General features: G+C 35.1%; 2 protein-coding genes across 4 annotated transcripts; one reads left to right on the top strand and one right to left on the bottom strand.

Moving 5' to 3' along the window:
- Positions 1-17,216: 17,216 nt before the first annotated feature.
- Positions 17,217-45,198, top strand: LOC126851987 (cytochrome P450 18a1). 2 transcript variants are annotated; one of them, XM_050596413.1, is made up of 6 exons: positions 17,217-17,462; positions 41,712-41,995; positions 42,460-42,578; positions 42,800-43,229; positions 43,361-43,625; positions 44,464-45,198. In XM_050596413.1, the coding sequence occupies exons 2-6, from the start codon at positions 41,782-41,784 to the stop codon at positions 44,888-44,890; spliced, it is 1,455 nt and encodes a 484-aa protein (XP_050452370.1). In that variant the 5' UTR covers positions 17,217-17,462; positions 41,712-41,781; the 3' UTR covers positions 44,891-45,198. The 2 variants fall into 2 exon arrangements, with proteins under 2 accessions (XP_050452370.1, XP_050452369.1); XM_050596412.1 differs by lacking the exon at positions 17,217-17,462 and having other exon boundaries at positions 40,696-41,995.
- Positions 45,199-54,192: 8,994 nt separating this feature from the next.
- On the bottom strand, positions 54,193-70,962 carry LOC126851989 (cytochrome P450 306a1). Of its 2 annotated transcripts, none has more exons than XM_050596417.1 (9): positions 70,892-70,962; positions 69,886-69,982; positions 67,822-68,173; positions 57,615-57,763; positions 57,049-57,251; positions 55,863-56,151; positions 55,586-55,738; positions 54,977-55,151; positions 54,193-54,899 (listed from the first exon to the last, which is right to left on the bottom strand). In XM_050596417.1, the coding sequence occupies exons 3-9, from the start codon at positions 68,138-68,140 to the stop codon at positions 54,721-54,723; spliced, it is 1,467 nt and encodes a 488-aa protein (XP_050452374.1). In that variant the 5' UTR covers positions 68,141-68,173; positions 69,886-69,982; positions 70,892-70,962; the 3' UTR covers positions 54,193-54,720. The 2 variants fall into 2 exon arrangements, with proteins under 2 accessions (XP_050452374.1, XP_050452373.1); XM_050596416.1 differs by lacking the exon at positions 70,892-70,962 and adding an exon at positions 70,083-70,192 and having other exon boundaries at positions 54,194-54,899.
- Between the last annotated feature and the right edge of the window lie 1,127 nt (positions 70,963-72,089).

Below are 72,089 nucleotides of genomic sequence, written 5' to 3'. Positions count from 1 at the left end.
TAAAAAGACATATATCAAATGAACGGGAAATGTTATGTACAGTCTGCGAAAAGTGTGCAAGCGTCAAGAGTATATAAGAGACGGCAATGCATATACATAGAGAACAGAGATACAATAATATATGTTTGTAATATTGTAAGATTGTAAAAACAAGAAATCTGTTACACGATTTTTATTTTTGACTTTATTTTTATTTTTATCATTATTTTTATTTTTTATTTTTTTTTTTTTTATTTTTTTTTTTTAATATAAAGTACAAAAAGAATTGGAATTTTAAATGAAATAAAGCTCTAATTAGAATTCTAATTCGACATTTTAATTCCTTTTGAATATCATCTCGAATTCTTTCCTCTTGTTTTCCTATAATTATTATGCATGAAATCACAGAGAGAAAAAGAAAAGAAGCGAGAGAGAGAGGAAGGGACAGAAAACGACTTCGCAGTTTTCAGATGCGACTATATAAAAAACGTGATATACGTAAATATATTCGCTCTATTATCACAATGAGATTTGAAATTTTAGGCGGATTTTACAAGGCCATGCTAAAAGATTACATAATTGCGTTTTACGACGAATTCGAAGACACATCTCTCTTGCATCGCTAATGTCAAAGTGCATCGTTAATGCGCTGACTTTGAGTTTCGAGATTGGATATGTATAGTTGACGTAATTAATGATAACGGTATTCTTTGATATTTTTGCATCGTAAACATGATCGTCTGATGAAAGATTTATTGCGGATAATGTGAAATGTTAGTTTGTGTACATTAAAATTTATCGCGACTAAATCTGAATTTGTATTGTTTTCAAATCTTTTCTTTTATTTACATTTTCATATCAAACTTTGCGATCAATACAATTTATTTTGAAAAGTGGCCAATACTTATTTATTTATTCATTCTTTCTTTTTGTAATTGTTTATTTAAAATATAATGAGATAAATTTCTAGTATGATGAATTTGAATAAAGCAAATATATCATTAATTAATTTAAATTTGCGTATTATAAAAGATTCACGATGTTTCAAATATATATTTGATTTAGGATTTATAAGTATAGCGTCGCTTTTAAAACAATCAGCTCTGATTTGTTATCATATCTCCTCTAAAGAGACATGAAAATATCTTGACATTTCTGCAACAAAATTCCTTCGCTCTTAAAGGAACGCGCCGTTTACTACTCTCTGTCCTAAAACAACAGAATCTGAGAGAATGTCATGATGCGAGATTATTCGGACTGTATCTCTGTAAATTGTGTATTGGAAAAATTTTTTTTGCTACGACCGATATATCGTTGACATATCAAATGCAAGCGAATGTACGCGAGTGTATATACACGATAAAGGAGCGATGTTATGCGTCGAACGTCGTTCCTATCTCCTGCGAGTGAACGAACCTCGAAATTAAAGGAAAAAAAAAAAAAAGAAAAAGAAGCCTCCGTCGAAAAGTTGTCGCACGTGCCGTGAGCGTGTACAATAGTCTAAGTGAGGTGGAAACGCCCGCAGTGTAGGCGTCAGGTTGCCCGGCGCCTAGGTATCGACCGACCCTCTCATATAGAGTCTCAGATCGCTGTCCCTCAACTGTCTATGACACCCGCCAATTCGAGAACTTTCGCTTATCGTTATAATAAATATTCGAGGAAATCTCGACTTCTTATATTTTATCGACGTCTTTCCTGTTTACTTGCCAGAAGATTAATGTATTTGAGGGAGAAAAAGAGAAAGATGCTTGACGAAATGACGCTTGATGGAATGATGTGATAAAGTGTAATGGAAGAAGTTATTGCGTTTGTTAACTATTAGATAATTGCATATCAAAGATTAAATAACTTTTAGAAAGGAAGTTTAGATATCGAATATTTATAGATAAGTGATACAAAAAAATATTTTTTTTTACATACACTTATCACTATTGAACATTCCAATCATATTATCATTTCAACAAGCTCTGAGGTATTCAAAAGGAAAGAGATATTGTCACCGTATTTCTTATAATTTTTGAGGAAGTTGCTCGGATGTACTCTGTCACATATGACAGGGTGATGATACCCTCTATTAAGATATATAAAAGTTTCAAATTTCAAATGATAACTTGTCCATCTGTTTAATTGTTTCTCTTTGAGTGATAAATTTAGGGTAAACAACCCAGATGGCAGATTAAAAAGTTAATGAACGTAACGATCTACAATGCAAAAGAAAAATTCACATTATATAATATTGATTAAAAAATTTAAAAGATTTTTGGTAATTTTACCCGAATATATTTATTAATGTATTTAATATATTTATTAATATATATATATATATATATATATATATATATATATATTAATTAATATATATTAATTATATAATTAATATATTAATTAATTAAATTTATGTCTTCTTGTTAATATTATTTTATTTTTACGTGTAAATAATTTTTTTATCGAAAAAACTATATTTTTTGAAAACATGTACAAAAGGATACAAGAAAATTATTTAGTAATATATTGAGTAACTAAGAGAAGTGAATACACAAAATACAAGAAAGATAACGTTCGTAAAACATAATATATCTATACGCTTGTTCTTTTCGCTTGCCGATATCAACTGTCATGAAATGTCAAGAGTGAGCGGTTGCTTGAGCATATATCCGATATGTCAATATACGTCGATAGCTGTCGATATACGTGCATATCGGATGAAAGAAACCTAGTTGATGTGCATAGTATTGTTGCAACCAACCTTGCCAAGGTTATGGCCGATATCGATTTGACGGATGTTAATAATGAGATCACTTTTGCAGTGTAGCTGATTTAATCCGTTTAAAATACGAATTTTTTTGGTAAACAAAATAATAAAAGAGACAAATATTTTATGATTGTAAGAATTTTTTAAGATATTTCTAAATAAAGTATAAAGATATATTTTATAATTATATATTGCAAATCTTTGATTCTAGTTAAGTATTTGATTTATGATTAATTTAAATTTAGAGACTCGTATTTTTTAAATAAAAGACTTATAAATAATATTAGAAAATGGAAATTATATCTGCAAGTGACAGAAGCAAGAATCTTTAAGGTCAACTTTAAAAGAGATTATTTAAAGGATTTAGATAGTAAATTATCTATTGTATAATATATATATCGAATAATATTATCTGTGTGTGTAATCGGTTAAGACTACGATTTTTTCTACGATATCAACAAAAGCATTAATTTTCACGATAATCACGTTTCAGCTTTTAACTTTAACTTATATGCAGGGGAAAGCGACGGTCAAGTCAAAAGATCCGCCAAATTCTTGGAATCAGCCTCACAAATGCGAAAAGGTCTCGCAAACTTTTATCTCCTTCGCTTAAATTTATCTTTTTCAAACGTCAGTTTAGATTTTCACTTATTCGATACAATGAATTAATATGTCGTCGTCAAGAAAATAAATTTGTAGTAAATCATCTTTAAAAAAAAAAATGTTCAACTTTATTCGAGGAATTAATATAAAGATTAGAAATTAAATTACACTAATTGACGCTGATTAATAAATAAATTTTTAGAAACAACATAAAATTACAATTGCAGGAAGAAATTGCTGTAGTAGACTAAATATTACTGTACTAAACTAGTTTATTACGCTTCTTGTTTAGCATATATTTTGTTAGAAAAAAAATTAATGCAATATTACACTATTTCAGCAGAATACATATTCGCTATCAAGCTTTGTATTCGATTACGTTTGGATCGCATGAAATGTTTGGTGCAGTTTTGTAGGTACGTAAGAAAGAATGGCTGAATGTGCATTCGTGCAGGAAGTGCTCCTGACAAACAGCTTGAGAAACTCGCAGACCACAAAACTTTCTCTCGAGGGTTCGTTATTTGTTGCCATTCGACACACAATAGGGACTCATCGTGCAAAATCATTCCGAAAATGAGTTAAGGAACATTTAGAAAATCGTCGAATAAATAAAATACTATTGAAACTATTAAGACATTGGATTTTTTTTAATTTAAATTTTTTAATACAAAAAAGTCGTAGCGAAAAATAATCGCGAGATCGTTATAATTAGTGAAGTTAAATTAAGTAAAATTTAATTATGCGCATTATAAATAATAGAAAAATGGCAAATAAGAGCCAGCACGATAGGTGGGGCGTATATTTTTATTCAACTAAAAAATTTAATTAATCACAATTTAATAACGAACATTTTGGTCCATTTTTCGATTATTCTTAGAGCAAATTTAAACAATATCGAAGATTATGAGAGATCATCATATCAATATAAAATATATTAAATAGATTTAATCAACGATAAAATATAAAATTATCAAATGTAGATTAATAAAATAATGTAGTTCACATTATAGGAAAAAAAATTTAATTTTCCATATTGTTATATTATTTTTATTTGCGATGATCTCCTTCAAGTTCAGAAATTGAAGAAACATCTGTTTGATAGCTGAAAAAGTAGCGATCTGTGTAGCAATTTCCTAATGTACTTTGAAACGTAATCCGATAGGATGATAAATGGCGCACTCTTTGCACATTTCTCTTCTTAAATATTGCATTCGCACGTTGATTGATATTTGAGACTAAAAGATTTAGAGGAATTGGCAGACAACTTACGTGTTTTCTTCTTAATAAAAAATTCTCCTTCCTTATATACGAATCATAACTTGCAACTTCGATATTTCGCATCAACAAAAATACATTCTTTATCAAGTTTCAAAGTTGACTTATTCTATCACATCTAGTATCAATAGCTCGGAAAGCGTAGCAACCAAGTAATTTTTTAAATATATATTTTTTTAAGATAATCTGAAAAATGTATTAAATATAAATTTATGATAGATTAAACACTTTAGAAAATTAAATCGAAGCCAAGGCAAGCATGATTTTATTTCCAAAGAGTGTTGCTTTGGAAATTTCAAGATCTCTCGTTTTTTTTTTTTTTGTTAATTTAATATGTGATACATCCTGTATAAGGTTACTTGCGATCGTGTATTTCGTAAGAAGTAGAAGCAATGGACTTATCTTGTCCGAGATGCACGAACTTCTCCAATCTAACTACGAACACGAAGAAGCTTTCTCTGTTCTCCCAGATTCAAGATTCTTTAAAATCCGCTATACGTTTAGGTAACTCCTCCAATTCTAAGAAATTGATGATGGAATGCCGCGCGGGCGTGTGAACTTCTTCACCGGACGTACAACCAGGGGTGGCTCCTCGGCCCTTGGGACAGGATCCCAGGCAGTTTTGATTAACGAGGGTACAAGATACTCGATGCTGAAGATTTCAAAAAGGGTCGACCTTTCATACTATCACATATACTGCGTCTGGACTTGGATTATTTCTTGGCTCCCTTCTCTATATTCGTTCTCATCCTCGCTCCTTCGTCCTCATCTTCCCTTTCATTCGCCGCTGGGTCAATGAACTGCGCAGGAAATGCTTTGATCGTGAAGCGGCTTCTACACCCCGCTGATCGTTCCGCACCCTAGGAAGTATACGGCACTATGGATAAGATTAAATCTGATAATTTCGAGGAGAAAAGAGCATGGATGCAAATCACAAAAATAATATTTACTCTCATTTGAAAAAGATCGACGTTCGTGAATAATATAAGATAATATAAGATAAAAATGGACTGTATTTATTTTCAGATAAATTTCATGTTTATTAAAAAATATTTTATTTTTTTTAATGCTTTCAAAAAAATATTTTGTTTTTTTTTAATGCTTTCAAAAAAATATTTTATTTTTTTTTAATGCTTTCAAAAAAAGCAAAAGTGACTCCTCACGTATATAGAAAAAATATATACAATAAAAGCAAAATTCTTTTCTCTTCTATTTTTTTTTTTATCTTTGACGAAATCTATATTGATCGTCATAGAAATAATGAAATCATCGTCTGTAGTGAATCGAACACGATTAATGGCGTTAGAATTACGACATCCTAGTGGTAACACATTAGCGATTGCGAGAACACGTAATACAAAGTGGGTCGTCCATTCCACAAACTATGTAAGATTTAACAGGAAAAAATGATTACGAAAGAAAGGACTCTCATAAAAAAAAAGAATGATCGGAGAAAGGGAAAGTGGTCTGTCAAGGTTGACAACGTCTCCGATCCTCCGTTTCGCGCAGGATTCAAGATCATTTTGTACATTTCCTAGAAATAATTTAGAATTAAAATCGTCTCGTGTAATTGATAAACGCGTGAAATATCCCTTCGTATCGTGTATCATTGAATTTGACCACTGGGGTGGTCGGCTCGTTATGGATGAATAATGATCGCAGGAAGAAATCTTGCTTGCGCGAATGACTTTCTTAGAAGAGGATGAGTAAGGGAGGATTTCAGAACAGGCTTAAATAACAAATGGCGCCATATTCGTTGGCAGTTTTATTTTTCTCGCGCAAAACAACAAAAGTCCCACATGTTTCACGAGCAAGATCAAAGACATTAGAGACTTACCGAGAATTGTAGAATACTAAAGGCTACTCGTGTCCTAATTCGTCTAAGGGATAAAAGGTCAGTTAGGAGGGCCTTTGTAAAAACCCTAAAAAGGATATTCCGGTAAATGAACCCTTCGTATTGCGTTTTTCGAGAAAAACATTGGCTTGAGAAAAGACGCAGTTGCTTTTCACATTTCTTTTCTTCTTGAACCGTAGTTTCTTTTTCAAGTGATATTGTTTTTAAGAAGACTTCCTTTTTAAAATACACACATGTTTTACATCAAAAATACACTTCTAAGAAAAACTTGTAAATTTTTTGTCGGCAAAGCGTGCCACATCGATCGAAATAAATAATGGTTGGAAGACGCTATGTTCCGTGAATATGCCGGATGGAGCAAAACAACTCAAATGTCAATAATATGCCCTTCAATTTCGCCACACGAGGTCGATCATTATCATGCAAAAATTTAACTGAGCGATGGTGTTTTCTTGTAAAGAATCTGTTTTCTTTCCAACTTGTCGCTTAAATGAAGTAACTTACGATAATAATCTGCAATTACTGTTTTGTCGGGTTTAAGTAGTTCATAGTAAGTCACATCCGACTAGCTTGCTCGGCCTCATATGGTGAAATTAATCAGAGCATTAATATTTATAGAAATAAAAAATATTTTCTCTTCTGCAAATAAAAGATTAACATGTCTTTGTAACTGTATTTATAATTTTTTATAAATATAGCTGTAGTAGACTCTTAATTATTTTATTAAAAATAATGCATATTTTTCTATTTATAAAAAAATATTCGTTTATTTTGATGCGAATTTAATTCTATGTAATGGGAAACGTGCCTTCGTTCAATCAAGCTGACGAATTTATTAATGAAAATGTTGGCTGGAATCTTGTGAGAATCAGAATAATTAATTTTGAACATTAGTTTGATGTACATGTATCTTAAACACATCTTCTAGATCCTTCTCGAGATTCGTGATCGTCGAGACGATTCGCAATTTTGCCAGATGCTGACGACCTCGCGCAAGGCCGCACGCGTGAGCGGAGATCTGCGTGTCGATGCACGCACGTGCGTAAAACCGTGGCTGTACCTGCGTGCTGTCGCGCGAGAGGAAAGGACGTTTCATGTTCCAATTCGAACACGATTCCTCGGGATGAATTTTTTAAGATAAACCTCCTATCAGCCGTTTCCGTTTCCTCTCGTCGCCGTCTGGCACGCATTGCTTACGCATGTTTTTCACCTTCCCGTGGCCGATGCACGCATCGCGATTCTGTCTGGCTAGACGATACGTCTGTCCGGTAAGCGCGGCGTATTTCGTCAACTATGCGAGAAAGATAAGGAAAAAAATGAATGAGACTAGCGTCGCGGCGTTTTGCGTTTCAAGAACTGATGGCGGTTTCGGTTTTCGCTACTTCGTTGATGGAAAAACTTTGTGGAACTCCTTACTTTGATAAATAACAATTCTTCTGTTTCGTTATCCTTTAATAACAACTTACAGATTTTTTTTATAAACACTGTTATACTTCTTGATACTTCTTGATGTAAATATTTATCTCAAACTTAAACTAAATCTATCGCATTAAATACATTATTATTTAATGAATATTTATATGAAAAATTCTTTTATATATTAATAATAATATTAATAATTAAAACAAAATTTAATCAATTATTCTTTTATTTTGCTTTTTTTAAGATATGATTAATTATATATATTATTGATTACAATACATATTTAAATCTTTTCGCTTTTTATTCATGAATTTTTGATATTATAAACATTGCAACTGTCAGTTGCAATCAAGTATATTTTAGAGAAGAATCTTTATTTGTCATTGAAAATTCACAAAGATCAAAAATCCTCTGCCGCTAATCAATAACGCGACACGTAGAAATATTTCCAAAAGCATTAGGATGTTATTTGCAGCAACACTCGCCATGGCTCATCAGATTTTCACCATTGAGTCATCAAGTCATTGTAAGAAGAGCGCAAGCTTTTCCGTGGAGAACCGTGTCTGCGACAATAATAGCCGGTTTTACGAATGCAACAAGGTTTCCAATGCGGTTTTTGAGAAATTGGCGGTTCGATGCAGATGTAACGTGGCGAATTACTGGGGCACATAAATCTAGGCGGGCATGACGTCTCAGGTGGATGAGTTGGGCATCCGAAACTGGGTTGACAAGACTGGTAACATTTAAAATTAATTCGATTGATACCTTTCGTATATGTACGCCTGCATAGAATATTTCTCTTTAACCAATATTCCCCGATTAATTTGATGAAATGATCAAAAAATGAAATGTTTTTAAAATTATTGTTCAAGATTAAATTAGAAAAAGTCGATAAATATAGATAAAATAATTGAGATAAGATTAGATAAAGCGGTAGATATAGCGATATATTTTCGGGGTCATAATAATTTCACGATTCAGATAACGTGTACATTAAATGTAACATAAAACGGAGATGCACTCATTACAATTTATTGTAGGGGTTCATAATAATACTTGATTTATGTGCATAATTAATTTACCATGATCCAAGCGAAAGATGTGGGGAATTCATTCGACGTACAAGAATTTTGTTTGAAAAAATTTTGAAGGATTAATACGAAAGCTTGAGACGAATCATTGTGACATTTCTGCTTTTCGGAGATTGATATCGATACTCGCGATTCTTTCTTTTTTTTTTTTCCTCTTACACGTTTCAAAATTATCGCTCGCATTGTGACCTTGGATGATTGCAGCGGACCTGCAATAAAACCCGACCTGCATTAACGTACAGCGCGTTACGCGGCAATATTTCGGCAGATCCGCAACGAGAGAGACCTTGGCTCCGAAACACCGAAACACAGATTCCGCGACGCGTTCGACTTTCCCTCTCCCTTTCTATTTTCATCTTTTTTTTTTCTCTTTATTGCAGTCATCTCTCCTATCAAAGTTTTCTCAAATAAAATACTCCAACTTACATGAATTAGAGTTGACTATTGTAGCTTGTGTAAGTTATGCAGATTGAAGTAAATTCGTCACGCATTACGATGATATGAAGATATCGTTATTATCGTGGAAAAAATTATTATCATTTGTTTTCATCATGATAAATTTCATTATTAATTAAATTATAATATTAATAATATTTATTTTTTTTTTTTTTGGATGAAGAAAACAAGCAATATAAGAAATTTTTTCGCGCGTCTTTTCTCTGAAAATTTCATAAGATATTTGTGCCGGATTAATTTTTACTTCGATATAGTAATTAAAGATTAAAATAATTTCAAAATGCGAAGTGACGGGAATGATCTTTATAAATTCACGTATAGTTCAGTTGATCAAATAATTATTCTACACGATTAAAGCGCGAACGGATTGATTCATGATGAAAACATATGCATGATTAAGAATTTCAACACTCAAGATTTTTAATAACAAAAAAGTGTGAAATATGTCAATTTTGAAATGCGTTACGCGTCTATCGAAAAATTATTTTATATATAATTTAAACTTACTTTGACATTTTGATACTCATAAATTTTATTACTTTATATACGACTCGCTGCATCAAAAATATAGATAAAATAGAGATAACTCTAAATAAATATCTTTTATCAAAACTTCGTTGAAAATAATGGCTGCCCGCACAAAATCAATATACAGAGATTGTGTAAGATGCCCAAAATAAAACATCGGAACATCATAAAACGAAAGAAAGAGGGGAGGAGAATCTTGTAAAAGTATATAAGAGGGCAAAGATTGCGGTTGATACATTGAAATGGGCCCAAGGTTACCGCACGAACGTTGCCCTAATACCCAGATACATATGATTAAGAAGACCAAATGTTCACGAGTTATGACTAACGCAATGAAACAGAGCTCTCTTTCTCTGTCTCCGTCTTCGCTTATGTAAGACCTACGAATTTTCACACGTGTCTGTGAAACGCAATTCAAATTATAAATGTCATCAATCACTCTAAAGTGCATTTTGTCGATCATATTTTTTTCTCTTTTATCTTTAAATTAAAATCTGTCTTCAGAATTTGCGCAAATTATATGTACACATTTTTTCCATATTTTTTTCCTTTTTTTCTTCTTCATATTATTAATTATATAATTAAATTTTGTTTCTAAAAATAGTCTTTTCGACAGTAAAGCGGCAAACGATATTGAAAAAAATTAAAGCAATTTTTTTTTGTCACATTTATAAACTCTATCATATTTTCTCTCTGTACCTTTCAATGTAACGTAATTCTAAATTCGCTTAGTTTAGAGTTAAACGTATAATACCTGTAATTGAAATCCGCGTGACTTCCGCGCGAGATTATCGCGCGGGGCGGCGCGTCGTCTTATCGGAAGCGAGAGACGCGCAGGTGTCCCTCTCCTGTCTCGAGAATACTCAGCAGCACGGAGGGTTAACGATCTTCCCCTTTTTCAACGTATGTACGCACCGTGGAAGGGAGGGTGGGGGGGGGAAAGGAGAGGGGGAGGCCTACGATATCACGACACATCGCGCGCGTCTATCGTCGTCGGCGTTCCAGGATGACGAGCTTCTTGCTAATCGCCGGTGTCGGTGGCCGCGTTCGAGGTCTCCCGTTGGATTCCTATGTGCGTCACGCGATTCCACGACTCTAATTGTATGCCAACGTGTTCGAATAATTTTGCGTTAGAGACGACCGAGACGACGAGGACGACGAGGTGACGCGAGGGAGGGGAGGCAGACGTAGCAGACGGCGGGTAGCTGAAAGGGAATGGGATGGCGAGGGCATATTAAAAAATTCCTTTCGCGTGAATGGACTTCCGATCTCGCGATCCCGCGAGGAGGAGTGCGGAGAGGATCGGCTCTGCCCTAGAATGATGGTGCGGTTCTCGATTATACGAAGACCGTGAGCACAGGAACGAAGCCGACCCGAAAAATTATGTGATGAATGATTAAAACGTGAAGAAAAGCAAAGCGTCTTTTCCCAATTAAGCCAATCGTAGCGATTTTCCTCCACGGAAAAAAAAAATAGAAAAAAAAAATTTCAAACATTTCTTGGAAAAGTTAATTTATCAATATCAATCGATTAATCATTATGTAGATTATAGCATCGTGGAGATTCGAATAGATATCAGCAGTAAGAAGTGGAGAACTCTGCAGGCGCCAGGATTGATTCATTCTTGAATGAATCTCTCAGATTACATCGCATACACTTGTGGCGTGCATTCAAGATGCGCACACTCCGGATATCGCTTAAGAAATGCACAACGATCTCTTCCGCGAAGAAGACCCTCGCGCGCCAAGTAGCGTACAAAGATAATGATTATGGAAAAAAAATTAATTTATCGCATTGATTTAATATAAAAATTGGTAAATATAATAATAGCATCTGTGCGTATGCAGAGAGATAATTAATATTGTTTCACTTTCACTCGGAACTCGTTTTGACGTCATCTTAATTTTCGTGAAGACGCATTCATTATAAATAATAATATATAATGCTCATTTTAAAAATAATATTTTAAAAATAATTGTCTTTAACATGTTCATTGTCCGTTGACACACACACACACACACACACATACATATATAGCTCAGAATAATTAGTAAAAATTTGAGAAACTTATTAAATTATAAATTTCAATAAAATTATCGACATACTGCATTAAATCTATTTATAGAATTAACAATTTTTAATATTAATTATAATTCTTTTAATTATGACATATGTCAATTTTTCAAACTCCAATATTTATGACAATATATATAATCAACGCACTTCATTAAATCTATTTATAAAATTAACAGTTTTTAATATCAATTGTAATTCCTTTAATTATGGCAATTTTTTAACACATTATTTTTCTTACTATTATTTTTTTTTTACTTTTTAACTCATTATTTTTCAAACTCTTCAATATTTGCGTGAGAATATACATATAAATAATCCTCCCAGTCATCAATTAAATTCGCTTATACGCTATATCATACAAGTATCGAATTCCCGGGCATCTCGTATTTTTATTGCGCTCCTTCGTGCATTCACGAGAGTGTATAAATATGGTGAACTTGATCGGTGTAACGAAGATCCCTTGTAGCGTCCTTGGAGAATCATCGATGCGTCATCGTGCACGCACGAATCCTGCGTCTCTCCCGAAACTGCATCTTAGGTAGGCGAATGCGGTCGATTGCGTCATCCTAAAAAGACCAATGCAAAAACAGTCTTAATTCATCAGACTTTTCCAATTTCGTACGTGCGTAGGTAGCGAAATAAAATTGCAAAACAAGCGAATAATTTGAGTATCAAAAGAATCTCCGACTTACGTCTTTGCTGCGAAAGTGGGGAAAATTTTATCTCTCGATGACGTTGCTTTCTAAGAAATTATCTTTTATTTTTTATTTTTTTTTTTTTTAACAAACACTCGAATGACGAGGGTAGTAGCCATGAGTTATAAGACGTAACTATGACTAATATTGTGCGTGTGAAAGTCTACGCACATAGTCTTGATTGTGTTTCACATTTACATAGAACATGTTTTTTATGTAAGCTGACGAATGCGTCCAAATAATAAGTGGTGTCATTTTCACATGCGATTTTTTTCCATTTTTTCCCTTGAAGGCTACAGATATTTTGAATATCAAAGCACGCGTGAATAGTATTATATTTGAATTTACGGAATTTTTTATAATACAGAGATTTTCATTTAAATAAATTTTGTTTCGACAATATTTATGGATGAATTATATACAAAGATATGTAAAATAAAATTTAAAAGTGGAAAACTTTTACTTTTTTCGAAACAATTGAATTTTAATCGGAGAATCTAATGATAAAAGAAGCAACAATAATTTTTGGAACGCCCTGTATATCAACAGTAAGAATAATTACGAGCTGAAAATAAAAAAAAATTGATATAGTTAGTTCGGTTTCTCTCACATCGGGAATTTTTTTCGTTTACAATCCTCGACGCACGTTCTGTGTCATCGATCAGCCCTCGCTGGAATTTTGCGACGATCCTTGTACATGTAAATAAACCGCGGGTGTGTTGCGTCATTTCTGCGAGAAGGGGAGAGGAAGCCGGTCTTAGAACTCCTAACGTCCTTTCTTTGGAATTCCGCGACGGTCCCAGACACCGTCTGGGACCCGACCGATCAGCGCGCATGAAATACGCAGACAGTTCGACCACATGCCTAAAGTATTGCGTCTTGTTTGCTACGATGGCCTTCGGATCGCGATCGATCTGTTAGACACGGATATCACCTGACCTTAACCCCTGTTTACGTAGCACAGGTACCTTCTTTCGCTCTCGACAGCGCCTTCGACAACGCGTTGCACAATATGACGCAAAAAACGTAAATTATGATAATCGCACACACACAAAGCGTTTCATTAATATTTTATAAAATATCCTTTATTTTTTGCAATTACTTGTAAAATGTGTAATAATTGAAACATGTTTGGCTTTAATATTCCTGAATGAAAAATCAGTTTTACATCAGAGAGAGAGAGAGAGAGAGAGAAGAATAAAGTGGTAAAATAAGTATCAAGATAACAAAAAACAAAGATAAGTGAAGGCGATTACAATTGATAAAAAGAAAGAAATTACCGTGATATAAAAATAATTATTTTGCACTATTTATTTAATTACTGGAGTATGCGTTCTGTCAAAGGATAAGACTTTTTCTGTTATATCTCGTTTATATTCTTATTTATTTACAATTAATTGTGAATTAACACATTTACTATCGTACACTATTTGTCTTTCATTATTTATATTTTTTTATTAATTTATTAATGAAATTAGTTCTAATTACTATTTCAATATCAAATTAATGCCAGAAGATGAAAAAAGGTAAAATAATTATGTATTACTGATACAATTTATTCATATTATATATTTATAAAATTACTTTATTTTATTATAGTTCAAATTATTTTTTCCAATTATTTATTTTTATGTATTTTAAACTCTATACTGTTTTAAAGAAAAGAAAGTATATTTGTTTTAACATATTTGTCAATGTGTTGATGTGATCTCCAAAAAGCAAATGTTATAAGAATAAATTTAAAAAAGAAAATTATAAAATATTTTGAGACCCGGAATTTTATTTCTTCATTAATCCAATCTCGTTGCATTGACTTATTAATTGATAGTACTGACTAGGAAATCCCACCCGTTGCGCTTTTTGCACTTTCGGTTGAAGAAAAATAGATAATATATACGCGACATTTATATACATGTACACACCTTTTACCGCGAGTTACATCAAACTAACGAGATGTGAGAGAGCTAAAACATTCATTACACATCGCCCCGGGAGCCCCATGCGCGATTGCAACGTGAGTTTTGGCATTTCTAATTCTTGTTTACTTTCTATACGCTCGCAATTATGGTAGATCGGATCGGATTTAACGTTTCTCACACAATCTCGGCGCCGAATCGCTCATGCTGGGTCGGCTATGCAGCGGGGACCGGCCGCGAGGCCGCACCGAGCCGAGGCTCGCGTAGTTTTCCGCGTTCACTGCCCTCGCGAGAGTCTCACGCGTGAGTTAACGTCCCGCGACACAGAAAACGTGAGCGTACGCGCGGAGATCGGATCGGAAAAGAGATTTCTTGGCGTGGAAAATATATTTTATTCGCGCGCGGGATATCTCGGGTCCGTTCCAATTGCGCGGCCCACGTGCGGCGCAAACGTGCCGGCGCGATCGCGCCCGGCACGAGTAAGTCCTCGTGACCACCTCGGAAGGTGTTATGTATATGCTCATACGGCTTGTGTACATATAGGTCGATGTGTTTCAGTCTATGCGTAGAAGCTCACAAATACGACTATTGTATTGTTTAATAGTGTACAGCGCGAATGCGATAACTCGACACGTGTGACGATTAACAGTTCTTTCCACTTAATATTCTTTCGCACAAGTCATTTTGAATGATATCGTATGTAAGCGGTTATTCAAAAGTGTATATTTTAAGAGAATGAGCTACTTTATGAATATCAATAGTAATATTTTATTAATTTTTATTTTTTAATTGCAATTTTATTAATATTTAATTATTAATTAATATTCATGTATAAGGATTATATTTAATTAATTATTGATGTTTATAATTAATTAAATATGCAGTTTAAGTACGCAATTATTCATTAATATACTGAATATTTATATATAAGAAATAATATATTATTATTATATTGATATATCTAATATATCACATATTTTTATAAAATATTCTCTCATCGATTATACTTAACGATACAATTTCGACGATAGTATTTCTATCCTGAGAAAAAAAGCGGTTAATTTGACTAAATCCGTTCAACTAATTACCATTTTTTAAATTAAAATATTTAAATATGTAAGAGTCAAATACAACATATTAAATCTAACATGATATATTTAAATTTAAATACTTAAATATATTAATTTGAAAAATGTTTCAATTAGTTGAACGGAATTTAATCGAATTAACAATTTTTTTTTCTCAGTATATCAACATATTGTAATTAATTAACAAATGTTTATATACTGTAAGAAAAATAATAATAATTGTCCCATTGAGAAATATGGATAGAGATGTAAGATACTTTAGATACCGAAAAAAATAATGACTCGTTGCAAATAGCATTTTGCAATCTAACCGCATTATTGCTAGTATCTGTTAGAGACAATTCTAATCGCATATGACATATGCAGCATTATCAGCATACGTACAAAGGAAACGGTAAAGCGAGCAAATCCTATGTTGCGTGTATATGTACGTGTGTGTGTTGTCCCTGCCCCTATTATACAACGTCATAAACAATTTTCCATTCATTCCATTCGATTTCGTTGGCTTCATTCCGAGGCATGCACGTAAACGTACGTACATACGTGCGAAAATCAATCACGCAACGATCGGAAGAAAAATCTCGTGCACATAAATATGTAAAGTGTCCCCTCCGCGCTCACGTGCACATTTTTACACGTGGACGAAAAAAAAATCTCTCCGCTCACTTTTACCCGTCACATTAACAATCGCTATGATCTTCATAACGCGTTGCACGTCATTTGCTTATGTGAAAGAAAAATATCGCATATTATTGACAACGCTTTCCGTATCGTGATAACGTTTCGATCCGCTCGAATGTAATTTTTCATTTGGAAGAATTCGCATTGCAAAATTATTATTACGTTATATCTAATTGATAATTATTCAAACTATTAAGATTACCATAATGATGATGATGATTTTCGTGATGGAGGAAGATACGACGCTGTTCTCGACTGTTCGTTTGTTCGATACGACCTTCAAATCGAATTGAAGAGAATTAGTTTTATTCTCGTGGGAAACAGTATGTAACATATACTCGACAAACTATCAATATCTCGGGAATTTATTCAGCTTCGATAATTTTAATTGATTCGTATTAACATTCGAGTCTCTGTGAATCATATTTGTGAATCATTGTTTTCGATAATTATTTGCATCGTGCGCATCTTCTTTTTGAAAAGATTTGCGAATTCGATCTTGTTATTTCCTATATATATATATATATATGTGTGTGTGTGTGTGTGTGTGTGTGTGTGTGTGTGTGTGTGTGTGTGTGTGTGTGTGTGTGTGTGTGTGTGTGTGTGTGTGTGTGTGTGTGTGTGTGTGTGTGTGTATGACACCGTATTTGAGAATTCATTCAAGGATCGAGATAATTGCGTCGCGACCTTCTACGTGCAAGTCAGCGGTTCCTGGAAGCTGATAAGCCGGCATAATGGACTTTGTGTTTGTGTTCGATTCCGTCCAACGAAAGTGATCCCAGATGGAGAGGGAAGAGAAACGCCGTGAGAAACGAAGAGAGAAAGAGAGAGAGAGAGAGAGAGAGAGAGAGAGAGAGAGGGGGGGAAAGAGAGGGCTACGACCTGTGTGTGTTTACTACCGTGTACACCGAGAGTGACAGTGATTCTATATCTGCGACTGTGATGACGTAACTAGGATCATGATTGCTCTTGTCTCGTATTTCGTAGATATGGGGACTTGATGGTGAATTTGCGCGAAACACATCCGATGCTTCATCGAGTTACAGTAAGTAGTATACGTAATTATACAATGCGTCAGAAGATAGGCGATCGATGATTCATTATGAACTTTGTCATTGTTTTCATACAAATTACAACGCAATCGTTTGATTCGTGATCGAAATTGATACGAAGGAAGAAAAGAGAATGAATCATAATTTATTGTCATAATAATAATAATAATAATAATAATAGTATCATAATGATAATTGTGTTCCTTATCTTCTCGTTTCATTGGAATCTTTATTCTTATGTAAGCGCGTTCAATTTTCAAATCATTTACTTTTTTACGAAAATCTTGGCAATTTTTTGACGTATTACTTTAAACAAATAATTTTATATTTCTGTATATATAGGGTGTTAAATTTCAAACGTAACAGATCGAATATCTCGATAACTAAATGAAATATCGGTCTGTTTTTTTTTTTTTTTTCTTTAGATTGTATTCTTTCGAGATGGACAAATTTTGATAAAAAGAATTTGTCTGTGGATGGACGCGTAATAAAAAAACGAACCGAGAGGAATAATTAATAATTGATAATCGCCCGTTCCAGTCTTCTCGTTGAAATGATGAAAATTAATTTCGTACATACACGTGATGTATGAAAACGTAGTAACTCTCTTCATTGAAAAGTCGCGGAAGTTGGACTCACAATCAGCGGCGGAATCTACTGTTTCGTCAGATCGTGTTCTAAAGTTTGAAGCAGCTGACGTACACACACACACACACACACACATACACACAACTTTTTTTTTTTTTTGCATATAAAAATTGCACGTGAATACCGAACCCCCATTCAGCGAATCCCGCGAAGTTGAATCGAAGCTCGTGTTAAGTTAAGAGCGTATGTGTGGAAACGCAGCTATACCAGGTGCGGTCCTCTTCCTCTTCGTCTCATGTTTCCGCGATGGCGATTCTCTTTTTGCGTATAACGCGCTGTCATCCGATCGCCCGGTGAGCGATCGAAAGGTGAGCGCGGAAAGATCGATGGACGAGGTGGAACGAGACGCTCATTATGCGAATGAACAGACGGAAGATGATGACGACGAAGTCAGCCGATAGGGGAGATGACCTGTGTTTTGCGCCAGTACGCGACAACTGCGTAAAATGATCGAGGTCGGAGACCTCAATCGACGTCTTTCATAAGCACCGTCCGATATTAGCATATCATCTAATCGCGATCGCATTTCTCGGCCCAATCACCGCGATAATTAATGACGCACTTTGCGATAAATACGCGGAAGATACAATGATATCATATGAGCGAAAGAGTTGATATATTGAATGTTAAAGATGCATATCAAATCGCTAGTTTTCGATCCTCTTATAAGCATCTAACTTCTTGGAAAAATATGGAATATTTGGAATTTTATATCGTGCCGATGAATTCGATAACGCTCGCGTTGTTTATCAGTAACATTATATACAAATTCGATTATGTCAAGTGCAAAACTCTTGATACACAGTACCTACAGGTCAATGTACTTTCGAAGGTTCGGATCATGCGATCGTAAGAGCCGGTGCGCAGTACGTCGCATACCGATCAATCGGTGTAACGACTGATTACAGGTACGGATCGATCCTCCGAGGTCACCACGAATCGATCTCTAATTCGATCGAAAAAATTGCAAATTCTCTACTATCAGTCTAAGTCATGCCATCAATTTTCCATCATTAATTTTTTTTTTTTTTCAAGTTATATAAAAATTGAATATTTCATGTACAAGAATTCTTAAGAAAAATATATCGGATCGTATGCAAGTTACTACAAAATACGCATTTTCCCTTCAAACGGCAATTTTTTTTTGTGGAAGTCGGATCGATTTGCTCAACGTTCGCGATCTTAAACAAGTACAGGTGAACGAATACGAGATGATTATTGATTGATACGCGGGAGGGTTAATACGTCCCTGACATGAAAGAGAGACACAAGCATTTCCTCGGGAGATACGTATGAGGTTTCCTGTTCGCGGACCTCTCGTTGACATTTCGATCTCGTTGCGCGCGCCAATCCCTTGCATCAGCCCGCGTTCGCACTCTTTCGCTTCGCCGTCTGCTTCAAGCGCTGCATCCCGTTCCGTCGCACTTACAACAATTTTCCTCGTTGCATTTTTCTGCACCAGTTGTGCAATGTGGCCTCGTCGTCGTCGCGCCCGTTTTTTTTTTTTTTTCTACCGGTTGAATAATTACCGCGATTCGATACAATCGCATTCTCATTTTCCAGTCCCTTCCCCTGTCTCGTGGAATAATACACGGAATAACGTAGCGTCCGATCGAATGAAGAATACTAATCTTTCAAATTACGCATCAATGAGATGTGTGTGTGTGTGTAACTTTCGGAAAAGCGATCATGAGATTATTTTGTTGATAAGCTTTGCATAATTGATACATGTGTCTATGAAACATAAATGAGAATCGATAAATTCCTGACATTTTTACGAAGAGATATCTTACAATGAGATATAGAAATGCATTTAATTATATTAATATTTTAAGAAATGTTAATTATATTAAGATAAATTTTTTAAGATAATTAATTATTATATAATTTAAGAATAATTTTAAAAATACAAAATTTCTAAAATTACTATTAGTCAGAATTTACGAGCAATAAACCGGGTGGATTAAATCGCAAAGATACGTCGCGATGTATTTATCTAATTTGACACGTTAGGCTTAAATAAAATAAATAAAAAATTAAAAAATTAATTATAAATATATATATATATATATTATTAATATTAAAATTTTTTATATTATTAATTTAAAATTAACGATAGGAATTAATTATTAAGCCTTATCACACTTTTCTTCTATTCTGTTTCTAATCATGGAACAATGTTTTTTGTCGCAATTTTGTTTTTAAAGTGCTTGAAAGAATCCATAAAAATTTATATATATTCTTTGACATCTCTGTAGAAAATAATTAATAAAAATAAAAAAATACTTAATTAATTACTAATATTTTTAAATATTTTTTTATCGATGAAGGCCCTGAAGGGGGGATATTCTATCATCTATCGTTAAAATATCGATAGGATTCAAATGACTCATGACATTTATGACATTTAAGGATTAATTATTGAGTCGAGGTGATTCCGTGCGTCAAAGCTAAGAAACGAAATGAATGAAAAGTCGTAAAGCGGTGCATGATGCATCGTATGTTACCGTTCGATACGCGATATACATATAGTTGGAGATAAGCGGAGGGGATGGAATCGAGGAATCGAGTTCCCGGCTGGCTTCGACGAACGGACCTAAGCGTTTGTCACTTTTACTGTTGTTGGGGTCAGTCGAGCATTGACCGCTCGCCGATTCAACTCGCCTTAATACGGCGGAACGAACAATCCTTTTCTCTCTCTCTCTCTCTCTCTCTCTCTCATTCGCCACACCCGCACCAAGGAAGTTTACATTGAAAATGTCTGTTGGGAATAAAAATAAAATTGAGATGCTTTCGCGATGGCTTATTATTTGCAACGTTATATTTCTTTTATCGACCTATATATATATATAATTTTAATATTTCAAGCACAAAATGATTATTTATAGTTTTCTAATTATTTTGCACGAATAAAATTTTACGGTCTAAATATATCTGAAATATATAAAAAAATATAAATTGTAAAATATACAAAAATAATAAATAATAAATAATAATAAATAAATAAAATATATAAAAATATATAATATATAAAAATAATAATAAAAATATATTTAGACACACGTGTGCTTCTATTAATAAAACGTTCATCTTTTTATCATTTCTAATTTTGTTACATCGGTCTACAAACGGCGTACTTTAAATTGATGTTTACAAAGGCAGTTTGCATGATGATTGACTCGAAATTGTGGCCAAGGATTATGGGGAATGTCAAGAATCGATGCATTGCCGCATATAACGGATATTACGGTACTCTCTTGATCATTACATGTGGCAGCGAACATGTACGCGCTGTTTATACAGATAGAAATAATGTGAGCGCGTTAACTTCAACGTTCACTAATAAATCGACGTTCATATTAATCATTTGCATCCGCCCGCGTTAATCCACTCTATATTATTAAGACATGAAGCAATCAGAATCGAAAGATGAAGCAATTAATCAATTTTATAACGATATAAATAGCCTCGAAACGCGACTAAGAATTGACAGAGTCGAATAGAAAGAAAGAGAGAAACTCTCGCATTTTTTTACCATTTAAAAGAGAACTATACAATCGTTCGTTATTGATGAATAATGACACATTTCACGAGATATGCCGCTCCTTTGAAACAACACGTTACATAATATTCAGAAAAAATAGGTTTGCGATACAAAGGATGACAGATCAAGTCATGCTTTGCGAATGTGACTCGTCTCGATCACCATCAGAGTTCGATGTACCCTCTTTGTAAATGCAAACGCGCGACGAAAGCTTCGCTCCTGCGTTTCATTAGAAATTCTAGAATGATGCAAATGTCAATCAACCGCGGGAATCCCAGTAGACTTTATATGGAGGAGAAAAGGGAGGGAGGGAGGGATGGATACCGGCGATCGCGGTCTGAATAGCATGAGCGATCGCGGCGCAAGCGGATCCCCCTCGGGCCCCTCCCCGTGTTGTTGTTATTGTCGTAGGTGCATTGCCCCCTGCCTTACTAGTTTAACCGCACCGAGAGACCGCCGGTCTTTCCTGCTCGCGCGCAAGCCTTTCGCCGCGCACGTTCGTGCGTGCGACATTTCGCACGCGCCCCCAAGGTGCGTTTTTCGCGCGCGCACGTGACTCGGGCGCGTGCTCTGGGCGCATTGCGGCCGCCCCTCCTCCCCCATCCCCCTTTCCTCCTCCTCCCCCTTACTCGTGCCGCACCGAACCCCCGTTTCCGGGGCCCTCTCGCTTCTCGCTTTGTTCTTTCGGCACGACTTATTCGCGAATTTCAAATAATACCGTTTCAGTATGGGGTATTTTTATTCTGTATGTTCGCAGATGAAAATAAAGAGAATTAAATATTTAAATGTTATGTGATAATTGCAAGTAGAAAAAAAGTTATTGGATAAAATTCTTTTGTGTAAGACTGTAGTTGTTGCCGATGTAGATGTTGATGGATATCTTTTTGCGGTAAGTCAACATCTATCAATTCAAATCTTGATTCTTGTAATCCAATCTTATTATATATTGTCTTAAATTACACATTAATGTAATTTGCATAAATAATTAGTGATTAATTAAAATGAAACTAACGGTTTAGTAACGCAAATAGGAACAAAAAATTATTGCATATAAATTCTCTTGTTTGAGCTGCAATCGTTATGTCAAAACAGAAACTATAAACTGTAAATTATAAATATTGGTGGATATCTTTTCAAAATTAATTCCAGACTTTATTTTTGTATAATCTAATATGTATTGTCTAAAATTATACATTATGTAATTTGCATTAGACAATGTAAATCAGTCAATGTAAATGAGTATCTTCAAAATATATATGCATGTAATAGAGAAAAAAAAATATACAAAATTTGTAGAATTATTTTGATAAGATGTCAACACCCTCCGCAGGCATTCTCTTAAAGAGACGTAATATCTACCCAGATAGGTTGAGTCATGTCGATTTTTTTATGCATTGATCCGCATAATATAGCGCGTAAACACGTTACTCACAAGTCGCACTCGATCGAGTGCCACCGATTCCCTCGAACGAATATGAACTGCGTAGTATAGTTATACTGATTATTGAACGGATCAAGATCACAAGTACCGACGTCTTAGAAAAGTTTGTGAAAAATGAAGGACGGAAGCGAAAAGGGCCAAACCAACGTATCATAAATTACGAAAGGACAAGATGCGCCTTTCTAGTTGACGTCTTCCTTATGTTCCTGACCATAGAATCGTATCGCTTATGCACTTTTTCACTAATCGTTAATCTTTCAATTTGTCACCGTGGGGTTCGAAACAAAAAGTAAAAAAAATTGTTGGAATACCGAATAGAATGAAAAAATATTTATGTACATTAATTTATAATATTTCAAATCGATATTAAATCGATAAAAAATATTTCTTTAATTTAAGAAATGTATTTAATTGATGAAATTTTATTTTCTTAAAATTACAGAGTCTTTAAATTTGATTTATTCTTAGACAAATTAAAAAATTAAAATTAAAATTAAAATTAAAAATTACAAAAAAAAAAACAACTCAGAAAGAAGACAGAATATTGCTCTTAAAAGAATGCGGTACATCCAATAGTTGATTCAATCAATCATCAATAATTGATTTTTGACTTTATTCGCTGCTCGTTGATCCTATTTAATATATATTTGAATTGGCAATTATCATTTCGCAAGCTCCTCTTAAAGTCTTTGAACTCGATTTGGAGAGTTGATCGATTAGTCGATATGGCGATCCCCACTTTACAACCTCCTCCTCACCTCTTTCTCTTTATCTTTCTCTCTTTCTCTTTCTCTTTAATTCATTTCACCCAATTCAGGTCGTTCACCTCGTCTGTAAACCTGTCATCCTAAGAACAGGATAAAAATAGCATTAGAGATAAGGTAGACTAAAATGTTCCCATAGTAAAATTCTATTCGCGAGATAGATTGATAAGATGCCTGAATACCAGACTATCGTGACGTTTAAATTCCGCAGGCCGGATCTTTAGGAGGTCCTTGAACTCGAGTGGTGAATTTGATCGATAATCGATCTTTTCGTATCTATCTTTTATTTGTTCTTCTAATGTAAATCTTCAATATCCACACTTCTCCATGTTTTCTTCTCTATCAATTTCCTATATAAACAGCCAGCAGAACCTTACTTTTATTCTTGAGACGAGTAAGATAGTTGTAGATAGGCAGATAAATAGACAAACTGATAAACACGTTTCTTTTAGTTTGAGGACGATCCTTTAAGTGAGATCGGATCGGAAGCAATGTAACGATAAGAAAGATCGTTATCCCTAAAATTGTTTATTCCGAGGACTTTCCAGATTAAACAATATCGAAACATTGTGCAACGTCATTGCACAACGTGATCTCGAGATGTGAATCGTTTGCCTTAAGGTGGGTTCGTCGACCCCGCCGAATTGAAGACGAGGCGCATCCTCTCATCGTCGGTCGGGCCGTCGAATTCGGAGCTTTCGGTCAGTCGGCTACGAGAGTTGTCGCTCATAAATGAAGGACGAAGCTCCCTCCTTCGTCGATGACTTCTAGCCGAGTCGTGTGCGGCATTTACGCCACTTTGTCGGTCGTTCACCCTACGGTAGTCGGCCGTGAGCGCCGGCGTTTATTCGCCACGTATTTCGCGAAGCAAATTCGTTTGAAGCGTCTCTTCCGAAATTAAAGATCAAGCTTGCGATGATGTTTGCTTAGAGAGGATGATGCCCTCCGGCAAGAGAACCGTCCGCAGGAAAGGTTTGCGAAGCGAAACGCGACCGTCGCTCACTGCGATGAGCTATGAATTGCGATAAGCTTCCTCATTAATATGCATCACGTATGCGTCATTAAGCAGAATCAAGAGAAATAAATTCTTTTACAAATAATAATTTTTGGAGGATAAAACAAAATTTTATACCTTACTTTATCGTTCAATATTATTAATAAGGTGTACACGAAAAGCGCTAGGAAGCAAAGATAAAAGTCGTAAAAAAAGAATATAGCTGATATACAATTGACAGACTCGTTGCGAGCGAGATTGTCGCGGTGCCGTTATTTTACCTGAATATCGCGTACAATGTTCGCCGGTTTTCGGCGTTGCCTGCGTCCCGGGCCGGTTAACAAAATTTTTGATCTTCAAGATATTTCACTTCGCCGATTCTATTATTTCGCACGTAATTAAGGTTTTCTAACCACTTAAATGTTTAGCTGATGATCGATGTTATAATTTTTATAATTATACAGTATTGGATCCCAGTTTTGATGGTCATAAGAATTGAAAATAAAAATGAGACAATTATTTTAGACTTTTGTTAATATTTTCATTTATCTTCATAACTGAATAATTGATATTTACGATATTAATATTTACAAATTGTCAAAATTTAAATTTTCGAAAAATTTATAAAACTTCCCGAGCAATTTGCAATAATTTCATTATATTTTGTTGATTGTTGCAATAATACAGCGTTTACTGATTTTTAATTGTTACAACGATTTTATGTTTCATTGGGAAAAGATCGTAGGAATGCAAACAATGCGATTTTAATACTGCCGATCGATGCGATTTCGATGTGCAATGTCAGCAGCCGCGAGTAAGTTTGACAATTTGCAATAGCCATCGATAATGCAAATCGAGACACGTTTACTTATATCTTACATAATTTGACCCATTATTGACAGGCGAGTATAACTCGCCACGTGCGAAGAACGAGGAAATGATTGTCGACGTAAGCATATTTTCTTGCATAAATATAATGACGTATAGGCAACAGCTGTTTAATAATTTCGTATAAAAAAATAATGTTTAAGCCTTGCGTTCTTGAATTTTCAGATCTGAAAGTTACGATCGCGGGAAGATTTAATGCGACTCGTAGTCTAATAGATTATAATCAACAATATATATCAGAATTTTATTTATATATTAATATTATTCAAAGAAAAAAAAAATCAATAAAAAAGTACATCAGAGAATTTCATAAATTTAGAATGTATGTTTACCTCATAATTCTTATTTTTTATATTGGCCTGAATATTCTCCTTTTTTTTTTATAAGCCAGTTTGGATTTAATTCGATGAACCATTTGTCGAAAAAATTCTCGATCGTAATTCTTATATGCCATTTAATATTCATAAATACGTACTTTGAATGCAATGTAAAATGTTGGCAAGTGCGCTCATTGATAAGTCATTTTGTACTTTAAGTAGTTTATATAATCAAAAACAAAGAAATGATTTAATTAAAAAGGGTTTAAAATTTTGTGACATAAATATAGCTCTTTTAAATATTAAATATACATATATCTCTTATATAATACACGGAGGATTAAAAAATCTTCAGCTTGAAGCATATATAGCTTCCTAAGAAAACATCTTCTTTATATGAGAAATTTTAGTCGTACCTATGCACCGTATCGGTCAATCTCCCTCGATCACACGCATATTTCGAAAGTCTCACGCAATCGTGCTGTTTCGCCCGGTATATCGGAGTTCGACCCCGAGTTGAGAACATCGTGTCATCGCTGGGAGAAGATTTAAAGAGACACGTAGACACACGCGCAGGAGGCCGCCGCGCGAGCAGCTCCGGTAGCGGCCGATCGTTCGTGATGCGCCGGCCGCGAGTGCGGTGCTCGTCGAAAATTTCGGCAAACGAGACCTCAGGTCATTGACCCGTTGGCGGTGGTCAGTGATGGTAACGGGCGAGCGAGCGACCGACCGACCGACCGTCCAACTCCATCCATCCGACGCATCGCTCGGGTCCTTCACCCGCTATTATCTCGACGGTTACATACGTACGCGCACGTAGTACACGTGCTCGCAATATATCGTCTCCCGGTCTCCCTCGCGAGGATCGCCACGGTGGGAGTCACGAGGAAAATATGCTTCCTTTACGGAGGAAAACTATACGTGCGTGAACTCGCTACGGTGATGCGCACCGTGCGCGATCGAAATTCCGCGCGATCGCGACGCCATTCGTATGCGCGACGTGTTAATCGGGGAGATTTCCTCGTTTTCTTCTTTGGTTTTCGTTTTGACGCATGTCTATTGTATAGAGTTTTTTTTCTTCTTAAAGCGTTGAAATTTTCCGGTGCTTGAAAAGATTTTTGAAAAAAAACTTTGCAAATCCCACATCGAATGAAAACTTTATATAATTTGAGAAAATCTTGCATCATTATCATTTAATAATAACTTTAACGCACTTTTAATTCTACTTAATAGTGTATAAAAAAAGGCACCATTTTTTAAAGAATGCATTATAAAACTTCCTCATGAAATGAGAATTAATTGTACACATCTTGTCATTTTGTTAAAACGAGTGAGCAGTTAAGTTTTGATTGCGTTAGATTAATCATAGGTTTAGGTAGACAAACAGATGATAAGATAAACAAAGTTGTTTAGCTAGAATATGAGATAATGATCAACACGTGTATCAAAACACATAAAGGAAGATGCCACTATGATTGACGACGAGTCGATGATCGAGCCATTCGCAAATTTATTTCGCGAGAGGATCATTGATCGCAATGGCCTTCATCACAACAGCCTTGTGCGTGCGTCTGATTTATTTGAATTTTTTTCCCACAAGAGCCGATCGATTAAGTTCCAAATCTTGCCTATTTTTGCCGCCTATTATTTTGCATGTATTTATAATTTCGGTAGAAAGTACAAGTTGTTTTCACCGTATTTTTGAATTGAATTTCTAAAGTTTCTTTTTATAACACAATGATTAAGATACATAAGATGACATATATTATATAATTAGCATATTAAATATTATATATTAAATATTTCCTATTATTATAATAAATGCTTTAATTATTGAAAACATGATACCAATGATTTGATTCGTGTGTAAATGTAAATTATGATTTGTATTGACAAATACAAGTGATTAAGATCATATGTTTACAGAGTTCTAAGAAATTTGTAGCCTCATGCATTGAGATGCTGAAATAAGTCAACAGTTCAACGTCAAGTTTTATGTTTGTCAAATAAATACGTGATTAGGTTAATATCTTTTCTAAAACTGGTTAAAATTGGAAAGACTTCTACTATGGTTGTAGATAATATTTTACATCTAAATGTTTGAAGTGTCAACTTCCTCGATAAAATGATGTATGATTAGAATTGTTATTCATTACTTTTGATGCGATTATAGATATTAGATAATATATAGATAATGAAGAAAATATTGCGCGGTCTAATTTTTATTGAAATGTATTCGATAAAACATATATTTCTCTCTCTCTCTCTCTCTCTCTCTCTCTCTCTCTCTCTCTCTATTTCTTCACGTGATGTGTGTGCGCGATCTTATCTGCAATATAATAAGATATCGATTATTCTCTGTATTTGTAAACGAGTTCCGATTCTCCACGTAATATTTAACTTGGACTTAAGTTACCTCTTTTGATAGTAAGAATCATTATCGCGTTGTTTCTTAAACGCGCCAATGACCCTTTCGCAATAAATTTTGAACTTGATTAACTCTGTTTCGATTAAATCTGTTTCAATTTTGTTTATTAATAAATCACGTATTTGACTTTTTGCTCATCGAGCAGAAATTATATTCTTTGCATCACATGTTTCTCTTTCAAATTTCACCAATCACAATCTTAATTCACGATTATCAGGATGCGCCATCTGCTCTCGTGACAAAGTGCAATGTACAATTCTTTGGCACCTTATCAATAGGCTTATAATATCGGCAACAAATATACGTCAATGTACGAAATATGTAAAGAAAACATGATTCAATGACTCTACATACGACGACCGATCGTTTAACATTTTTAATGCATTAAATTATTTTTACAATAATATATAAATAAATTTTGAATTTATTTTTTTAAAATAAAGACTCAATATAAGATTATTATGTGTTGCTACTTTGTAATTTTTAATATTAAATATCTTAACGAGATTAATTACACTGCATAATTTTGCGATCTATAACTAAAAAATGAATAGTTTTCTATAGTTTTTTTTTTGTGCGTTGAATCCAAGTCCGTAGGGCAAAATGGCTTATCACGTTTTTGAAAAAAATAGTATTGGGATACCCAAAAACGCGTTTTTTATCATTTTTGAAAATTCGTAGCAGACGATCCCCGATGTGCAAAAGACTTCAAATAGGTCTTAAATGAAAGCTTGAACTTTATATTTTAATATAAAAATGTCGAATTTTTTATCACAGGTAACCATTGGACCTCAGAAACGCACTTTGTTTTTAGGCGTAGTCTCATTCTGTCAAACAGAACGATTGGCCCATGCAGTCCGACTACAAAATTGTTGCTAATAATAAAAATTATAATAGTGAATTTAATAATAAATGAGAATGAAAGATTATATTTCATTATATTTGTAAAAAATTGTTTAAATAGTAATTTTCTTAACAAATGAACAAAAAAATGTTTTTAATGCGATTAGGCACTCTTAATCTCATATATTAAATCTATGATTAAAATTTTTGCTTTCCGGATTTAACGCACAAAAAACTCTAGAAAATTACTCGTTTTTCCAGACCGCAGAAAGAAATATAAAATTATCAGACTTGTATTATTAAACAGGAAGTCCATAGATGTTATTTAAAGCGTGAAATTAATTGTAATGCCCAATAAAATATGTTATAACGCTCGCGATTCGAATAATCATATTATACTTTAGTTGAATGAGAATTATAAAAAAATATCCCCTCTTTTTTCATTACTTACATCTTTTTGAGTCGCCTTTTTTTTATTTTATCGGTAAGCGTTCGGTTCAATATTGCGTAACATAATTTAATTCATATCATCGAACCATACATCTTTAAGACGGCTGATAAATAGTTATTGCATTATATCTCGTTGTAAAACGGGAAAAAGTGATCTCGGTCATCGGATTATCATTATATTGCGCTCTCACTTGAGCAGTCATTGCATGTCGATCGAGAAGGTAAGTGCGATAACCTCGTGAAATTTGTTCGATAAACAAACCTGTTTGAGTGCGTCAATGCTTGCAACACTTGAAACGATATAGTTTCGAGAAGATGACTTGTAAATACTATTCAATGACTTGTAAAAATTTAGATCAAGATCAAGTAGAGATTTTTTTTTAAGTCACATATAACGTGACTGATAAGAGTTTTGAACGATTTGACTTTCAAGGAATTACCGATATGTCATTCACCTTTTCATTGAAGCCACTCGATAAACTGATTATATTATCGTACATTGAACGCGCGGAGGACCAAAAAATATCGCGAATAAATACTGACAGACAAATAAATTTATTGATACATAATATGATATATGTATCATTTTTAGCTTTATACAAAAAAAAGTCTTTCAAATAATAAGCTATTATATATTATAATTATATTTTTGGTCAATAATTAAAAATTTCATTTGACGAATAATTTTGAACTTTTATGATTGACATTTAATTTCAATTTAATTTTTTTTTTAATAATCTACTAACGTAGCAAATACTTTATGAAGGACGAGACGAAAGATGGAGGACTCAGACGTGTTTATCAATAGGCTCTAAATGCAAGTCTAGAATCTGCTAAATGCGGGTCATTGTCAATGCGCGAGCGCTTCAGGTACAATAATAGCGTGCAACGAGGTTATCAGCGAGGCCCGACCCGATTTCTAACGGACGAATGTCCGAGCCACATTTGTGAGAGGAATAACGGACTCCCCAAAACCACCTTGGCCCGTTATTAGCCGTTAGAAACGAAACCTGTTGGATTGGAACACTGTGGATCCTTGCGAGGCATCCATGCGCTCTGCTACTTTCTTTACCTCCGTTTGACAGATCTTGACATTTACGTACAGATTAGAATTTGTTATATGACAGATCTTATCACTAACTTGCAAAAGAAAAAAATAATAATAATTTTGTAGATTTTTAAAAATGATTACGAAAACTGTATGAATTTATGAGACAGAGATTTTGTTGCTTTTATATTTTTATATACAGTAAGTCTAGTCTTTTTAATTATTTTTATAATTATTTTTTTATAAATTTTGTTTATATAAATTTGTTAGTTTTGTTTCAATGTTGTGCCCAATTTAACGAATATATTAGAAAGAGGAGGTAAAATCTACTAAAAAATTATTTAGAAAATGTCAATTTATTACTTCGCGTAACTTGATTCAACTATCTCGAGTAATCGGATTATGAAAGGAGAGTTGAATGCAGGTTTCATAAAGAAAATATATGTTTCTCTTTTTTAGAAACAAAGCGCATTAAAAACATCGCCTATTTATTTTTCTTCGATATTTTCTTCTCACGGAAATCCTTTCCAACGGAAGTCCTCTCCAAACACAGATGGCATAGATCGCTCCCGATAAACATCCATCTTAAAACTATACATGTATATATATATATAATTTAAATATATATATATATATTTAATATATATATATTTAAATATATATTTAATATATATTTAATATATATTTAATATATTTAATATATTAATATATATTTAATATATATATATATATATATATATATATATATATTAATATATTTAATATATTAATATATATTTAATATATATATATTTAAAAAAAATATATGTATATATATATTTATATACATTATATATATATATATATATATATATATATATATATATATATATATATATAGCGATGATAAATCTCGCGCGCACGCGCGCATAAAAGGGCGTGTCGCGCGTGGGCAGATTTAAGTCGACAATGTCAACTGTTTAAGAATACGGTACGAGATTTTATTGGGTATACCATAGCGGGTACCGGTACATTTACCGGGTCCCACTCTGACCCACATACGTGGTCCAGTGCCGGAAGATATGCAGCCTGCAACTTTGTGCGAGATGAATTAAGGCGAGATGACCTCGTTTGTTTTTTTCAATTCGACAAAATTGTCGAATTGAAATGAATCCAAAAAAATTATACTGCAAAAAATGAAAAAGAAATTACTACATTTCACAAACTACATAATGACAAAGCAATCTTCCATTGATGCAATTCCTTGAAATCGTATATTGTTTTTATGGGACCGAAAATAATTATGAAAATAATTATGGTAAAAATTTATTATATGTTATGTATATAATGTGTGTACCAAAACACATCTAAAGACTTGTAGACTTTTTCTCGTAATATCGGAGACTTCAATAGAAATTGATAATATATTTTAGAATCGATGACTCTGCAATCTTGATAAATAATCGATCAATTTTCAATGTAAAGATTTGTTTCAATTTTGAAATCTTGGCTATTTATTTGGGCGTAAGAAAACAGAACGCCTGTTATAAATAGACGCAGTAATCTGAGCAGTATACGTCGAATATATATATATAATCATACCGTATTCAATTGTGAAACATTTCGATCGTGTAACGAGACGCGCAATACGCTTTTCCATTTATCGTCAATCGAGCGTTCGAGTTCAATGACCGAAGGTCCTTAGTACGTGAGACTCCGAGAACTAGAGCTCTAGCGAGTGAGAGGTAGTAAATCTTTCGGCTCTAGGTTAAATGCCCGTCTAACCGCGCTTAGCATGCAACCATCTCTTTCTTTCTTTCTTTCTCTTTCTTTCCTTGCACGCTATATTTTTTTGCGATAAATCTTTTCGCCCCCTCTCCCAATTGATGAACACCATTGGCAATTCTATAAGATACACGTACGCTGTTCTCTCTCTTCCTCTCTCTCTCTCTCTCTCTTTCTTTCTTTCTTATAATCATTACAAATTTAAATAACTATATTAATAAATATTAGATAAAAATATTAATAAATCATTATATAATTATTTTAAACAAAACGAGCTGCTATAATTAATGAATATTGAGTTCCGTGCTGTAACAGATAATTGATTATTAAATTGTATGCTATTATGAATGATTAATAATTCTTAGAATATACAATTCTGTTAATAGCAAATAATTCTTACATCATTAATGATAAATCGGATATCTGTCACAATTAAGAAGCTCAAACGAATGTAAACAGTGGAACAGACTTTATTCGCAAATATAGCAGGATGTGCCGCATTGTGTGCCGCTTTGCTTGACAAATGATGTTTACATAACAGTTTTTCACTCTCAAGAGGCAAGTATAAACATAGAGGCCATTGGACGACTTTTTTTATTAGAGATCTCGGACTAAGAATATTGGAAGATATTATTGTATATAATTAATATATTCTTTCCGTATCGGAAATTAAATTAAGGAGGCAAAATCGAAATGTGACGATGAGATATGTGTCGATTTTTTTATGGCAAAAAAATATTTGCCTATGTCTCAATTTTATTATCATCGCGTAAGAAGGGTCAAACCCTAAACTCGTTCCTCTAAATTTCTCTAATGTATAGAGAGTATACGTGCGAGTGTAGAATAAACTGTCGCATATATTCCGCTAAACTATCGCGTAGCGTTTTTCTTCCCGGGAATAGCGAGCGCTTAAGAAAGAAAAAGGATATCGCGTCCACCTTTCGGTAATTGTTCGCCGCGGCGCGGATACCCTTCAATTAGAAGCTCGCGTGATCGAGCAACAGTACACGGGACGAGAGAAGTAGCTGCAGGGTAACGAGCGCGGCGCGATAAATGAGCGGTCTGGTATGCGAGCGAGCGCGTGCGTGCGTGCGTGCGTGCGTATATACAGCCGCCGATCGATCGTGAAATGCGTAAACGCGAACACACGTGCGAGAGCGGCGGCTGGCCGCTTGCTCGCTGAGAAACCGGGGCTGCAATTTCTGATTGTTTACATGCGAGGGCATTGCCCGGGATGCCGCTTACCTTATACGCATTCCAGATATATGTCCCACCTCCTACTTGGACCGCCACCTTCTACTGCACGCAATATAATATGCGTAGCGTTCAGCGCACGCATAGTGCGTCGCTGCCTCTCCTTTTGCTAGAAGTGTCACTATGAAATCGATCGATCGACATCGCGAGGAAATCGGGAAATGCCAAAGGGACCTTTCTATCAGATCTATATTTATACATATATGGGTATATAATTTTGACATTTCGTTTTATCGTTCAATTAAATTTGATACGATAAATCCGTTATATTTGATACGTTATCGTAAAATCTCTTGTATCGATATTCTGATTATTATTTTGTACAAAAATGTTCAGTTGAATATCTTTCCTTAATGAAATAAGAATCGAACAAGGAAATGGACACTTAAAATTTGACGCAAAGAAATATCTCGTATATTGTTGACACATCCGTTATCTGTCATCCGTTATCTGTCATCCGTTATCTGTCATCCGTTATCTGCAATCGATGCTTATCCATATCTTAGCTATTCAGTCGCGATGTTACGCGAATGCTACGACAGTCCATCTAAGATTCGCAAGACTACGGGATTGGTATTAATTAGCATCTACATTAATCGACAGGTCAACGACACGGCCGCGCTGTCGTAAGGAACATACGTGATCAGAAAGCGCCCCGCGTTTCTCTACGTGCATCTCTCGCAAATTCTATTGGTACATAGAGCGCCGGTTAAGCCGATCGCCGCGAATTCATTAAGGAAGAAGAATGTTGGATGCACTTATTGGTATATACGTGCGAGGAATTGTGGACCCAACAACGCGACGTTTTCAATAGGGAAGGCGCGCGATAGAATGCCATTGTTGCGCGACTTATGTAAATCTCTTTGGCGGATCGTTAACACCGGCCACAGATATATCGGCATCCGGAGGGAGGCGGGGGAGAGGAATGATTAACCTACTCGTACACCGCGCGTCCCAACATTTTTTTTCCTCCGTACGCGTAATAAGCCGCGGGACAATTGCGATCGGCGACAATTGCGATCTTCCCGTTTGATGCGCCTCCCCACTTGCAATTTTGGTAGGCTCAGTAATTAGTTACACGTGGCGCGGACTCTCGTGGTCCCCCCTCCCGGTACAATTGTAATTTCCATCATCAATTGTTACAGTTTGAATGCCGTCTGATTCGCGAGGAGGGCAACGACCGAGCGTGGAACTTCGGGCGGAGAAGATGCTGGCGAAGGAGCGCGCGCGAATTTCTTTTCACTCGAAACTTGACGCGCGGCACGAGGTATCTATGTAAGATATTGCGTGCAAAATTTTTTTTCGAGGAAAGTTAAGATTTGGAAAGCAACGATAAGCGCGGCGTCTCCTCCGCGTTGTAATTGCCGGCGAGATTGCTGGCATAGAGGCGGCCGAGCTCTCGGCTTCGCTCGCGCGACTCGATTCTCCGCGAAGGGAATCCGTGATTCGCGCGCTTTTCCCCGCTTTTTTTTTCCACCGCGCGAAATCCATCGCGTACCTTCGGTCATTGGCGATTTAGCATGCCGCGAATCACGCGAATCGCGACGTGATTGTGATCGGCGGTGGGCTCCTCGTGCGCGGCAGCGCCCCGCTCTTACGACGGGAAGGGAGCAGCAGCAGCAGCAGCAGCGGCGACACGTCCTCCACATGGACGGTCGTTCACCCTTGCCGCCGATCACAGACAGAACGTAGACCGCGTTTCTTCGCTCTGTCCCTTTCCTCGTCCTCTCGTCGTCGAATGCCGTTGCGTCCTCTCTTCTCCCCCAGCTTCGCTTCCTCTTCTTCTCCCCCTATACCGAGACGAATCGTCCTCCTGTCATTTCCGTCCATTTTCTCCTCCTCCCCCCTCTCGCCCGCCCCCATTTTTCTTTGCGACGCAATGTGACACCACGACACGTTTCTAATTTTCCAGGATGTCGTTTCAAGTGCGTCCACAAGTGCATTCGTGTTCGGCATCGGGCAAAATAGAAGGATGGGAAGGGGGTCCGAGAAGAGGGTGGAGAAGGGGGGACGTGACGATTTTCTCCAGAGAAGTTTCGCGGTCATTCACCTCTTATGAACGGTCACATAAAGGGTACGTGATGCATTACACTTCTGCATTTTTATTTTTTTTTTTTTCTTTCTTTCTTTCATCGCCGGCGAAATGGATCGATTTTTCTCTTCATCTCGTTGCGTCCCATTTACACATTATAATCGCCATCGCAACGAGATCAAAAAATCACTTGGTTGTTTGAATCACTTCAGTGATATCCGATTTCTTTTCATCGACGCTTGATGTAATAAAATGATGAGAGAGAAACTCTGTCAAAAAAAAAAAAAAAACACAATATTATTATAATTATTTAGATATTACATCTTGAAAAATACTTTAATTTTTACACAGACTAGTATCAAAAGAATTTTCTCACCAATTATTTTACAAGAATTATATACAAGTATCATGAATGTGTTAATGATTTATATACACATTAATATGTCGCTTAAATTCATTAAGAAAAAATTGAACTTTAACTTTTCTTAATTTCCTGCGAAAACTGGTTTTTCCCAAAGAGATGAGTCAATGCTGACGATCATAAATTAGCGTGTGTCATCTCGCGATTGATCGAAAATATATTCGCGCTGATTCAATCTTTGTACTCTGCACCCCGTCGAAGGATCGTGCGAAAGATGACGTGAGTCCGTTCATATGTGCGATCAATGATATTCGAAGATCGCGAAGATCGCGCGCGCGGTTATCTAAAGGTGGAATCCTTCATCGTCGCGATAAAGTCGCGAGGATAATCGAGGCGTGGTATCGATATCTCCTTACATTGCCCTGCGCTGAATCGAGCAAATGAAGAGAGAGAAAGAGAGGGAGTGAGAGAGAGAGAGAATTATTACGTTCTCCATGTTCTGGATCAATGACCGAACAAGTGCAATCTCCGACTCGCTCGCATTTCGAGTACATTCGCGTGAATATGATATTGCACTGTGTGAACAGCTTCTCGATAGAAACTTATCAAAGTGCGAAAAATTTAGATAGTCGCGAGTGCATCGCGATTATTACCGTCTTGCGTAAATTCAACGAACGTGCGGTAACACACACTTAATTACACAACTATATCGGCAAAGCGGAAGATTTTAAGAAAATTACAATCATCAGTCATACTTTAATTTTTCTTTTCTCACGAAATAATATGCGTTGAGAAAAAATTGCTCGGATGTTGGATAAAAATTTTATTAAATTTTACTTAAGATAAAGAGAATAATTTATGCGCGAATAAAAAGTTCAACGCAGAAAAGTGTTCAAAAAAAAAAGAGAAGATTTTAAAGGCACTGAATGCAAATTTACTTGTTTTCGAGAAAAAAAAAAAAAAGAGTTATTCGGATAATCATTTCGTGGATTGAAACGCGAGTTCAACTTTACGGTTTTTATAAGACTCTTACGCTGACGTCGTTTCAGCTTAAAATGCTAATAACGTGAAAATTCCATTTGTAGACAACGACTCGAGTTTTGGCGAGCCTAAGCGACTTGCCTCTCGCTCGAGACGAACAGCAGTTGTAAACTGAAACGAACGCGTTACATTCGTTCAAATGCGTAACGAAAACGATTCCGTCTGCTGTGCGCACAAAAGTGATCCGACTGGGAGTGATATCGTATAAATCAATTTCTGTTGGATAATCCAATTCCTAAAACTGTTTTCGTGAACCTGCGCTCTCCAGTACAACACATGGCGTGGTAAACACATGACAACGCATGATTGTAACTGATACGATGTTTTCTGACAAATTTTGCCTTTTACCAAATTAAGAAAGAAACATAGCAAACTCATATTTTCTCAATCACGTGTTGATATGTGATTATCAGAAAGATTACCTGCAGCTTTCTATTTATTTTTTATTCTTTCTATGTATTTTCATTTCTTTTTATTTTTATATTTTTATTCTTTATCTTTTATTATTTATTTTTCTATTATTATTATTATTTGCGTCTTATTTCTGTTAAACGTTTATCTTACTAATGAACTTTAAATACTAGTTTGCATTACGTTCTCTGCGATTTATGTATTTGCGATTTTTCTTTGTCGCCTAATTCCGTAAAGAAATAAAGAAAAAGGATTTGTAATTCTAAGAAATGAAGAAAAAAAAAGAGATCGTCGTTTCTGCAAAATATTCTGTACAGATTTAGAATATATATTTAAATAATGTTTGTCTGAATGTGAATCTTTCTTATTTGGACAGATTCGAGCGTATCGGGCGGATAAATATATTTAAATCAATTAGATATTATACATATCGGTGAGCAATATAAAAAATTAAAAAATAAACAATAGTTTACATTTTACGTAATAAGTCTTATGTAAAAAGAATATTTTTGAAAAAATATTGACTATATATATATTGCAATAAATATTCATTAAATATATTGATTACGCTATATATTAATTGAATATATGTAATGTTAAATATATTGCAATTAATAAAAAAATATCATTTATTATATCTTTTGAATGTTTACAACATAAGAAAACACAAATATGTTTTGGCTTCCAAAGTTTAAGTTCTATAGGTTTTATTTTTTTTTTTTTTTTTTACATAGATAAGATAAATTTAATTTGAGGAAAAATATTCCAAGAATTATCGATATGTTAAATCACGTAGAAATTAATATAATTTATTGCATCTGTGAAATTAATATTTGAAGCAAATTTTATTAATTATTGAGATGTATATTCATGTAACGCATGGTAATTAATTACAGATAATAATTATTCTGGCGATGAAACATAATCATTTCTGCGAGCGTATACTCCTTTCTACCCTACAATATGTTAATCGATTTATTCTCGGAGACTTTGATTAATTAATTAATAAAGAATTTTTGATCTTTAAATATCCGTGAACGCGGAACGAGTACGGCTATCAGCGCCAGGTGAAACAGGTCAATGAACTGAGATGTGCAAGTGTATCATGGTGAGCGGTTTGGTCCCGAATCGAGTGTGACATCGAGAAAATATATTGTGAGAAATATCTCGATGTGAACAAACAATTTTATCGGTAAAACCTGTCAGTTATGTTTCCCTTTGTTACAAAAGAGGATCTCCCTATCCCTTACAGGGATGATGAAATTTGTTACAAGTATAATCTCACTTTTGATAATCTCACTTTTTATTTTTCTCTCTTCTTGTCATACTTCTTCATCAATCATGTGACCTCAATCGTTAATTAGCTAATTATTGCACAATCATTATATCAAATATCAATTACACATTGGTACGATTGTCATGTACGTGTTGTTAATAATTTTATAATACTTGGTTAGCAGCTCGTGAATCATTAGTCATTTAAGAGCTCGTGATTCTCTGTCTCATAAACTGCCATTTGCATTAATTACGGGCTTCATTAAGTTTGCGAATATTGGCGTGCGCGATGAATGCATTCGCGATTGAGATTAATTAGACTTACACGTGACGGCCGGGTCGGAAATTATGACTGTCCGAAATCTTTTCGAGCAACGCGCGTCTTGACCAAATGACCTCAAAGATTTGATAAGAGAATCGACTGGCGTCGCAAAGTCATCGATCGGCACAATTCGCAAATTATGATGCAAGCGACCGATTATGAGGCCGTTATTTCTTCGTGCGGCACGTAGGTAGGTATTCATTGCAACGTTATAATCTGCGCAAGCTAGCCGACAAAATGTATTCGCGTCAGCATATCCGTGCGCCGAGTAATATTTTCAATCGCTGTAAATTACTCTTAACAATACCCTTGTCGCTTATCAATATTGAAATATCCATTTTATTGTTAATCAATTCCTCATCTTCACATAGCGCAAATGGCACACAGACATTAAATTTAGTGTTTATTTATTAAATTCTATATATTTCTAATATCTATATATATATATATATATATAATGATTAATTATTTTCTTTTTTTTTAATTATTAATTATATTATAACAATGCTAAAATAATATGGCTAATAATATTTGTTAAATAAATTTTTAATAATTATTATATATTTAAAGTATTTTAAAAAATTTACGTGTATTAATAAATGTTTCATAAATTAAAAATGAAATGTAGAGAAAAAGAGAGAGAAAGAGAAAGGGAGAAAATCGTTATTATGTAGCTTAAAAAAAGTATTTTATAGGTATGTGTGCTCTTGATTATTTATTAGTTTGCTTTTTATTTTAATTTATTTTTATAAATAAAAATGTGACATATTGCACTGTCACATTATGATATTATTTAAGTGAGTAAAGATGTTTTATAAAAATATTTATAATGTCTCACTATAAAATGAGTAATCTTCAATTTATCTCAAGTTTATCTCTAAGCGCAATTAAAATAATGTTATCAGTCAGTTCTAGCTTATTACTTCGATTGAGATATTATCGGATAATTTTCAATTTAGCTCGATGATCAAATATTTGAGAACAGCACTATTAGATAAAATCTACTTCGATACGTGCAACAGCAATAAATCTGCCTGGTTAAATAATCAAGCAATCTCTTAGACGGAATATTTCTGTCCAACAGAACATCGTTGCCAATAATATTTCTAGCCAAACGAGAGATTTTTGACGTAGGCACTGACAATGAGACAAATTCAACTGAAAAAACGCAAAGATTGAAATAAATATATCGAGATCGAGGCATCGGCAATAGAAAAGTGACACTTCCATCCCAGGAAATAGAAGCAGCAAAACGATTTTCACAGAATCACGTACCCACAACAATTCTCCAAACAGCATGACGACGCGACGCGGCACGACACGTCGCGTCGCGGCGTCTGCGCGACGAGCGGACTCGCTCGCTAGCTCATGCCCGCATCCCCCACCGGGGTGGCCGATGCTGGACCCCTGCGGGGGGCCCATGATCCCCACCAAGAATCCTAGGGCGAGAGGCCTCGTGGTCTTCGACCAACGGGGCCCGTGAGCGAGGAGTCCGCCCTCACATCCCCCAAAGAGGAAATTGACCACCACCCCTGGATCACGATCTATACGTTCTATCCCCACCTGTTGCACTCCGAATCGCCCCCACCCTCCGATCTCCCCGGTGTGTGTGTGTGTTCCTCTCTCTCTCTCTCTGTCTGTTTGGCCACCCCTCCATTGTGCAAGGGACCGCCGGGGGACCGCAGGCTGATGAGTCACTATATAAGACAGGCAAGGACAAGAAGGTGTATGTTAGTACATACTCAATCCTTCCGTAGCTCGCACGATTCACTACGTGGCGAGCGGCGGCGAATTCGGCTGCGGCGGTGACCGACTTTTTTTTTCCTCTCTCTCTCTTCTTCTTTTTCTTCTACTTTTCTCACACCTCATTGTTCCTGCCTCTTCGTTGTCTTCGCTCCCTTCTCTCCGTCCTAAAATTATTCATTGTCAATCTGCGTCTTTCGAGACCTCCCTCTTCCTAGTACACGCCCTTGAATTGATCATAATTTATCCTCCCTTACCGCGACGTATTGCTCATTTCTCTCGCGACAACGGCGGTCACAACGTCAGATAGAGCCATAGAGTCGGAGGGACACAATCCGCGAGAAGCGGAAGAGTACGTTTCAAAGAGGACGAAATTGTGTTTTATCTTTCTTTTTTTTTAATCGAGAAAGACTACGAGAGAGAGAGAGAGAGAGAGAGAGATATACACACAGAGATATAAGAAAAGACTTTGCGCGGACATATACATATATACGGTCAGTGGTAACCGCGACAGATACTCGTTACTCGATACTCGAGTGTTGCGGATTTCGATCGATCGCTCGATAGTCCGCGATCCGATTCAAGATGCTAGTGGAAAGCATCACGCAATGGATCTGGAGCGCGATGGGCGGCACCAGGATCGAGATCGTTTATACTCTTCTGGTGTTCGTCAGTGTTCTCCTGGTGGTGCGGTTTATTCAGTGGCTCAGGTACATTCGCACTTTACCGCCCGGTCCATGGGGAATGCCGATTTCCGGTTATCTGCACTTCATCAAGGGCGACGTGCATCTGCAATACAGCGAGCTGGCCAAAAAATACGGCTCCATATTCAGCGCTCGTCTTGGCAATCAGCTGGTCGTCGTTCTCAGTGATTATCGCGTCATACGCGATACGTTTCGACGCGAGGACTTCACCGGCAGGCCGCACACCGAGTTCATCAACATCCTCGACGGATATGGTAAGTGTCGAGCGTAGCAGATAATACGCTTTATCTCGCGACTTTAGCACGCTTTCGTATCGTCGTGAGGGAGGGGAGGGAGGTTAAAGCACTCCGCGCGCGCCGCTCCGCTTGTCTTTCGCGCGAATTCAATTGGATTTATCAAAAATTATAATTTGTTCGTTGCCATTATTTCCAGCTTGCCGATATATTTAAAACATTTTTTTCCTCCAATCTTTTACGCTCAACGAAATATTTGCGGTAACGAACTTGTGAATCGTGATATTCGGGAAAATGTCTCGTGAGTGATCATTTTCCTCTTTTTCGATTTATTTTTTTAATCCATCACATTTTTTCTTGGCCAATTTTAACTTGTGCGAGATGTGGCAATCATATTACACTGTTCGCGAACGGATCGGCATCGCATTGTGCCGATAATAAAAGTTAATCGAGAGAGTTCAGCATCGTCTACATCGTTGTTGCAGGTATCGTAAATACGGAGGGTGCCTTGTGGAAGGATCAGAGGAGATTTCTTCACGACAAGCTTAGAAGCTTCGGCATGACGAGTGGTGCCGGCAAGAAAAATTTAGAGTCGAGGATTATGGTGAGTAGCAAAAATTCGTATTAATCAACGTGCGATCTGTCAATTTGCTTCATCTATTATAGAGCGCGTGCAATTTTTATTTCTCGACGTTCAAACTTTATTTTTTACTATTTTACGCAGTGTGGGTAAAAAAATTTTTTGAGACAGATAAGATAAAAAGTTTCTACAAAATTTAAATAAATAAATAAATCGAAATAAATGATTGCAATATTTTGATTTAGTGCGAAGTTGATGCGTTTCTGCGGGGGATGGCGATGCGACGCGGGGCGCCCACAAACATCTCGCTCTGCCTCGGTATGTCGATCAGTAACGTGATCTGCACGCTCATAATGGGAATGCGCTTCCATCACGGCGACTCGCGATTCAAAAGATTCATGGGCCTCATCGAGGAGGGATTTAAGCTCTTCGCCAGCGTGGTGTACGTCAACTATATACCGTTCATGCGCTACCTGCCTTGCATGCAGGGCGTTCGAAATAAGATCTCGCAGAATCGTGCGGAAATGGCGAATTTCTTCCAAGAGACTGTCAATCAACACAGAGCAACCTTCAACAAGAATAACGTGCGCGATCTCGTGGATACTTATTTGCTTGAGATTCAGCGGGCCAAGGAGGAAGGCCGGGAGACTCAGCTTTTCCAAGGAAAAAATCATGGTGAGGAGAAATCGATATTTTTTTGCTATCGCTATTTCTACCTTCCTGCATTTATCGCGCGTAATATTGATATATCTTTGTTTATAACGCGAGCGTTTCTCTAAAAAAAATTGCTCTGTTCTCTCATATAGATCGTCAGATGCAACAGATTCTGGGCGATCTCTTCTCCGCCGGTATGGAAACGGTGAAAACTACTTTGGAATGGGCGGTGCTTTTAATGCTACACCATCCGGAAGCGGCACAAGCGGTGCAAGAGGAATTGGACCAGGTCGTAGGAAGATCCCGACTGCCTACACTGGAGGATCTTCCCTTCTTACCGATCACCGAGGCGACAATTCAAGAGATTCTTCGCCGATCCAGTATCGTACCACTTGGAACCACGCACGCCACTACACGGTAAATTAATCTCGCGTAATTGATTTTTATTCCTCCGTAACGCGCATCTTTCGATCCTCTTTATCATCTATTTTTTCATTTGATTCGTCTTATACGCGGACGCACGCCCTTTCCCTTTCTCTCTGCCTTTACGTGAGCTAAGAGAGCGGGTTTCACAACGACTCCTCGCCTTCTTCCTTAGACGGCTTTCCGTGTCTGGCATATCAGAATCTCGCGATCATTTTGGACGATTATATTCGGCGAGCAAAAGTGAAAGCAAAGGTGCGTGGCCCCTCTGTCTGCTTTTCGGCCGGGCTGCCCCGCCTTTTGGTTGGAAGCGGCTTGGAGAGGTCGACGACACCGTTACTCGATACGAACAAAGAGCCTATTCTGCCGCTAGCAGGTGTATTCGACTCGCGATATATCGAGAATAACTCGTTAGGAATGATCGCGCATGAAAGCAATGGCCGCCATTAGAAACTGCGCGGGCGGCACAATTTCACTTCTCCACGGAGAACGCGGCCAGAAAGAGCGTGACGAGCGCACGTGCGTGCGTGTAAAAAGTCAAGCTGGCGCCCGACTTCACCGATAGATTAGTATCCCGTATAGTTGACATTGAAATGTGTCATTAGATGACGTTAGACACGTCAATTATAACATTAAATTCATATCGTCAAACCTTACACATATGTTGCCTTTTCAGATAATTATTAGTAACGAAATCACACATCAATTCTTATCGCTATATGTGTCATTGAGAAATATATTTCAATACTCTTTCCAAATCCACTTTCTCGATCAACTATCGATTTAATCGAGCACTCTTACTCATGGAACTTTCCGTCTCTTCGTGTTACAGAGACGTGACGTTGAACGGCTACACGATACCAGCCGGTAGTCAAATAGTGCCGCTGTTGCACGCGGTGCATATGGATCCGGAACTCTGGGACGAGCCAGAGGCCTTTCGACCCGCCCGTTTCCTCACCAGCGAGGGTAAGGTCCACAAGCCGGAGTACTTCATGCCATTCGGGGTTGGTAGACGAATGTGTCTTGGTGACATGCTGGCGCGCATGGAGCTGTTCCTATTCTTCAGCTCGCTGATGCACACCTTCGATCTGAGACTGCCCGAAGGCACCTCGTTGCCGAGTCTGCGGGGCAACGCCGGCATCACGGTATCTCCGGATCCCTTCAAGGTTTGCCTGCTGCAGAGGGATCTCAATCTGGCCAACTGCGGCAGTAACGAGGTCACCACCGGCGGGCCCTTGCGCAACGTCGGCAGCCATTGAGAGCTTCTTCAGCTGGTTCCAGACGGGCACGGTAGTTGTTCCTATTGCCGCAGAAAGATCGAACAAAACAAGAGAGATTTTGCGCCACGGGCATCATCCATGCACGCGCGCATCAGCCGAGATGGAGTCCCGTAAGGTTGTCTGGTTATATGTTAATTATCGGAGAACGATCGAGAATTGATTTTATATATAATTATATTTTATATCTTTTAATATCATTTTAAAGAAGAGAAGAATTTTAGATTTATTCCGTTTGTAAGAGACAATTTTAGTTTAATCAAAACTGTATTTGTATTATATATATATATATATATATATATATATATATATATATATATATATTCGAGTTTTTAGAAACTAGAATTTCTTCCCAGAAATGTGTGCGTTACATAATCGATCGTCTTCCGATATATAAAATAGTTTTTCCTAGTATATAATTTGAAGCGAATTGATGATCTTCCGAAAAAAAAAAAAAATTGGTAGATTGTGAAAAGTTACTAAATAATTTTGTTAGTAGATAAGAGAGAATCACAGTAAGTTAGATGTAGAGAAAAGAAGATTCTCAAGCGTATTTCGTTGCTCCCGCCGTTGAATTTGATACGCCGAGATATATCACTCCATTCCTCCAATCATTAAATTCATCCGTCATTACTAACAAATATATTTTTTTATCGCATTTTTGTTTTATACTTCGTCACAATTTTTTATCACATTTTCTATAAAATCCAGGCCTTTTAAAGATATCTCCATATCTCATTTATTTATTTTTTTTTTTATCAATTCCGTTGACATCGCCATATCAGAAGCGTGGCTTCTTTTCACTATACAAAATTAAAAAAAAAATTGATCCAAAGAAAGTGCCCACTCGAAAAAAAGAAAAAAAAAGAAAAAAAATTATATTAGCTACGCCACTGCAAGCATCATCGAAATATCACAATAATTATATTGGCGCCGGGATCATATAAGAATAATGAATTAGTGAATAACTTTTTTAGAAGATAACGTAAACAAAAATTGATCGGATGAAAGAAAAACGGAAATCCTCCTCGGGTAAGGTTTAGAGTACAAAAGGAGCCTACGGTTCGAATCATCTCTCCCTACCTCCTCACTTACCGCCTCACCCACTCCGATTAGTCTCCATGAGTATTTATTACTTTGCGAATGTTGTATTACTTTACTCTGCCCCGTTTCCCCTTCCATCCCAGGCCTCGTATTTATTAACGCTTAGACTCTAAAGCTCGGCGAGATCGACGCGTTTTCGATCGTATATCGATAGCTATTTTGCGAGTAAACGAGCAACGTTAATCCCGTTTCAATATACGCCGTTTCTAATCAGAGATATCTCAGAGATATCTCAATCATCGCGCTTTGTCATTCATTGTTTAGTACGTCACTCCGATTTTAATACCGTCGATTCGCCATAGATCTCCGCGGACGAACGAGGATGGCGGCTCGATGCCCCTCTTTCGTCTACGATAACGATAACAATCCGCTATTAAGATAGAAAAAAATAGTGGAGAGAAAAAGACAATGAGAGAGAGAGAGAGAGAGAGAGAGAGAGAGAGAGAGAGAGAGAGAGAGAGAGAGAGAGCGAGCGAGCGAAAGAGAAATAACAATCCGCGTATGTAAATAGATTATCCATTTGAGCGTGCGTTTAGCGTGTGTGCTGTATGCGTATATTTAATGATACATAGCTGGTCGACGTGCCGTTTGACGAGAATGCGAGACTGCCCTTGTACCCGAGATCACTCGCGCCAATATCGCATGCACGATTTCGTTGATTTTTCTAGCGATTAAAACGAGCGGAATGTGCGTCGGCGTCGACGCCGATGTGAATCGGCCGAGAGCGATTTTCGTGAAAGTCGCCGTGAAGACATCCGCCGTTGCGACATGCGACCGGCGATCGTTCGGAAATAGATAGACTGAACGAAACATATCGACCCGAAACGAGCGGATGATCGCCTATCCGCTTTCGTTCGGGCGCGAGCGCGGGCTGAGGCTGTGAATATCCAAGAGATCCGGGATGGTACGGTCGACGAATTCATTGTGACACGTCGTCTCAATCCGATTTCCCAAAGGTATCACCCAGGCTGTGTGCATCCTAGAAACGGCAATGAGCGCGCGGCGTGTACGCCGATCCCGTCGTTCCTCTCCCCGAGAGGTATAGAGGAAACTTGAAAGTTCGGAAAATCCTAAAGTACCGCTACTCATTTTTATTCGACGACTGACCGGATCGCTTCCAGGATATCCGGGATCCGATACGCCCCGCGCGCAGAGTAATCTTCTTCGCCCGAGTTATTCGAGATAGGGGCGTTAATTAATCTTAGCACGTAGCACGCATGAGTTGCAGAATGCCGCATTGTGTTCACCCCGTCGACCTGTGTTATTTAATGTTTCTTTTTTTTTTTTTCTATGAAATAAAGATGTTTTGCAGTTGAGATAATCGATCCAATGACTGATTTATCCCTAACAATTCAATCGCATTGCTTATTATGTAAGGAAACTTATTTCAGATTCTGAAAAGAGAGAGAGTGACAGAGAGAGAGAGAGAGAGAGAGAGAGAGAGGGGGGGAGAGAGATCTCGAAGTTGGTATATTTCAAGAAGTCAAATTCTTCATCGATGGTTCCCGCGAAAAATTTCGTCTGAAAAGTGCAGCCTCGAGAACCGGATTCTTAAAGATGAGTAAAAAAACTTCTGGTTCCTCAGCTGCACCATCGGCCTTCGACTCTGATCTCTGTGATCGCGCGCTCATCCCTTCCTGCCGCTCAATATTTCGAGGACTTTTGCTCGGGGCCTACGAAAGAGGACTGGAGCTGGGCCTAGCTTTCTCTTCCACTGGTCCGTTCGGTATTCTCTCGCATTTGGTAGTACGCTTTTTTTTTTCCAATTTATACAACCAGGCAGTTCGCGAGACTGTAGCTAAAAATAGTCACGAATAGATCACAATACCGCTGGTTGACCGAGTGATTAAAGAGAAGGCTTTATAATAGCGCCCAATTAGAAAAAGAAGTGTTGCCAAGAAATTGTCAGGTTATTTGCACGAGAAATTTCATAAATTCTCGATTAATAATTTTAAAATTAATAAATTATTCATATTCCCGGAATATTATACAATATCAGTTGGCGGCTGACTTTTGTCCAAAGTGATATTTTTACCAATAAAATCTCGGCAATTTTTAAAAAATAATCAAGATTTCAGAACCGTGTAAGATTTATATATAAATTAGTTTATAGATTTTCCATGTCGCGAAGTACTGCGCAACCTCGTTCAACCCCGTACCGAGTTTACTCGCGCAAACATAGCGAGCGAGATAATAAAATTCGCGAAGCATCGCGCGGCTCGCAAAAGCGAAAGACCAGCGCGCATCGCGCGCTTACATAAGAGAAACTCACGCGCTCTGAGTTTCTAACGAAATATCGTCGACGGGTAGACATTACGCCCGTAAGGTAAGGTTAATGACACGAAAGTCAAGTGGCCCCAAACCGCACACAAGTTACGTAAGGTCAGCTCAGCCGGCTGTCAGCACGTCCCGTCGACGTACATTGTCATAATGGCACGTTTCCTGCAAGTATATATACGTGCACGCGGATATAGATATCCCCAGATGCGCGTGTGCGCCATGTGGCTGTTGTTGCTGACCCAGTAATAGGGCCTTTATACTTTACGCTTTCGTATATATGTCACTTTTCGTTTGGCCTTTTCGTCGCCGAGTCGGTTGAGTAGCCAACCGGCTGCCGTACACTGTCAAGACAGAAAGTTTGAAGAACCGTTGTTCCAAGGCTTGACTCAATGAAGCAGGAAGAGGCGTTTTGTGGCTTTTTTTTTTTTTACTACCCAGCACAAAGTTGAAAGTGTGTTGATAGAGTAGCTTATTTTTATAGCTCGAATTTCTACTTCGCTTGAATTTCTTCATCTCTCGATTAAAATAGCATTGGGCCATGGCGATGTAGTAGTCTGTTAAAAAATAGCACTGAAAATTAACTGTACTTGTTTGCAGAATAAAAATTGATTGAGCGTTTTATATTGTTTGGCAGATTTTTTCATTTTTTAAATTACTAGAATACTATAAACGCGCGCGCCATTTATTTTATGTGCGTATGTGTATATAATTACTTACATATTAATTCTAGTTTTCCACTTTTTCAAAATAAATTAAATAAAAATTACACACCCGCTTAATATTTAAACTATCAAATGTGTCGCTCACTTATGGCACACTTTTATTGATATAAAAGTAATGTCGAGATAATCAATTAGCATCGCAAAAAAGAGATAACAATATTGCCAGTATCGATTTAATAAACTGCGTAATATATTAATTGATAATTTAATAATTGATTTATAATTTAAAATACATGTATAATTTAATATTCCGTTTGTATTTACGTCATAGTACGGAAAATATTTCGGCAACGAATAATCAAAACATAACATGGTACACGATCTTGACGATGTAAACATTAGCGCGCTATTGTTAACATGTTATGGCTTACGGTTTTATTAGTCTCACGGCGACACTCGAATAGTAAGGAAGTAGAACGCGAGACACTCCATCAATTCCTTTTTTAAACACGATCGTGTTAAATATCGGAAAATAATTTAATATAATAAATATTAATTATCTTTTACATAATACCTTAAATAATACGTTATTATATCGCAATGATTAATCTCGAAGCGCGTATTTCGCGCGTGATATATACACATATAATCAAAAATCGAAATGATAGGAATAAAATTGTAAATTATTGTTCTATTACGATCTTTCTCTTCCTATTTAAATATATATAATTATTTCTTAAAAGATACTTTAAATTCAATTTCGTCCGATGCTTTATCGTTTGATTTTTTAAATATGATTTAAATATGATTCGGATTAAAAACGCGCAATAAAATAGTCGAATCGCAAGATCGAGTAATTAACATAACGATAAGCTTCCTGATACATTAATCGTTTAACAAATAATTGATCTATAATTTAAAATACTTATATAACTTAATATTTCGGATATATATTTTATAATACGTAAAATATTTCGACAACGAATTAACAATACTTCTAATATGGTGTTCGGCCTTGGCGACATAAACATTGCGCGCTATTGTTTACGTATCACGACTTTGTTATTATTTCATTTAGAGATACATGAATAGAACTGTAGTGGGGTGAGAATTCCTTTCCTTTCGTGTTATCATTCGAATCGCGATACTCGAACAGTACGGAAGTAGAGCGCGAGGCACTCCATCAAATTCCTTTTTTAAATACGATCGTGTTAAATATCGGAAAATAATTTAATATAATAAATATTAATTATCTTTTACATAATACCATAAATAATACGTTATTATATCGCAATGATTAATCTCGAAGCGCGTATTTCGCGCGTGATATATACACATATAATCAAAAATCGAAATGATAGGAATAAAATTTTAAATTATTGTTCTATTACGATCTTTCTCTTCCTATTTAAATATATATAATTATTTCTTAAAAGATACTTTAAGTTCAATTTCGTCCGATGCTTTATCGTTTGATTTTTTTAAATATGATTTAAATATGATTCGGATTAAAAACGCGCAATAAAATAGTCGAATCGCAAGATCGAGTAATTAACATAACGATAAGCTTCCTGATACATTAATCGTTTAACAAATAATTGATCTATAATTTAAAATACTTATATAACTTAATATTTCTCTTTATAAACAATAATTATTTCTTTAAAAATACTTGATTTCTAATTATATTTCATATTTTATCGTTATTCGATTTTTTTGATAATTTAAATTCGGCTTGAGAACGCGTAATAAAATAGTCAAATCGCAGGTTCGAATAATGATTAATATAATAATAAGCTCCATGATATATAAATCGTTTATTAAATAATTAATCTATAATTTAAAATACTTGTATTATTTAATATTCGACACCGTATATACGTCACAGTACGCAACATATTTTCGGCCGCGAAACAATAACATTGTATTCGGCCTTGGCGATGTAAACATTAGCGCGCTATTGTTAACGTCTTACGACTTATAGCCTTATTATCATTCAGACAGTAACGCTCGAGCAATAAAGTAGAACTTGTCGACTCGTAGTACGATTCTCGCGTGAAATAGGTTTCGATTGTGCCGAAGTTTGAAAGTGCGGGAGTGTCGTTGAAAATATCGCGTATACAAGGGCGGAAGTATCTATTAATAAAAGTGCGGGAGTACCGTTTAAAGTATCGCGCGTGTGAATCAACCTGAGAGGAGGAGGAGGCCTAGGAGAGGCATCTTGCATCAGCGGAGCAACCCAAGGGTGAGTATTATTATTTGTATATTAATTATTATAATTCCCGTACATGCATTAATTTAATTTGATCATTATTTGAATAGTTTAAGCAAGAGAGACTCATACTATAAAAGTTTTTATTTAAAAAAAATAGTTTTCTTTTTTAAAATTTATAAAATTATTTCATATTTATATACCTTCTTATTATTATCGGATATAAAATTCGATGCGTACAATAATAATTTTTTGAAATATTAATTATTTTAAACGTTGCTATAATTTGAATTTTATATTTGTGTGTTGCAGACAACGTAGCCTCAAGACCAAATCTCCGCTGTTGCGCATCAGTGCCGGTGAGTAATAAATTTTATTTTATTTTGAGGTGACGGATCCGTAGATATTGTAGATGCAAATGTAGATTGTAGATAAATCCGTTGCCTCAAAATGGATGGGCTAGAATAAACGCAATCAAATAACTTTTAATAGACTTTTTAAATATATATTAAAACACATTAGAAATATAATTTAAAATATAAATTAAAACAAAAAAAAATGAAAAAAATATAAAATATTTTTTTCAATAGAAATTTTATTTAATTTATTTAATGTAGAAGACTAACTTTATTTCTTATATGAAATATTGATAATTATTGTGATGTTGCGCCAATTTTGTCATAATTTTTTATAGCCCATTCATCTTTTTTATCATAGCAATGAAAGCTTAGACAGTTTGTCACGCATCATTTTAATATAATTTTACTTTAGTCAATCTAATGCCAAGTTATCAATCAAATTTAATCATTGTTTGAAGTAAAAATATTTAATCTTATAATAATATACAATATTTATAATAATATGTAATTTATATTAAAATAAATTAATAGAACATTTATGTGTCATATAATTTGAATAATTTGATTTTCAGTCTTTTATTCATTTTATTTTAATATAAATTACCTATATAAATCCTATATTATTTATTAATTTTATTTTATATATTTTTATAATTTTATTTAATTTTATTTCATTACGATTAAATATTATTACTTTGCAATCAATTATTAAATTTGTTTGATAATTTGACTTTCAGTCAAATTATTCATATATCAAATTTTGCAATTTATTGAAATGATGCATGACAAACTGTCATGTCATAAATGAGCATAAAATTATGCTCGTGTAAAATTATGCTCGGCGACAATAATTAGCCGGCAACGGAAGGAATTTTTTTCCTTCATTGACCTCTGATAGGGGGTCGAAGCTACATCTCTGGCTAGACGTAGCCAGAATTAATATGGCCAGGATTAACGATAGGTAAGTCCAACTGGCCCAACGGAAGCAGCCTATAGTGCATTATATTAGGGCATTCTATTAAAGCACGCGAGTAGGGCACACGGTTAGGGCACGCGGTTAGGGCACGCAATTATTATAAAATATATATAACTATTATAAAATTAGTTATATGTAATATAATAATATGTATAACTAATATGTATTATCTGTTTTTTCAAAATCTATTAAATCAAAATTATATATATATATATAATATTTGAATTGTCAAATATTATGAAGCCATAACAGATTTTTATTTATATAAAGTAATGTACAGCGTAATATTGAAATAATCAATCAATATTGAGGAAAAGAAGCAACAATAGTGTTGCGAGTATCGATTTAACATGTCTTTTTTAAGAGTGGATGTTAAAAACGAATACTCAAACTACAAAATAAATTTTTTACCTAATATACTGCTATTAATGATAATTTCAATTATTTTCTACACTATGAACTATTGTTATTGCAAACAGCTGATTCACCGCATTTTCCATTGAAAATGATTAATTTTTTTTCCGATACTTCGCCAAAATGAATGCAAAAAATTGTATTCTCTCATTGTATACAATAAGAATATAATCAATTTAAACCAGAAAAATAAATCTCTGTCAAGCAAGCTGTAAGATCAACTTTTTATTTTTTGAAGTAAATTTTTTTTTTACAAATAAAATTTCTGCGTTGATTGCATAATTTTACATGTTCACAGCAGTTTCGTCGAGCGTTTTACTGACATTTAAAATGCATAAATATGTTAACACGGGTAAGAAGCAGGATGAGGCCTTCGAATGCACTCATCGTTCATTTCGAGAGCCTCGACCTTTTCTCTTCTCCTTGAACGAAAATTCGATATTCTGCAGCGTTTTCTTAATTTTTTGTTTTTTACCTATATTCTGCTGCGTTTTTGTGTGGCCCGACAATTAATAGAAGGAAACGCAACCATTTCAGTAGCGTGTGGTGAACGGTGTGCTTTTATAATTTATCCAAGGCCACTACATTGAGAAGAAAAAAAATGCGCGTTGCATAACGATGACGGAATTTCACGAATCTGATGCGAGATGTGCGAGAAAAAGAAGAGAAAAAGAGAGAGAGAGAGAGAAAGAGTGAAGCGAAGGGACGCGCGCGCGATATATTTATGTAAAATCATCTCCCAATAATCCGTGATCGCGGTTGACATTTTAACGGCATATTAAGCTCCATATTAAGAATGCACATTGGTAATAAACATGCGCTGATTTAAAGTAATAGTCGCGAGACGCGTGCGAATAAATTTCCCTCCATTTTCACAGGATGGATATTTTCTCGCGACTCGCCTCGCTTCGCTTTAAGAAAAAACGCTTTTTTTTTCTTATATCGACATGCCGAAATGTTTGGCGATGGCGAAATATTTAACTGCCGAGGTTATCGCAATCAGGTTAAACCGGCGCGCGAATATCTGACATCTCGTTAACTACCGATCTCATTAATATCTACTTTGTGAAAAACGTATATATATATATATATATATATATATATATATATATATATATACATAAAAGTTTGGCGTACAACTTGTACTATTATAAATAAAGCATATAAACAAGCAAAATAATCAGTAAACGAGATTTACACATTAAACAGAGATTTACAGATTAAATAAAGATAAGTCTCTGAAATTATTTAAAATCATGTATTTCAGCAACCTTTGTACCGCAGCTCGTTATGATAAAAGTTGGATTTGATAAAAATCATGTTTTTAGATAAGAAAAGAGAAAGATAAAGCGCTAGAATAAAATCCTAATTTTTAATAAATTGTATTGATGTAATATGAGCCAAGCATGCATCGTATGCATTAACATAATTTTAATTTTTAATATACATATATAATTAACATAAATACGATTTAATCAAACATATTTTAAGACTTATATATTGGCAGAACCATAAATTTCTAGAAAAGATATAATTATTATGTTTAGCATAATAATAAATAAACATATAATAATTTATATTAATAGCAAAATCTGGTAAAAGATGAATATTATTATCATTTATTTTAATCGTATTTTTGCACGAATGTTACGAATTACGTATACAAAAAAAAATTAATTGTGTATATATATTTTGGTGAAATTTGTAAGTATATACTTACTTTTATATATATAGTTTTATATATATTTTGTATAATAATAAGTTGTGTGTAATAATATTAATGAGGATAAGGAAAATATTATAATTTATTCCCGCAATGTAAACACCAATCGATGCGGTTTTGGAACCAGAGTAATTCCGCATTCGCCCTCCAGATCAATGTGTGTATCGGGTGGTACAGATACGACAAATGAGTGAAGAATTCTTGCAGCAAAGAGAAACAATATCATTTTGGCTAGTTCATCACCGACGCACATACGTTTACCTTAAATTAACGTAATAAAACGTAACATATACATATATTATTTGATATTAAACAAAGCACTTCGCGTTCAAGCTTACCCGTTTGAAAAGGCAAAAAAGCTTTTGGTTTGGCAAGGCTTCCATCCTCAGCAATAAATCTTTCCATTTTGAAAGAGAGCGGATCCTCCCAGTACGAAGGATCCGTATGAATAGCCCATTGCAGCGGAATAATCATAGTCCCTTTCGGTACGTCATAATCACCTATTTGCGTGTTCTGGATATCAATCGCATCAATTTATTTTAATTTTTATTTGTCATATTCAGAAATGGCAAAATTAACTGCTGTTGTTTATTGTCCATATTAATTGACAAAAATATATTTTTGATTTGAAAAAAAATATATATATATATATATATATATATATATATATATATATATAATACAAATATTAATATATATTAATATATTATAATATATATATATATTATATATTATATATAATATATATAATATATAATATATATAATATATATATATATATATATATATATATATATATATATATATATATATATATATATATATATTTACTTAAATATTATAATTACTTATAAATAAATCAGATTTAATCATATCTGATTTTATAAAAGAAGTATACAAAAATTGCGTTAATTTTTTTACTATAATTAATATCGTTTTAGTGTTACCTCGATTGTTCCATGAGGAATGCCAAGCGGTGTAACGCTTCGCAATCTTTGTGTCTCCGCGATGGCAGCTTCCAGTCGAATTAAAACAAGCCTGTCCTCCAAACTGGGCGGCTTTTGTCCCAACAGTTCGTTCATTTCATCGTGAATCTTTTTCTACATGTAAACAGAGACATATAAAATTTGAAGAAATCGTACAACGAAATTCTCCATCAGAAATAAAATTTATTTAAAAGTATCTCGTTGAGAAACATTAAAAAAGAAAAAAAAGTAAGCATACTTGTTCGACTGGATGCGTCGCCATGAAAAGCAAAAACCATCGAAGAGTTGTAAAGGTCGTGTCGGTGCCTGCGCCGAAAAGATCGGCCAAGAGATGATAACATTGAGGTTGCGTAAAGTATCCAGGATTGTTTGCGTTGCTTCTCATCACATCGTCGAAAGCCGCCAGAATGTTATCTGTCTTTTCAAGCCGGGCGCGATGCTCATCGATAAATGTTTGATATATTCGATGCGTTTTCAGTTTACCATCGATAAGCGACGCCATTACTTTGCCGTATCGTGGTAAAAATCTAAACAACCGAGAAAATCCAACAAAGAAATTTTTTATTTACTCCTGAGTCTTTCATATGAATTTATATTAATCTCTACATTTTTAAATATAATATATATATATATTTTTTTTTCTTTCTTCATTATTAACTTTAATATAAGTTTTAATTAAATATCTTTGAATATATTCTATACAAACTTACACCATATTTAAAAAAATATAAATTATTTATTATTATATAAAAATATAAATTATAAATTATACTTATTATTCGTATAATATATAATATTTTTTATTCAAATAAAATAAATGAGATGATATTTATGTATAAGAATTAGAAATAACAAATATGTATTAATAATTGTATAATGTTTATATATTAATAGCGTAATTATGTGAAGTGTTTTCATTCTGCACATCACATCAACTTTTGTTAGAATAAGATTCGTTTGAATAATAATTTGATTTGATAATTATAATCTTTTATTGAGGACGTACTTTATCGATAATCCTTCTAATTTAGCACATGCAAATTTAACCAGCACGAGTAAAATTGTTCTTTGCACTATCTGTCTTACAAAAATTTGTATTGACTCTTCCGAATAAGAGTAATTAATTCAATTTAATATTTCGCTTACATATATGCAAAAAAAATAATTGTCTATCCTTCTATGTTTACCGCTCAAAAAATATTGCCGTCGATAAAAAACATGGCATTTGCATGGTAGACGTTGAATGAATCCATTGCCGCATCATCGACGTGTTAATTGATCGTTTAGATCAATTCATTTAGTTTTTTTCCGCGCGGTAATGCGGTTTAGCTTTCGTTAGCGAGGTGCAAAACGTATCGCGCAAATAATGCAAATACGCAGTCGCGTTGAGTCGGGAAGGATCCTTGTCAGGGATAGCGCCGTACCTGAGGAACGGCAAAAAGTTGAGCGGCCCTGCGACTCCGATATGCTTAACTCCTTCCTCCTGCATGTGTCTCAGCCATTTCCACACCTCGTCGCCTTCTTTGTAAAATTTTCCGAACACGAGATCGTTCATCAGATTGCCCACGCAGTGATGAAGTGTTTCCACTGGATCGATACCGTCTTCCGTAGCGCGATCTTTTAATTTCTGAAGGATCGATGAAAAATCTATACGCTTCGTTCTCCGTTAATCAGGAATTAATATGGAACATTTTTTTTTTAATATTATAGCAACATTTAAATTCTTAAACGTCATCGTTGATAGCATGTCGAAATGTCACAGAAATTAATAGCTTCATTAAATGCAATGACATTTTCAGATAAATAAATGATAACTCACGTAAGAATTCGTAAGTTATTTCGCGTCAATATTCCTTTTAAAATAAAAAAAATGTTTGGTCATAAATATACTAGTTTAGGAACAGATTTACGCGACACACGATGGCCTCGTGTAAAATGTCCATGTAGCTAGGCTAGGCTTATTAGTAATGCTATTAGGCGCTAGATTTACCGATATGCACTCGCTCACGGCCGTGAGGATCCTCTCCTCCATCTTGTCCCTCTTGGTACCAGGTAACTTAACCATGCCGAAATTCTTCAGGCATCCGGCTACGAATTTTCGTTGATCCCTCCAGAGATCACCCTGAGCGCAAATGATGCCTGCGGAGCGCAAGTAAAGGAACAGAGATATGAGAATCCCGTTCGAAATTTTCTTTCTTTTTTTTTTGTTCCTTTATTTTTGTTTGTCTTTTCTTTCTTTTTTTTTTTGCATAAAGATAATTCTCGTCGTACCTTAATCGCAGGATCGTAAATAATGCCACCACCCGAACGTATCTCGCGTTCCCCCTTTCTGCGTGGAAGCGAGTCGCGCTCATGGTGAGAGAGGGTGTAAAAAATAGCGAGAGAAGATTACCGTCATTCCGTAAGTAGGCGCAGCCACTGAACTCGTCGAAGGATAATCCTCGAATGAATAAACAATAATCTCTCACCGCACCCACTCGGCGTCCCTTCCTTCGATGTATTAGCGGTATAAAACCAGGTACGATCGTCGATTAATAGCGATCGCAACAGCTGATTAAGCATGACAGCCCGAGCGACAAAGTGTTTGACGTTACTTATCGTTCGATTTTCTTTTGTATTTTTTAAACGTTTATTTTTCTTCTACCTACACATTTTTTTATTAATATTATATTATTGATAAATAATATTATATATAAATTTCTTTTCTTTTTCCAATACGTATATTTACTTGCTTTGTATCACTTTATCATACTTATTTCTTTTAAGCATAAAAAGAATAAAATATATATAATAAAACGTGATTGCTCGGTACAAATAAAATCTCGGCTAATGATTATAGTTAATTAATCTGGATATTATATGCTTTTTTTATTGCAATGCTGGACAAGATTGAAATGAGTTATTATGGTGTTTAAAGAGGTAATAGGAAACTTTGCGCCGCGAAATTTATGCATCTGCGCCGTGACAGTAAAGGTGTGTCGCTTACGTACATCCGATTTCGCAGCCAGATCACACGCGCGAGAATGATCTCGGAATCTTGATCATCGCTCAATGAGATTATCGAGGTTTACGGTTGATGCGCCACGAGAATACAGATGGAGATCTTTGGCGCGCGATTCATCAGACGATTATATTTTTCTTGCGCATGAATTGATATCTTTATCAATTATGTAAGGGAAAAAGAAGAATATAAATACGTAGAGCGATATCTTTAATAGCGGCTGCTCTCATTAAATGATTTTCGGTTTACGCACACACGGAGAAATGAAAGCGAATCTCGAGGGAGAGACGACTGTTTCTGTGAATTTACAATTCGTCATGGTACGCTCGAGCGTCAAGAAATGAAGTAATGAAAGTATATACACGCCGGGCGTGAAGTACAAATAGGTTATCGCATGATGTGTGTTTGCGATACTATTTATCATTCGCATCTTGTTCTAAGAGGCAGCGTCGATAGGTCAGTGTCGTATTTAAATGACGCCAAGAAAAACTTTCCGGGATCGCGAGTACGTTCTCTCTCTGTTGGACGGATTTTAAATCGTCGAGCAATAAAATAGAGAGAATTAAAAAATTCTAATTGAACTTTTTAACGAATAAATCCTATTATCTAATTAATTAATAATATATAATTTCTTTATATTTCTTTAATCTTATATTTATATTTTAAACTATGTATTTTCGTTGAAAGAAAAATATCATACGTATTATAGTTTTCTCTATTTATTATTTGTTTGCTCTTTGTAATAATTGTTATACTTTGATATTTATTCATTACATAACACACGACAAAGAATTTAATTTTTATACTTAAATTTGACATTTTTTAAATATTTTGATCTCTCTCTTTTTTTTTAAAATATTAACTTTTTCAAATCAAGGCCATTTAGAGATTTAAATAATATATTTGCTGAAGCTGAATATATTTTATATAAAAAAGCTGTAAAGAAATAAATATTCTCCATCTCAATACAGTTAATATATTCAATTTCTTTGCTTTTTTAAGAATAGTATTATAGATTGTATTGATACAATCTTTGAAAAGGGGGAAAAGAGCAGGATGATAATCTTAGAATGATGGTCTTTACGGAAAAATTCATAAAAAAAAAAAAGAAGAAGAGAATAAGTTAATTCCTTCATCTTTACATCTCGCACGCTGCTTCTCCCGTCCTCGCGTATCCTACGCGGCTACGAACAATGAGGCTCTCCTTGTCGGCCGAGCTTCTTACGCAACTAAACACCCCGCCGCCGGCTGATCTCAAGGGATGACATCACTCGGACACTCCGTTCGCGCTCGCGGAGAGGAGCGCTCACCACGAATTCGCGAACCGCCAGAAATAAACCGGACGCGGGGAAGGGGGGACGGGGGGAGGGGGGAGGGGGACGGATAATGCATACATGCGATACCGAACGTTTCAGGGCCGGTCATTCCACTTCGGCCGGCAAAAAGTCCAGCGAATGCAGGCGCGAGAAGGCGACGCGCGCGCGATAGTCGTCCTGTCCAAATACAGATGACCGATCGATCGATCGATGGCGAGCACCGAGAGAGAAAGAGAAACAGAGAGATTAAAAAAATTTAAATCCTTTAATTAAAGAATATGCATTTTTCCCCAATAGATGTACAAAGTTATATTCGTTTTTACCACTCGCACAGGTTTAATGTTTTTTTTTTTATCGCGCAGTTAATTACAAGTGATTTTTCGATTGCAAGATTTGACAGATGAGTCAATACGACGAAGCGCACGATAATCATGGAAGATTATAATGGTTCGTCGATGAATATTGAACAGCAATGCTTTGAAAGCTGCTCTTTAAAAATCAGAACATTATTGGATAATTTTCTCGTTACTATTGTTGAGATGAAACTGATCACGTAATATTATTCAAAAGTAAATAGATAAATAAATAGATATATTTGTTTTTTAAAATATATTATTAAATATATTATTATATAAATATATTTTATTGCCGAATATATATATATATATATATATATATATATATATATATATATATATATATATATAATGATTAACGTCAATTCGAGGAAGTTGACAAATTTTGAATGATCTTTTAGGAGGGCGGGTCGTGACAAATCGACGATAATGTGAACGGTTCGTTCATACAACGTTTCGTCGTTCTTAACGGGAAAGGCCGTCGGCCCGTCCTTGCGAAGCTAACTGTAATTCCCCACGGATACAGAGCAAAACTGTCGACGACCGGCAGAACTTCCTTCAAGGAGACCGATATAAAAGTGAGAGTCCTTCGCATTTGTGCGAGGCGGTCGATCCCGGGTTTGTTCGAACGTGCCTAACCTACCCAATCGCGAATAAGTCTTTTGTCTTACGAAAACAGAAAAAAAAAGATCGATATGTCCCGAGCAGGAGCCAGCCAGCGATATGTATAATCGTAAAGAAATTATATTTTCTTTTCGATGGAAAACATATCTATAACATAGAATAGAAGTCAAGCGCAGTGACTATTAATATATAATATTGAATTAATTTTGATGAGTCTCCTCGCTATTTTTTATTAATTTTTTAATTTTTTATTATCTGAAATATTTTTATTATTTTTTTCCTCTTTAATTATTTTCCTTCAGCTTTGCAATATCCTATTTCATGAATATTATTCCGAACTGATAAGAGACTCATCCGGGATAAGAGTTGAAGTCAAATGTCAGGACATGCAAATTTTTTATCAATTAATTTGCTGAAGATGATCTAAAGGAAGGAAACGTTTAAGACTATTAAAAAGAAGCCTTTTTTCTATTTTTTTATTGTTACATTTTTATATGAGAGCCTTTTTATTTTGTTATATATTTATAACACTAATAAATAAATTTCCGATTTTTTTCAAAGTTAATTGGTATAATTATTACAGCCGAATACAACATAAGACGGTCTTGCAACGATAAAAAATATGCAAACAATAGATGTGTCAATAATTATGTAAAATGAAAAAGAGAGAAAACGATACAAGGATACTGCGTAGCAGGAGTAGAATCGCCGTGTGCGTGTGTGTGTGTGTGTGTGTGTGTGTGTGTGTGAGGAAAAATGAAATTCCACCCACACCCACTCTCCCGCGCTCGAAGGAGGAAAACAAGTCGTCGGGAAAATCGCGGACACCTTACGTCAGTGTTACGCGTTCGTAATAAGCTAAGCGGAATATGAATAATCGCTCGTGTATATGGAAGCTCGCTCGTAACGCTTATTTTGCACGCGCGCTTCTGACCGCATCGTTGAGTCAGTGCTGAGGTATGCCAAGTGCAATTAGAACTGCGACTTTTCTATAATTGATTATAGATCATCGTGTATTGCGTGAATGTTTGCGTTTGCTAATTGATTTTTTTTCGACCTTGTATAAAAATAATTTACACATGTGGGGTGCAATTGAATTAAAAATCTATCAACTTTTTAAATTTAATATTTAATTTAATTAAAAAAATTTAATGGAAGAGAGAGAAGAGAAATCTTTGATGACTAATATTTTTTTTGATAAATAATGAACCAAGGAATGATATTTTTATATTTAAGAATGGCGTGGTGTTCGTCAAAGAAATGAAGATGCAACAACGTTGCATCGAACAATGTTGGTATAGACGGCGAAGACTTAACCGTCTTCGTCGAATCCTATCGAACGATATCAAGTAAATCGCGATGTGATAAAAGTGAATCGTGACGGAGCGGTCTCTTTTTTTTTTTATCAGCTGAAATTAGCGACAATATAGACTGCCGCTCGCGTGTGGCAGCGGCAGCATCAAGGACGTCGAGAATTTCAGGTTTCGTCGACCCGCTTAAAGGCCAACGCCGTCGCATCGTCCAGACACTTTTGACGATCACTGCGATGCAGGTCGATGCACCGATGGTAACGAGAGTGTCGGCGATGGTCTATCGTTTTCCAAGATCAAGTCCCCCTCCCGCCGTTTACCGGCACACCTTGCCCTGACTGTACAAGGTGCAACGCGACACCTTTAAATTTCTACACTACCTATCGCTCTCTAGGCTTTAATCGCAATAGTGCCGACTCCTAATCAGTTTCGAGCTACGACAATATCTTCGAGTTTTTTTTACACACTTATCATTGATATTAATGGCTTCTCTGAATTATCATATCACAAAATCCTCCGCATTTACATTATATCGATATTTGTTTTCCAATTAATATGATCTAATATTTATTAATATTTTAAAATTATTTATATATATATTAAAATATTTTCTTAAATTATATTTTTTTATTACGCGATATAAATTATTTTATTAAGTAATATTAATGTTATATTATGAGAAATTTATTTTTTATTTGCATTATAAAATTAAATTTCTTTTGCGTAAATATTATGTATGTATATTTAATAAATATTTTAAATATTTTATAAATTAATAATTAATAAATTAATAAATTATAAATTAATAATATTTTTCTAGGATTTAATCTAAACGCAATCGATTATTTCCTGACTATCCCTAGTAGATGTGTCTTATAAGGATTAACGTTACTCTTACTCTCGATTCGTTTCCCAGAAGCCTATTAATACTGTTTCGCATCGCCGATATTTTGCCGATCGTTCTCCGTTACCTGATCACCGATGATATCTGGCATTTCCGATTCATCCTATCCTTTCCACGATCTCTAATGCAATTACTTATTATAATAGGTTTCGCTAAAACGATTTCCTAGAACAAGAAACTAATTCGAAGAAACTATTTTAAGAAATGCCGCTTTTATGAAATATTCCTTAAGTTCGCAAATTATAATATATTTTGATTTTTTTTTTTTTTTTGATAGAAAATTTTGAAATGTAAAAATATATATATTTTTTATTTCAAATAAAGAAGGCAACAATTAAAAATTAAAAAGTAAGCATAAGAATATAATAAAAAAGAATATAATAAAAAAAGATTACGATATTCACAAGTCGATGCATCGACCTATTTTTCGTTTATCTATTCCTATTTCAAATTAAACAATGCGTAGAACAATCGAATTCTATAAAACAAAATTGATCGATCTGCGTGTGCGACACGTGACGTGTAATGCAGAAAATTTGCGTAATATGTTTACAGACGGCACGTTATCTCGCCATCGGCGCGCTCTATAATAAATTAACGCTATTACGTACGACATTATCCGCGTCGTGGCGGGGCAACCAGTTTGCATAAGAAATGTGAACGCGCCCATAAAGGCGCGTGTAAACGCGCTGTCGGATAATCACGGGTTGCGCTGTCGGAAGGCACGCGCCTCCCGAGTCGGTATTCTTTCCCATGTTCATCTCTCATGTAGGCAGCATCGTCATCGTCGATTTATGTGTATAGCTTTTCTCTCGTAAGATTTCACGCTGGATAACAGAGAAGCGTTCTAAATTGTGCGACGTAATATGGGAAAATAGTGTGCGCCGATAATCTAGGAAAAATATACATAAATATTTAAAGCAAATATTTTAACTACAAATAGAGATTATTATATAACAATAGTTAATATTAAAGAATAATTACGAAAATAATTAACCGTAAAAATTAAAAGAATTCAGCAAAAAAAAAAATGTAAAAGTAAATAGATAATAAACTAATCGTATTTTTTAGTTTATTTTAACCGGGCATTGTCTCAATAAATTTTCGAGATACAACATTTTAACGCAATATCGAATATTAGATATTTTTAAATTATATAGATAATGTTATATGTATTTTAAATTGCTATTATAAATATTCTAATTATTTTATGGATACGATAAATATATTTTCCTTGTTTTCTCCTTTTATAATTTAAAGAAATGTCTTGATTATCAATCCTAAATTTTATCTGTAAATATAATAAACGGGAGGAATATTTTGCTGTATTTGTCGCATTTTAACGGAGTACGCGTAAAAGTGACAAGAGTGTCCTTGGACGCTCCGGTTTAGAGACTTCAATGCGCCGTGATGCATACTTTCGTGAACCCAAGTAGTTACGGTCTACAGCGACGCTCGCTCGTCCGACTAATCTCGATCTTCACCACTGAAATGAACGTTAGACGCTTCAGAGAGCCTCCCTTTCCTTCCGAATGCTTGTGGTTGATCTAAGTTTAGCGTAACTTTACGTGTATCACACGAGATATGTATCTGTTGATGGAGGCGTGGCTAGGATTTCCCCACCAAATGCTATTCCGGTGGAGAGAAAGAAAGGAGGCTCACGCGACGGGAGGATCTTTCCTGAATACTCTGGAGGGGCATCTACAAGGAGTGGAGGAAGGCTCTCCGAACGCAAGAACCTCTCGTGAAAGGTGTCAGAAGCGCCTCAATGTCCCGAGGGTGCGCGTGTTAAAGGATGTGGCTACGCTAAATTTATCGTGCCAATCATCAGTTTGTTGCATTTAAATTAAAATTTATTTTCCATTGATTTTTTTTCTGGATTTAAATTTGCACTCTCCTTGGCACGCGGCTTTCTCTGCAGTTTTTCTAGAGTTTATTTTATGAAACTTTGAATTGAAAGTCTAAAAAGATGACATACATCTCGTAAAGAATATACATTAAATCCTTTTCTTACGTCGTCAAAATTAAAATTAACAAAATTTTTATAAAGATATTTGGTTTATTAAAATTATTAGAAAATTAAGAAATATTGGCATTATGGATGCACGATGATTTTTATCGAGCTCATATTCTTTTTTATTATTATTCGATATTATACGATAATTCACTTGAACTTATTTTATTCAAATTTTTAAACACTCTCGTCATACAATATGGACTTTATTATTATGATTGTAAATTCTTTCACATAGTCCTTAAATTGCATATTCATTATCAAGTCTAAATATATTGTCTTATCTATAATTACATAAATCCAATATTAAGTGTCGCATCTATAAATTTCGAAGCGGCAAATTAAATTGCAGTCCAACTGTATATGAAATAACAATTAAAATTTTCAATAGATTAAATTCACATAATCAAATCCGGCTTTGCTCAACAATCCGAAATTGATATCATGACCGATTCATAAAACATACACGTATTGATCGGCTAAATCGGCCGGCTTGTAAAAGAGATCGGCGATGATAGCGCGGAGGAAATGAATGGAGAAATCACGGGGCCGTTGACTTTGGAGACATGGCGCCTCGTAAACAACGTCGAAGGCTCACGCACACGTGCGTGCATGCACTGGGAATCGAAAAAAAAAAAAGAAATAAAGAGGAAAGAAGACGCGTGCGGAGTGGAGGGGGCATAGGGGGAAGAGGGCATAGAGAAAGAGAGGGAAGACGACGGTGGATTGCGAACGAGAGGATGGGAGCTTTCGAAACGAGGTGTAAGGTGTACCACCGGGTGCCTTGGTACACTTTGCCGTGAAATTATCGTCCCGCACGGATCGGCGCGGCTTCGCCGTTCGTCGCCGACGACGGAATTTGTGGCCGTGCCGGCGAATTTTCAGCCGACGGGCGAAACTTACGACCGTTCGAGTAACCCTGTTTTCATCTGCAAACAAAGGCCGCATCGCAAAAAAAATTATCCTTCAATCGGGGGGACTAGCGATAGCGATAGCTACGCGCCAAACGTCAATCGCGACATCCTATATGCATAAATTTTGGATTTAAAAAAACGTGCTTAATCGTTTCCGATTTTTACGAAATATAAAAATACCGTGGAAGCCTGACTTATGCGCGTATACTTATCTATCCCGCGTATATGTATAACGTGCACTCTATATATTTCAAATAACGGAGCACGCGAACGAAACTCTCTCGTATATGCAAAAGACCCGCTATCAAATGTCGGCACCGCAATCAGTAACGCTGATCGTAAATCGAAAATCGTAACGGCACTTGGATCTAGAGAGTCCTCGTTATCGCGAGAACGGGACATAGCAGGCTGACTAGCTCTATTCTATTCTCCTTGACGGTCCACACCTTGGCGAAACACGGTTTTATCTCGACACGTGGTCGCGACAATCGAACAGATGTTTTTGCGAGCCTTGTTCTTATTCCTCGCTCTTACATGCTGAATGATATTAAAGTAATATACATTCTTATCATAATTTTTTTAGCACTCAACTTTAATGTTTATAGAAAAATAAAATTTTTAATATAATAATCTGTGACTTTAAATGAAGCGTAAGCTTTTTGTCACTCATTTATATGAGTATGTAAATGATAAGCTTGAAAGACCATCGTATAAAAAAAGAGTAGAAGTTCGGTGGAAAGAAGTACGCGATTTTTACGACAGAATCTCCACGACGTGACTTTCGAGCATATTTTAAAGATTTTTTTCGAAACATCTCAAGAGCTGTTAGAATGACATCGCGAGCAAATACGACTTGTCACCGAAAGAAATTCATTTCTCATTTACACTCGAGGGAGAGGTCTCTTCAAAGACAAGACTTTCACTGCGCATACACGTCGGATTAACGCGGAAGAATGCTTGTAGATCGGCAGTTTTTACGCCAGCATCCGGAAGCTCTCTAAATCCTCCGACCCACGCCGGGCCGACCTCGTTTTCCTATCTACGGGAACGGCCCGAGATGTCAGCTTTTTTTTTTCTTTTTTGATGGATCCTAAGGCACCACCGGACGGCAGACAGATCTTTCAGCTGTTTAGTAGGTTAGTCGGCCCCACGGCGAAACTTCGTTCGTTAGAGGAACCGTTACGTCCTACAACGACCGGTGGTGCCCTTCCATTGTGCGACTGCTCGTTCCATTGTTACCGCTTCTCCCGGCGAGTGTCGAGTGATCGCGCACGTGAGTTTCCCGACTCGCATTCGCCATGTGTCGTACAATATGGTACTGCATGTATGACAGAATACATGTGTATGCTTTCAACAATTATTTAAATTATCAGTTAGATTGCGGATGAAACTGCGGTTAACAACTGTCTTTAAAAATATTTTATAATTCCTAAGCGCGTCAATTTATTATAATTAAATTATATTTAAATTTTCGAAGAATAACAAATTAAAATTTTAGTGTGCCATATAAAAAAAAATGACATAAATATTTAATTAGTAAGATAATATTTCCTTTCTCCTTCCCCCTCCTCTCTCTCTCTCTCTCTCTCTTTCTCTAATTTCATTATTTCTTTTATTTTAAAATAACTGTTATACTTTATGATCTCGTTAAATTATATGTTACAAATGGAAACTAAATAAAAAAATTTCAACGCAGAAAGAAAATGTATATATGTACGTTAGCGTACATTCAACTTTATTTTAGAGATGATTACTCACCGTATCCCTGCATCATTCCATGCGTTAAATACAGCGGGGCCCTACCGGCAAATGCATCCTTCGCAAAGGCCTGCCTTACCAGCTGAGGATCTGACAGCAAGATCGTGTAAACCGAGCCCATTCGCAGCCCACAAATCGGTCCATATTTCCTCGCTAGATTTGTCAGCGACACGTGAGGACGCTCGGAATCTATCCATGGCAAATAACCGAGTAGCGGTATGCCGGATGGTCCCGGCGGAAGTCGATGCGTTTTACGACGAAAAATAGAAATAAAAAATACGAGAGAAATGCCGAGGATAATATGTATGAGGGATATCATTGTTCAAAGGGAAGGGAAGCGATACCGCGGCACCTGCAAATTAAAGAGGATACTGTTGAATAATTTGGCGAAAGCAGGATATAATTGAATCCTGTAATTTTGAAACAATCAAAGAGATTTTTTTTTTTTTTAAATAGATTTTATAACATAATTTTGTTCCTTGAATTTAGTTACATTTGTCTTAAAAATCATGTATAGGTCTCTGTAGAAAAAAATAATAGTTTAAAAATCTCACATCTCCATCTCTTGTATTCTTGAAAGAGGCCGATAAATGTTAAAAAATAGATGATATTAAAAAATTAGACCCATTCTTATTAGACGCATCCTTAATGATGAAAAAGTTAGATTCCTTTACAAAGAAATTTTTTAATAATCTTCAATAAACGCAGATGAATCAAAGAACTATAGCTTGTAGAGGCTACTTAAGTAAATGTTTTAATAATAAAATTTAGTTTTCTACGCATAAATCCGATTTTATATAATAAATAAACTTATATAATAAATAAACATAACCAATCTATAATATTATTTACAAATAACACACACCTCATATATTTTTAAAGCAACATATGATCTTTTTTAATAAAATTAATCATTTTACATTCTGACAGATGTTTAAAAAAGTCAAAATACTATAAATTTTCTGAGAAAATATGAGATTAATATTTTTCCTTAAAAAAATTGTTTTTTTTTTCTACTAAAAACTTTAGTTGAATGAATATGTTGTTTTAAAGGTGATTCAATTATTATACGAGATTTTTATATAAATGTGTAGCTGTCACATGAGACAACGACATAGAGAGAAAAAGACATTATGTTATTAAAAAGAGTTATAATCAAACTATTTAGAACCTGCGCATCGGGCGAGAAATGTGTTGTTACACGGCATTAACAAATCACGTAAATGTTTCGCGCGTATGCAACGGTGTTCGTAAACGCTTCTAATTGAGGGAAGGCGATTGCAGCTTCCAGGAATGGCAACGACAGAATAGAATGATAAACACCTTTCTCTGCGCCTACGGCGGCGTAGCGTGCATGTGTAAACTCATCTCATTATCAAGACTCGCGCGCGCGCACGTGTAATCGCGAGGAGGAACGGATTCCGTGCTGCGACTACGCGATATAGGCCGACACGTGGTCAAACACGTGCCGGCAAGTCGCTGATGAATCGAGGAACTTTCGATGGCGCATCGGCGGTAGAATTTTTTTTCCTTTTTTTTTATAGCCATCATCACTTTGGCTCGCAAATGTTTAGCGGGTATGACATTTCGTATTTTTATTCGATTTGTCACGGTATTATAGGTCGACTCTCTTTTCTGCGTTTAATGGGAAATAATTTTTTTGCGTATAATGCAAGAGATCTTCAATCACGGATAGCGGTGTCTTCTTTATAATTTTGATATAAAAATAATCAATATTATTATTGAATATTTATTAAAATGCATTTAATCTAATATAAAAATAATATTTTTTTTTATCTTAAATATTTTTTATAAAACAACTTTAGCTATTTGTTAAATCGCATGAAACTTGTTCTAATTATTTTGAATATAATTATTACACATTTTTGCAAAGTTTGAATAATAATTTTTGAAGTTCTAATTTAAATTCATTTATATCGCGGAAAAATTATGCTCTCTCGAGTAAAATATGATTTAAAAGACAAAGATATTCTTTTATGTATAACAGATATTTTATAAGATATCAGAAAATTTAGAAAACATGAGTGGTTTAACAAAACTTACCAAATCTGCAACTTTACTATAGAAACTATAACAGCCAGAACGTGCACGTCTTTCTTGAGCAAGATAATATAACTAGCAAGAATTATGAGATCTGAATCTGTAACAAAAAAGAGGAGGATATGTAATATTATATAGACAGATAATTGTATTTATATTTACAGGTGGAAAGTGAATTAAAAACGGAAATTTACACGTACAATTATGGCTGAAAGAAAAATATTATAAGAAGGAATATACGAGATGTAACTTCGACCGCAGTATCGAGCTAAGTGTTGTCGCGAGACTTGACGAAAGTGATCCCGAGTCGTTTGACTACCAAATGATAGCTGCTTCGTGCTGCGACAGCAAAGATTTGTTCTGTGATATTCGATGACATTAGAGTAGATTTTTTTAGTTTACGTTTTCAGACAGGTATTGAATCTTGTTCAAAAAAATATAATCATATATATATATATATATATATATATATGAATTTTGATTTTAATTAAAAAACAGGCTATAAAATATTTTGTAAAATATTATAAAAATATATAGAACATTAAAATGTTTTTGAATATAATAGCAAAGAGAAAAAAAAATAATTTTTCTTTATATGAAATTATTTTTAATAAAAATTATCTCGATAAACTATTAGCAGCGACAATAAAGATTAATTTTCGTGACACATGAAATATCGGCCAAATTTCTGCATGCGACGCCTATGTGAAAAGGAATTTCTTCGCACAGAAGGACCCTTTTCGACAGACTAGTCTTATAAAAAGTTACGTATCTACCTGACTTAACAGGTCTTCTGGTTCGGCTTTTATGTACTAAGCCGTTCGCTTTATAATTTATCGAGATGCTCGCGCACGCACATATGCACACAATTTACGACTAATTAAGGAACATGTTGAAAATAAAAAATTCGCGTTAAAGAATGAATGAACCTAGATTCAATTCAAGATCTGCATTTTTTTAATACATTTCTATTTGTAATGAATAAATAAAAAATCCATATATAACTAACCAGTCCCTCGCGAGTCGCGTTTATGAGATCACGAGATAATATTATAAGCGTATTCCTATATAATATCTCTGCGCGCAAACACATGCACATCCCAGAATACCAACGACCCGTTGCCCTTACACACACGACTGACCTTCTTGGCTCACCTTACGAAGTATCCTGTGTGCACTCACCTCCGCTCACGTGCGAGCTATCGCTCGCCTTCGCCAATCACGTGCGAGTTTATACGTCGATCGCGTCTCTCTGGGCCAAATTCAATTTATATTGGTACGTGCTCAAACGCTCGAGTTAAACTGAAAAAATGAAAACGAGCAAGAGTTCCGTACTTTTTTTTTTCTATCGTGACCTACTGCCCGCTTGAAGAAGTTCGGGCGGAGAAGTTTCAATTGCCCTTTGACCACTTGGAAAGCTGCCTTGAAAAATTCGTTGGCGAGAAACGTTTCCACTTTTTGTATACTAATACTTGCAAAGCATATAAAAAAGAAAAACTTCTACATTCTATGAAATTTTTACTTGAAGTAGTTACCGATTTATTTTTTGCTAAAAATTGCAGCTGTTAAAAATAGGATATGAAGGAATAAAAAGCATGCGCGATACAAATCTTTTATATTTTTTAATAATATGGATATCTTCCGTAAGCCTGAAAAAAATTTTATATAATTAAATTTAAATATAATACAACGTGACGACGTTTCTTATCTTGTAAATTTAATTTACATTTTGCATACAAGTTCTCCTCAGCTGTTTTGTAGTTAATGTAATCTATATATAATTTTTATTATGTATGCTTGTATATATTTTTACATATTTTTACTTATTTCTACTTTTTACATATTTTTACTTATATATATTTTATATTTATCGTTATCAAAATTTTGCTAAATATTTTTTCGTAAATGTTTATTAATGTCAAAATGACTTAAAAGAATTGCATTAGAACGGAAATCTAATTTTCTCCTCGCGTACGTAATCATGTAATAAAATCGGGTCATCCCTTTGTCATTCAACATTCGCAAAAATGCCGATTCTTTTTTTCAGATTACGTTTGACAGAAGGATAAACGTATTCGCCTATTTACCTTGATTGGAAATTAAACGAGCAGGCAATCAATTTTCACAAAAATAAAATTTATAATAAAAATTGAAAAATAATATAATTTTGATAATAAATCCTCTTACAAAACAATGCAGGAGAAATT

Source organism: Cataglyphis hispanica, chromosome 9 (genome assembly GCF_021464435.1).
Source record: "Cataglyphis hispanica isolate Lineage 1 chromosome 9, ULB_Chis1_1.0, whole genome shotgun sequence".
NCBI classification, from domain to species: Eukaryota; Metazoa; Arthropoda; class Insecta; order Hymenoptera; family Formicidae; genus Cataglyphis; species Cataglyphis hispanica.
Note: the sequence above shows the minus strand (reverse complement) of the source record. Positions and strands in the feature narration are given on the sequence as shown.

Coding starts and splice junctions, on each gene's coding strand:
- LOC126851987 (XM_050596412.1), top strand. CDS start 41,623: ATGCTAGTGGAAAGCATCACGCAATGGATCTGGAGCGCGATGGGCGGC. Junction 43,230..43,360: donor TTTCCAAGGAAAAAATCATG/GTGAGGAGAAAT, acceptor TCTCTCATATAG/ATCGTCAGATGCAACAGATT. Junction 43,626..44,463: donor ACCACGCACGCCACTACACG/GTAAATTAATCT, acceptor TTCGTGTTACAG/AGACGTGACGTTGAACGGCT.
- LOC126851989 (XM_050596417.1), bottom strand. CDS start 68,140: ATGATATCCCTCATACATATTATCCTCGGCATTTCTCTCGTATTTTTT. Junction 55,152..55,585: donor TTCCTCATGGAACAATCGAG/GTAACACTAAAA, acceptor ATTGATATCCAG/AACACGCAAATAGGTGATTA. Junction 54,900..54,976: donor TTTTTTGCCTTTTCAAACGG/GTAAGCTTGAAC, acceptor CGTTAATTTAAG/GTAAACGTATGTGCGTCGGT.